The following is a 72,089-nucleotide window of genomic DNA, read 5'->3' on the forward strand; positions in this document are numbered from 1 at the left end:
AGTACCTTGGAATCAGCTTAACTAAGGAAGTAAAGGACCTGTACAAAGAAAACTACAAAACGCTGCTTCAGGAAATAAAGAGGACGTGAGGAAATGGAAAAATATCCCCTGTTCATGGATGGGGAGAATTAACATTGTCAAAACGGCAATACTTCCCAAAGCACTGTACAAATTCAATATGATCCCTATTACGATATCCATGACATTCTTCAAAGAAATGGAGCAAACACTCCTGAAATTCATATGAAACAATAAGCCCCCACGAATAGCTAAAGCAATTCTTGGGAAAAAGATAGCACAGCGGTAGGGCGTTTGCCTTGCACGCAGCCAACATGGCCGACCCAAGTTCGATTCCTCCACCCCTCTCAGAGAGCCCGGCAAGCTACCGAGAGTATCTTGCCCACACGGCAGAGCCTGGCAAGCTCCCCGTGACGTATTTGATATGCCAAACACAGTAACAACAAAGTCTCCAATGGAGATGTTACTGGGCCCGCTCGAGCAAATCGATGAACAATGGGAGGGCCTTACTTACAAAGCAGCAATAATTAAAACAGAGTGGTACTGGAACAAAGGCAGAGCTGCAGACCTATGGAACAGGGTTGAATATTCTGACATCTCCCCCCCAAACATATGATCATCTAATCTTTGATAAAGGAGCAAGAAATGCGAAGTGGAGTAAGGAAAGCCTTTTTAACAAACGGTGCTGGCAAAAATGGATGGCTACATGCAAAAAAAGCGGGCTCAGATCTCTGCCTAACACCATGTACAAAAGTAAGATCAAAATGGATCAAAGACCTCAACATCAGACCGGAATCCAATGGTTCATTGAAGAAAAAGTTGGCAAAACCCTCCATGACATTGAAATTAATGGGATCTGCAAAGATGTTATGCCACTTGCCAAACAAGTGAAAACAGAGATAGACAAATGGGACTATCTTAAACTAAGAAGCTTCTGCACCTCAAAAGAAACAGTGACCAAAATACAGGCAGTCTACAGAATGGGAAAGGATATTCACTAAATACACATCCAACAAGGGGTTGATATCAAGGATATACAAAGTACTGGTTGAACTCCACAAGAAGAAAACATCCAACCCCATCAAAAAGTGGAGCGATGAAATGAACAGAAACTTTCTCAAAGAAGAAATCCGAATGGCTAAAAGGCACATGAGAAAATGCTCTACATCATTAATCATCAGGAAGATGCAGATCAAAACAAAACTGAAATATCATTTCACATCTCAGAGATTGGCCCACATCCAAAAGAACAAAAGCAACCGGTGTTGGAGCGGATGTGGCGAGAAAGGGACCCTCTTTCACTGCTGGTGGGAATGCCAACTGGTTAGAACCTTTTGGAAAATAGTATGGACGATTCTCAAAAAATTAGAAATTGAGCTCCCAGCAAAATTTGACCTAGCAATACCACTCCTGGGAATATATCCCAGAGAGACAAAAATGCATAGTCAAAGTGACATCTGCACTTGTTTGTTCATTGCAGCACTCTTTACAATAGCCAGAATCTGGGAAAAAAACCTGAGTGCCCAAGAACAGATGACTGGTTAAAGAAACTTTGGTACATCTACACAATGGAGTACTATGTAGCTGTTAGAAAAGATGAAGTCATGAAATTTACATACAAGTAGTACTACATGGGAAACATCATGCTAAGCGAAATGAGCCAGAAAGAGAGGGACAGACATAGAAAGATTGCATTCATCTGGGTAACATAAAGTAACAAAATAAGAGTCTAACACCCAAGAACAGCTGTGATAAATACCAGGAGGTTCACTCCATGGCTTCGAGGCCAGTCTCACACTCTAGGGGTAAAGACAGCTCAGATAGAGAAGGGAGCACCAAATAAAGGGTGCTGGGAAGATCCACCCAGGATGGGAGATGCATGCTGAAAGTAGACTGTAGACTGAACATGATTGCCACCCAATGCCTCCTCTGCAAACCACAGCACCCAAAAGGAGAGAGAGAACAAAAGGGAGTGCCCTGCCACAGAGGCAGGGTGGGATGGGGGATGGGGGGTGGGAGGGATACTGGGATTGGTGGGGTTGGAGAATGGGCACTGGTGGTGGGATGGGTACTTGATCATTGTATAACTGAAACCCAAGCACAAAAACTTTTAAGTCTACAACTGTACCTCATGGTGTTTCACTAATAAAAAAATAGTAATAGCCATAACTGGTAGAACACCGTAGAAGAAATTATCAGTAAACTCTTCTAAAAGAAAAAAAGAGAAAGACTGCATATAATACTTAAAGATAATCCAGATATTTCTTGAAAGACTCTCCTGATATTTTATTTAATAAGTATAGTGAATCTTCCTATAGGATATGCTATTTCTGTAATAAAATAAATTTTCACTAGTCAAATAATTCGATTCAATAACTAGGAGGCATGTGGCTGAGGTAGAAAAATTTAAAACCTTAGGAAAAGTAGACATGCTCTCAAATGAAGAAAGTATATTAGAAAGACAAAATCCCAACTTACCAGAGGTCCAAGTGGAAATCCACAACAGCCATAATTTCTTCATCCATTTTCTGCTATTTGAAAGGAGAATCCTGTGGAAATATATCTGAGAAACAGAAATAGTCATGAAAACCAGCCCTGCCTTGTTAATTCCAAAATCACTAACTTGAAATTCTGACATACAAGTGACAATCCTAAAAATATAAGATTAATTAAGATCAATGAAAGGAAAAATGTTTCTTGCTCATAGATACCTTAAAGTTTTAATGTTGCTTAATGTAGTAACAAATAATAGGGCCTACATTATATAAGAATCTTTTAAGATACTTTCTTATTGATCTTCACATCAAAGCTTTTCCCACTGAGTCAAAAAAATAACTACTTACCCAAAGTCATGTATAACTTCAAAAACAGTCTAATTTCAATGATCACCCTAAACCTTTCCACTGAATGCTTTCCACTAAACCACTTGCTACGTAATGTAAAAGAAAACAATGCTATCTTTATTTATCACCATTAACCGATTTATTTAATACTCAAATATTCTAGGAAATATACTTTTCTTTTTTCTTGTGAAGAGTCAGTTTGCTGTAACTTTCAGATCTAAGTTTATGAAAAGAGGACATCACAACTTTGAAACTTAGAAGTGTTAGAAATCTTGACATATAAATCTCTCATTCAAAGAGGACTTCTCTATTCTCTATATAGAAAAGAGTAGGTTAAGAAATTTAAATAATCAAAATAATCAGGAAGTAGATGTAGCAACAATATCATAAGAGAATTTAAAATTTAATGCAAAAGTATTAAGTAGTATTTATGATAAAAATCTTTAAAAAATTCTTTAGGAAATTTCTAGCAGATTGCATAATACTCTTACTTTTTTTAATACTCTTGGGCTGGAGCGATAGCACAGCGGTAGGGCGTTTGCCTTGCACGCAGCCAACATGGCCGACCCGAGTTCGATTCCTCCACCCCTCTCGTAGAGCCCAGCAAGCTACCGAGAGTATCTCGCCCGCATGGCAGAGCCTGGCAAGCTCCCCGTGACATATTCGATATGCCAAACACAGTAACAACAAAGTCTCCAATGGAGACGTTACTGGGCCCGCTCAAGCAAATCGATGATCAACGGGAGGGCCTTTACTTTTTTTTACTTTCTAACATCACCTGTGTATTGGAAAAATAAGTTGCTTTAAGTCAAGGCACATCTCTAGATGAAATGTAGAAAACATGTCACAACAAAACCAAATGATGGGCAGAAAATACTTCCAATCAGCAAGTGGTTTTATAATAAGAAAATGTGCCCTAATACAGAAATGAAAAATGCTGTGAAGACTGCAAAGAATTTTATTGACACCAGACCTATAGTGGAGTAATGAGAGTGGTAGATGGAGATCAAATGTCTTAGAGGAATAAAGTAGTATTCAGGGCACCATTCTCTGATCAAAGTTTTGTGACAGGTAATTTGTTCACATCAAGTCATCACTTCACACCAGAGGTTCGACATAGAAGTGCAGCATAGGTTGAACCAGAGGTTCAGCATAGAGGGTAAACAGGTTGGGAACTAGAGTTAAGATAAAAGACAATGGCAGAATACTGCCCTGAATGGGACGGCAGGTGTGTCATGCAACTGTTCCATAGTCCAGAAAAATTTCCCTTTGAGAAAGTCCATTACAAAGCTGTTTGTCCCAATATACCAACATGCTAACGTGTAAAAGTCTAGTCCAGCTAGATTAAGATAGTTAGGCATTTGTCCAAAGGATGTTGTTCTATTCCTGATTCTAAGCAATAAATAGGGTATGTGGAGGACAGTCAGAACTCCCAGCCTATAAGACTGCTTGCCCCCTAACCCTGTGCTTTTTCTCTCTTATTATAGTTTCTTTTCTTAATCCTTATGGTGTGCAACTTCAGACATGTTCACTTTGGCCAGTCCCTAGCAAACACTCCTTGAATTGAATTCTTTATTAGAAGCCCTCCAGCAATGTGTGACCATGAACAATGTGTTTAAATCACAGATAATCTCACCCATTTGTGGAATACAGAGAGACAAAACAAGATAGTAGACAATATCAAATAATGACAAGTTCTTGAACTTTGCATATATATCAGTCTTGTCACATCCTGTGAATATTGAAAATTCATATGCCCGTAAGAGAACATATACAATTTTCACCTCTGTTGCTAACTAGACCAGTTATAGGAATAATAAGGGATACCCAAACAAATATAGTAAGCAGAGTTAGAATATAAAGTTTATCTACCCTGATGTTTTGCCTCCTTCTGGACAAGTCTGAGTCAGAGCTAGAAAAGTGTGACACCTTAGATCATATGAAACTTTGAGACCTTGCTAAAATTTACTGTAGATTTTAGCACTGTACTGTTTGACATAAAAGACTGATTATTCCCTTTTTTTCCTAAGTGTATAATCTCACTCAAACATTTTTTTTTATTATTAGTGAAACACCATGAGGTACAGTTGTAGACTTACAAACTTTCGTGCTTGGGTTTCAGTTATACAATGATCAAGTACCCATCCCTCCACCAGTGCCCATTCCCCACCACCAATAATCCTAGTAGTCCTCACACCCCCATACCCCATCCCCCCACCCCACCCCGGCACTGGGTATTCCCAGTGGCAGGGTATTCCCTTTTGCTCACTCTTTCCTTCAGGGTCTTGTAGTTTGCAATAGTCACTCAAACACTTAAACGGATAGAGCAGTATCTTAGAGTAAGGCTGTTTCCAGGTTCAAATCCTCACTTTGATGATCTATTTGATGAACTTGTCTAACTTGTCTAACTCTCAGAAACCTTTTTATTTCAGTGAATATAAACCAAACTTCCACTGAGATCTCTAGGGCAGAAGCCTGTGATATTTACACTACTTTTCACCTTTTTATACTTTTCAAGTAGAAAATAAGAAGAACCTAATATACACATACATAAGGGGGAGGTTCTCTGACTAAGGCTAAAATGCAACGCAGACATGTTACATGAGCATAATGAACAGCGTGAGTTATTAGTAAGTGTAGCCACACTACTAAAATCACACTGTTCTTGCTTTCTTACCTTTGACACTGTGCATACCTGGGCTAGTACTTCCCAAGTTAACATTTCCTAGGTTTTTTTTCTGGATATTGTGGTTTAATCCAAGCTCTATCTGCCCAAGAATTTTGGCTACTTAAGACTTTTAAAAAAATTTTTATTAGTGAAACACCATGAGGAACAGTTGTAGACTTACAAATTTTTGTGCTTGGGTTTCAATTATACAATGGCACAGCGGTAGGGCATTTGCCTTGCACGCAGCCAACATGGCCGACCCGAGTTCCATTCCTCCACCCCTCTCGGAGAGCCCGCAAGCTACCGAGAGTATCTCGCCCGCACAGCAGAGCCTGGCAAGCTCCCCGTGACGTATTCGATATGCCAAACACAGTAACAACAAAGTCTCCAATGGAGACCGTTACTGGGCCCACTCGAGCAAATCGAGCAATGATCAAGTACCCATCTCTCCACCAGTGACCATTTTCCACCACCATGGATCCCAGTATTCCTCCCACCCCCCACCTCCCCCATCCCACTCTGCCTCTGTGGCAGGGCATTCCCTTTTGTTCTCTCTCTCCTTTTGGGTGCTAGGTTTTCAAAAGAGGCATTGAGTGGCAATCATGTTTGGTCTATAGTCTTTCAGCATGCATCTCCCAACCTGGGAGGATCCTCCCAACACCGTTTATTTAGTGCTCCCTTCTCTATCTGAGCTGCATTTTCCCCTAGCATGTGTGGCTAGCCTCCAAGCCATGGAGTTAACTTCCTGGTACTTATCTCGGCTATTCTTGAGTGTTAGTCTCCTATTTTGTTTCCTTATGTAATCCTATCAATGGCCAAGACCCAGAGACTATAAAACCCAGCCCCTGGCAGAGAACAGCGCAAAGTCTCCTGCCTCCGCACCTGGCTGTCCTCAGCGGGGGCCCCTTGGAGGAGGGTGGGTTGAGATTCTCTCCCCACCCTGAGCAGAGGCCCAGCAACTGAAGACCTCCAGTTTCAGCCACAGCCATGCTTAAGACCACTCTCCACACGTTCAGACGAGCCTCACGCATGAAGGAACCAGCAGAGAAACCCAGGTGTGCGGGACCCGGGGTGTAGATCTCCAAGCCTGCTCGGATTGGGACTGGGCCTCCTCCACTCAAATCCCCCATCTTCCAGTACGTAGGCGTTACACCCACCAACTGCCCCCAGTGCTGTGTAATCCCATCAACTGCCCTGGTCCACCCCTCTACCATATTGTGGCAGTGTCCATTACCACCATATCCTATTGCTTTTAAATTTTATTTTTTAAAAACAGAAACTTATGGGCTTTCCTTTGTATATAAATTTTTTTGATCTTGTTGATTTTCAATATTTTATCTCTGACTTTGGATTTTATTATTCTTTTTTATTTTTATTATTTATTTTTATTATTCTATTATTTTATTATTCTGTTCTTATGTGTCTTGGAGTTTTCTATTTGGGTCTATTTTTCCTAGTACTCTCTGGCCTCAGTAGACCCAAATAGATCATGGCATGGGGGTATGGTGCCGCCAGCAGGTCAATCTGTACCTGTGAGGCGAGTGCATCAGCAGCCTGATGGTGCCTGCAGACTTCCAGATACCCCAAAATTGCTGCTGTGCCTTTAGCCAGCCCCAAAAACTTGGGGCAAAATTTACAAAGAAAGTAAACGGCCAAAAGTTAGATATTTGGGAGACACACCCACAAACCACCTCCAGCTCAGCTATATAATTGGAGGCATCGCCTCTCTGGTTCCTGATTGAACTGCTAATGGCCATGCTCCCAGAGACTCAGAAACAAAACTCAAAACCCAACAGCTTTTGGCAGAAATGCATTCAGTCCCTGCAGTAGATTACTGGCACTGGGTCAACCCAGGTGGGAATAGGTTTCGTGCCTTGGCCTGTTGCTCCTGGTGGCTCAGTGGCCAGCATCCTCCAGAGGCCCTGAACAGTCAGGTTTGAGCCCGCAGTGACGAGACACACGGAGCCTCACGGGATGGGGGTGGAGCTGGCCCTTTCCTCCCCACCCCAAGGAGACCCTGAGTCGCCACCCATGAAAGGCCTCTCTGGATCCTGATCAAGCTGCTTAATGGCCATGATCCCAGAGACTCAGAAACAAATTTCGAAACCCAGCAGCTTTTGGCAGAAATGCGTCCAGACCCGACAGTAGGTTACTGTTGCCAGGCCATGCCAGGGGGAAATGGTGCTGTCCCTCTGCCTGCTCCACCTTGGTGGCTCGGTGGCCACCATCCGCCAGAGGCCCTGAACAGTCAGGTTTGGGCCCTCAGTGACGAGACACGTGGGGCCTCTGGGATGGGGTTGGAGCCGGCCCTTTCCTCCCCATCCCAATGAGACCCTGAGTCGCCACCCACAAATGGCCTCTCTGGCTCCTGATCAAGCTGCTTAACTGCCATGATCCCAAAGACTCAGAAACAAATCTCGGAACCCAGTGGCTTTTGGCAGAAATGCGTCTGGATCCAAAGTAGGTTACTGTTGCCAGGCCACCCCAGGGGGATAAGGGTGCTGTACTTCCGCTTGCCGCCCTAGACAGCTCGGTGGCTGCATTCCTCCAGAGGCCATTGGACAGTCAGGTTTGGTCCCTCAGTGACGAGACACGTGGGGCCTCACAGGATGGGGTTGGAGATGGCCCTTTCTTCCCCACCCCAATGAGACCCCAAGTCGCTGCCCATGAATGGCCTCTCTGGCTCCTGATAAAGCTGCTTAATGGCCATGATCCCAAAGACTCAGAAACAAATCTTGGAACCCAGTGGCTTTTGGCAGAAATGTGTCCGCACCCCGCAGTAGGTTACTGTCACCGGGGCACCCCAAGGGGAAAGGGTGTTGTCCCTCTGTCTGCTCCCCCTAAGCAGCTCGGTGGCCACTATCCTCCAGAAGCCACTGGACAGTCAGGTTTGGGCCCGCAGTGACAAGACATGCGGGGCCTCACAGGATGGAGGTGGAGCTGCCTCTTTCCTCCCTGTCCCAACGAGACCCTGAGTCGCTGACCATGAACGGCCTTTCTGGTTCCTGATCAAGCTGCTTAATGGCCATGATCCCAGAGACTCAGGAACAAATCTCGGAACCAAACAGGTTTTGGGAGAAATCCCTCCAGAATTGTTAAAATTTCGCACGGCCACTACCGCAGCCACACGACATCATATGTTATTCTTAACCAGCAACAGAAAAAAAATGTCTACTGTTGCCTTCTCAGAAGATCTGAGTGTTGGGGTAAAATCCCAAATAATAATGGTGGGTGTGGTGTCAAAATATTGAATATGATCAAAGTAGAGAGAGAGAGAAATGTGGAAATCATCTGCCCCACAAGTAGGGGGAAGGTATCATCTGCCCCACAAGTTGGGGGTATACTGGGGTTTTTGGTGGTGGAGAATGGGTACTGGTGAATATACAGGTGTTTCATTGTATGACCAAGACTTAAACCCGAAAGCTTTGTAACTGCTCTCACCGTGATTCAATAAATAAAATTATAAAAAATGAAAAAAGAAGTAAGGTGGAGTTCATGCCCAATTCAATCAGCTAATCATTGGCTGAGTAAATAGCAGTACTCCTACATAAAAAAAAAAGATTCATGGCAGATCTATAAAATGAGACTCTATGAGCTAGAAGTAAATGGTGGGTAAACAAACAAACAAAGAAACAAACTAAAAAAACCATAACACTAAAACTCAAACTCACTGGAATGAACACATAGCCAAAAATAGTCTACCCAGCTATATTATCATTCATACCTGTAGAATGCAATATAGAAATTCATGGATGGGAATTGGTTTAGAGGATTCATAGCTTGAAAACAGTTTTGGAAGAAGTGTTAAAGGAGCTTCTATAAAAGACAAGATAAACTTCTCAGAACTTTGCCATTAACGTATGACATTTATTCATGGGACTTATGGTTGTACTTTACAAGATTAAGAAAGGTCTGTATAGCCTAGTTTGCTAAAGAATTTTACACTTTTAAATAATAAATTAATGTTTCATTTATATTGAATGCTTCTAGTCATTCAGGTGATATTTTGTATTTAGGGAGTTTTTTATTACAATCTTTCACTTATTACTGTGATTACTGCATTATCTGTAATGTGATATTTTTTAACATAAAGCCTGTACTACCTTTTTTAGGATATAAAACAGTTTTATACTTTTATAGGCTTATTCAGATTTTCTCTTTGAAATTCCTTTGGAGGTTTAGGCCATACCTGGCTTTTCTCTTTTCTCAGGACTTACTCCTGGCTCTTTGTTTAGGTATCACTCCTGGCCATGCTCAGGAGATCATGAGAGGTATTGGGGATTGAACCCAAGTTAACTGTATGCAAATTAACAATATTATAAATTTTGGTACAAATGCCCAACCTTCAGTAATATCTCTCCACACCCCCCTCAAAAGTTTCTTAATCCTCCTCTACTTACTCTTACTAAATTGTGTATTTATAGAATTTATATCATGTAAAAATACTAAACTAGAATTACCCAAACTATTAATTTTTTAAATTTATAAGCTTACAAAAAGAGAAAACTATAGTTTGAAAAAAATGTTTTCAACTTATCATTGATTTACAATTTTTTGGAATTTTGGAAGTTTGGTTTTAATTATCTGTATGTGTATTGTTGCCACTACTTCCACAATAAATTTAAATAAAACCTCTTCTTACATATAGTGTATAATAAAAGAGAGTAAGGAAACAAAAAATGGCCCAAATCATCAGAACTGGAGAGTTTGTCTACAGAACTGAACTTAGCAGGGGTGAGTATGCGTATGACTGGAAGGGACCCTTCAGACTCTGCTGGATAGGTTTGGTGTTGGAATGATATATGCATAATTAACAGTATTGTAAATCCTGGTACTTCAATAAAAGTGGCCTTAAAAAGTAAAAAAAAATAAAAATTAAAGAATCTGAAAAGGAAAGATCAGACTGGCATTTATATTAACACATGAAATTACTTATGTTAATTAATTATTATGTTAATTAATGATTATTGTTTTGAGGGATCTTCTAAGCAGGGCTCAGGGACTTTGGAGAAATCATCTCCATAAATATTTGGCCAGTCAGGCCAATATCAGTTCAATGCTAGAGTCTAGTGATGTGGTGATGTGACACTGCTTAACCTGGTAGTATTGAGTGCTCTTAGGGTCATATTCGGCAGTGGTCAGGAGGTAGGGAGGAGACTCTGAATCAGGGTCCTGATCATGCAAAGCACATTCCATTGACCTCTGTGACATCTACATGGCCTTATTTATTTTATAGGGATGATCACTCTGTTGGCAGCAGTCAAGGTATATGTGGTGACAGGGATTGAACTCAAGGCTTAGAACACATTAAGTATGTAATCTATCCTTGAGCTAAATGCCTTTCCCTAAGCATTTACATTTCTACATTGTGATTGATATTTTATAAATACAATCACGATATTTGTTTCTTTTCTCAAAATGTATGGTGTTTGCCTAAATTTTCACTGAAAGGAAGAACTGGAACTTTGTGAGATTTAAAATAAATATACGTAAAAACATATTTCTTCCTTCATAGCAAACTAAAACAGTTTAACTTACCAGTTATGCTGCAAACAAATAGATATATAGATTTATGATATTAAGTGAAAACATTGTGTGCATTGAAATTATGAAATATTACCATAAATATTATAGTGGTTAGATTCAGGGAATAGTTTCTCTTTTTGTGTTTCCTTAAAATTTGTTATTAAATAAGATTGCTTTTTGCCAAGGTGGTCATACACTCTACCATTTATTTGGCCCTATATTTATAAGCTTTATAAGATGAAGCTATTAAAAATTTTTATATCTTCCTTTCTGTGCTGCATAATGTTTTACTGACTTTCTAACCAAATTACAATTTATTTCATTCTAAGAGATTGTTGAATTAGTGGCTTTTATTTTCACTATAAATTTTAAAGTTGAATACATACTTTTGCAATTTACTCTATTGTTGCATAGTACAGTTGTTTTCCAAAATGTTTTCAAAAGTATTGAGTGACCATTGAGATAGCACTTAAGATGTACAAAGAAAAAAATTACATATCAATTATGTTATCCTAAGTGTAAAATTTTCTAAATCCATGAAATTTGACATATACTAAAATAATTTCCTTTTATATTTTCACTCTTCAGAATGTATTGTTGAATAAAGAGTGGTTTGTGAGTTATTTCTGAATATTTTCCTTCCCATACTCAACAAATATAGAAAATTTATTTCAGTATGTTTCTTCTGGTGTTGAGGATTACTATTGTAGAGGGCCTTGTGTTCTTCTCATTCAAACTCTTTGATGTGTTGTTCCCTGATGTATTGAGCTACACCTGAAAGATTTTCCAAACTTATTATTTACAAGTTTCTTTTTCCAATTTGTACTCTCAAGTCAGAATTAATCTTGAACATTTTTTCACCGTTTTTTACCTGTGGGTTTATCATTCAATATTCTGATAGTTTGTGATACATTTGTGAAACTTATTCTATATTATTTTAATGTGTAAGACTTCTTTCTCTCTAGTATGTATTCTCAAATGCACAGTAAGGCAAGAACTTCTTTTGAAAGCTTTCCACGTAAACAATATTAATGGACTTTCTCTCCACTGTGAATTTTGTCATGTTTGATAGCCTGTATCATCTAGCTGAAAACTTCTCAAAATGATTATATTAAAATGGTTCCTTCCTTTTATGTTTTCTTTGAAATGAATATTAAGGTCTGAATTACCACAATTGTTACATTTGCAATATTTGAAACCAGTAGGAATTTGATTATGTGGAATAGGCCCTCTGATCTTCTCTAATGTTTGTTATTCTTTTATTTTCCCATTAATGTGGTTTTCTCACCAATATGCACTCCACTATGTAAAGATTGAGGCATTTCTAAAGGCTTCCCCACATTCATTTACTCTGTAGTCTTTTTCCGGTATGAATTCCTTGAATTATTGTACTATCTATGAAACTCCTGCATGTTTCCAACATTCAATGATTTTGGAAACATTTATATGATTTTTTTCCTTCAGACTGGGAATTCACATGTCCAGAAATTAATATTATTACTTAAGGCATTCCATAATTTCTACATAATAAGAGATTTCCTCTAGCATGAATTTCTTGATTATTTGTAAATTCTAATACTTTACCACAATTATGGCATACATAAGGTTTCTCTGTGGTATGAATTCTTAGATGTTTGGTAAGGCGTGAATATTGCCTGGTTTCCCACAGACAATACACTCATAACATTTTTCTTCAATATGAATTTATTGATATAAAATTAAACTTTATGGGGCTGGAGAGATAGTATAGAGGGCAAGGAATTTGCCCTGCAAATGGCTGATCTGAGTTGGATCTCCAGCATACTATTTGTTCCTGTGAGCCTCGTCAGGAGTGATACCTGAGTACTGCAGGTGTGGGGCCCAAACAAACAAAAAAATACAATGAAATTGAGGAAACTGTGAATGCTTTCATTGTTTATTATATTTTAAGCATTTTCTCCATCACACATTTACAACATTCTTAAATTTATTGTGTTCATATTGTTTTTCTTTTATTGAATTCTCTGGTCTTGAATAAGTAAGTTTTTACACATATAGCGTATTAGTAAAGTTTCTCTCACCAATTATTCTTCCTGTCTATTTTAAGATGTGAGAACTGCTTTACAATTTTTCTATCATTAATCTTTCAGTTCTTCTGCCCAGGAAGTTTCCATTTCCAGCTGAGATGTTGTTGTTGTTGTTTTAAAGCTTTGTGTATATAGATCACTTTTGTGATGACTATCTTATATAGAAATTCTCTCAATTTAAAAAAAGTTGACACCTACTGTAAAATTTCCCTCAAGCAATTTTTCTCTTATTCAAAATATTCTAATATTTTGTCTCAATGATATATTATTTCTTACTCAGCATACTCCTAAAATTGAGTATCGAGTAAAATTTTAAATATGAACTTATTAGGGGCTATGATCTGTTTCTTCAGAAATATCTCAGGCTGCTTGATTTTAGTTTACATCATCTAGTTCAAAAAGAATGAGGAAAAAGCATAATAATGTTTCTAATAACTTAGGAAATTAACTAATCTAATATAAACTGGAGAGTTAAAGTTATCAACTTCTCTTCACTTGATTACTTGACATCTTGTTATTCATTGATTTGCTCGAGCAGGCACCAGAAATGACTCCATTCAACCCTGTCGTGTGCTAGTGTAGCCCAATGGGATCTGCTTGTTCTAGGAATACAAACAGCCTCAAATCAATCGTTCAGGGTCTTGACAAAGAAGACTGACCATTTCATAGGTGGGGGGCCACGTGATCTTTTGATGTCCCGTGAAATCCAGTTGGTAATGGCCCTAGTCCAGCGGTCATCTCCAAATCAATTACGTGTCCAGCCCATCTGATTTTCAACACCTGGCAAACGAGACAATGTCCCTGATTCTTGACCATTGATGGAGGTCAGAACTCCAAATTCTATCTCTTATTTGAGTGAAGCGTGATACTCCAAGCATAGCTTTTTCAATTCCTCTTTGGGAGACCCAAATAGCATTCTCATCCTGTTTTTGTAGGGCCCGAGTCTCTGAGGTGTATGTTAATGCAGGAAGAACAGTGGAATTAAAGAGATGTGCCTGGAGCCAGAGATTCTTCATCCTCTTAGCTATTTGTTCAACGCTCCTGAAGGCGTTCCAAGCCGCTCTCTTCCTCCTGTGCAACTCAGGTGTCAGGTCATTCGTCATGTTGACTTCTCGACCTAGGAACACATAACTGTTGCATTCAGAGATGCTGGTCTCGTTGAGAGTTAATGGAATGTCAGGAACAAGACAGTTTCTCATAAACATTTTCTTCATGAGATTTAGCTGTAGTCCAACCTTTCCACACTCATGATCAAAGTCAGCCAGCATTTGTGCTGCTTGGCCAATGTTGGGTGTTATTAGAACGAAGTCATCAGCAAAGCGGAGGTGGTGTAGTTGCCCACCATCTATCTTCACTCCCATTCCTTCCCATTACAGTCATCGCATGATGTTCTCGAGGGTGGCACTGAAGAGTTTCAGTGAAATGCTATCACCCTGACGAACCTCTCTCTTGACGTCAATGATCACTTCCCTGTAGAATGGTGAGATCCTGGTAGTGAATCCGCAATACAGCTCATGGAGGATCCTGATGTATTGAGTTTGAATGCCCTGTTTGTCTAGGGCTTCAGTGACTGCCACTATCTCAACAGATTCAAAGGCCTTCTTTAAATCAATGATCGTTAGACAGAGCGGCATCTTGAACTCCTCAGAAACCTCAAAGAGCTTGGTTATTGTGTGGATATGGTCGATTGTGCTGAATCCTTTTCGGAAACCTGCTTGCTCACACAGTTGTGCTTCATCTAGTGTTCTGTCAATCCTATTCAGGATGACTCAAGTGAACAGCTTGTAGATGACAGACAGGCAGACAGATAGGCAGACCAGGTGATAGTTGCCAATGCCGTGGATGTCTCCCTTCTTAAACAGTAGTACACTCCTGCTAGTTTTCCACTGGGACGGAACCTTGCATTCATACAGATAGCATGTGAAGAGCCAAGTCAGTGTATTGATAAGTACTAACAGCAGTTTCTTCAGGTGTTTGGGTCTGACCTTGTCTGGGCTGGTGCTGTTCACTTCTTTACCAACAAAATGGCATGTCAGATTTCAGAAGGGAGAACTTTGGGAATGACATATCCAACCTGTGGAATTTGGTATGTGGGCAGTTGGACATGGCTATTGAAGAGATCCGAGTAGAAGTCATGGATAATCTCCATTGCCCTTCTGGAAGATGTGATAGATCCATCAGGACCTCAGAGGGAAGTCATCTTGGTCTTGTAGTTGGTGAAGGACAGGTGGGCTTTGCGAATGCTTTTCCCAGCTTCTGCCGCATCTACCAGCACTGCTGCTCTTCTCTCTTTGAGATCTTCCTTTATCACTTCTCTGCACTGTTTTGCAAGCTCAGACATTCGTTTGCGGTTGCCTGAGGCCTGCTCCAAGCCACATTGGCAAATAAGCTCAAGAGTTTTCGAAGACAGGCATATTTTTGTGGCTATCTCTCTCTTGGCGTTCCTCGCACAATCATGGAGATGTTGAACCAGTCGATTATATTCATCGTCAATGTTGTCATCAACGGCATCTTCCCATGTTGCCACAATAGTGCCGAAGAGCTCCCAGTTGGTGGTTGTTTTGGAAGTTCTCTTCTTAAACTTTGCATTCCTTTCTCCCTGCTCCGTGAAGTAGAATTTTGCACAAAGGAGATGGTGGTCCGATCCCATTTGGAATTTTGGGACAACAGTGACATCGGTCAGGCAAAACCGCTGATTGAATATAATATGGTCAATTTCATTGTGGAACAGTCCACCGGGAGACTCCCATGTCCAACATTTAGATTCGGCCTTCTGGAACTGTGAATTACCATGGATAGTCTTGGTCAACATGATGAACTCAGACAGTCTCTCACCCTGTTCATTTCATCTAGGCTATGGGTCCCGATGTGGATTTCCTCGGCTGATCTTCTCTGTCCTATCTTGGCATAAAATCACTGACAAGATGAGGCATCATGGTTTACAATAGTATTAATGTTAATGTTTTATTCTTTTAATGTCACTGCAGCACACCCACCACCAGAATGCTGGAAACCTTCTGCATCTCTGTGTTTTTTCCATCTCCTGTTTGATAAATTGATTCCAAAATACTTGACTTTTCTTTTTTTTTGCTTTTTGGGTCACACCCGGTGATGCACAGGGGTTAGTCCTGGCTCTGCGCTCAGGAATTACCCCTGGCAGTGCTTAGGGACCATATGGGTTGCTGGGAATTGAATCCGGGTCAGCCGCATGCAAGGCAAACACCCTACCCGCTGTGCTACTGCTCCAGCCCATTTCTTGATTTTTTAATGAAATTTTAAGTAGGGTTTAAAGTTTCCTTCTCTTCTGCCTCATTGTATATAAAATGCAACAAATGTATTAGTTTTTGTTTTGTAGCATGCCACTTTACTCTTTATGAATGTTTTTGGTGAAGACTTTGGGGTTTTCTGTGTATATCATTTGTAAATAGTGATAGTTTGGCATATTTTCTCAAAATTTAATCTTTTGTTTTTGTTTATTTTTTTGAGTCAGACCCAGAAATGCTCAGAAGTTATGCCTGACTCTGCACTGAGGGGATCATATAAGATGTTGAAGATTGAACCCAGGTTGGCCTCATTCAAGACAAGTACCCTACCTGCTCCAGCCCCTCAAATCTGAATTTTTAAAATTTCTCTTTCTTTCCTAAGGTAAAGGCCCTCCCGTTGATCGTCGATTTGCTCGAGCGGGCCCAGTAACGTCTCCATTGGAGACTTTGTTGTTACTGTGTCTGGCATATCGAATACTCTCGGTAGCTTGCCGGGCTCTCCGAGAGGGGCGGAGGAATCGAACTCGGGTCGGCCATGTTGGCCGCTTGTAAGGCGAACGCCCTACCCGCTGTGCTATCTCTCCAGCCCTAAGTAAAGTAAAGGCCCTCCTGTTGATCATCGATTTGCTCGAGCGGGCCCAGTAACGTCTCCATTGGAGACTTTGTTGTTACTGTGTCTGGCATATCGAATACTCTCGGTAGCTTGCTGGGCTCTCCGAGAGGGGCGGAGGAATCGAACTTGGGTCGGCCATGTTGGCCGCTTGTGAGGCGAACGCCCTACCCACTGTGCTATCGCTCCAGCGGGCTGGAGCGATAGCACAGCGGGTAGGGCGTCTGCTTTGCATGCAGCCAACATGGCCGACCCGAGTTCGATTCCTCCGCCCCTCTCGGAGAGCCCAGCAAGCTACCGAGAGTATTCGATATGCCAGACACAGTAACAACAAAGTCTCCAATGGAGACGTTACTGGGCCCGCTCGAGCAAATCGACGATCAACGGGAGGGCCTTTTCTTTTCTTTTCTTTTTCTTTCTTTCCTCATTGCCATGGGAATTACTTTAAATTCTACGTTGAATAATAATAGTGAGAGTGGATTTCCTTGTCTTATGCCTGCCTTCCAGGAAAAGCTTTCCGTTTTTTTGCTGGTGAATATAGATTAAACGTAAAGGCCCTCCCGTTGATCGTCGATTTGCTCGAGCGGGCCCAGTAACGTCTCCATTGGAGACTTTGTTGTTACTGTGTCTGACATATCGAATACGTCACGGGGAGCTTGCCAGGCCCTGCCGGGCGGGCGAGATACTCTCGGTAGCTTGCCGGGCTCTTGTATTGGGTTTGTATTATATGATTCTTACTATACTAATATAAATCCATTTATCCCCTTGTTATTTTTTAAATCATAAATGTATGCTGGAACTGTCAGATTCTTTTTGCATCTATTAATATCATATGATTTTTATCTTTTCTTTTATTGAAGTAGCTTATCACATTAATTGACTTGCATATATTGGATCCTTCTTGTATTCCTGGGACTTATCCCACGTTATTGTGGTGTACAATCCTTTCAAATATATTATTGAATTCAGTTTGCTAAGATATTTTGGACACTCTTTGCATCTATGTTTAATAGGATGTCTAAAATTATTTTTAGTAATGTCTCCACCGCTGGTATCAGGATACTGTTGGCTTCATAGAAAGTATTTGGAAGAAGTTTTGTTTTATAGACTTCCTGGAAAATCCTCGGAAAAGCAGGAAGTTGTTTCCTTTCTGAAGATTTAGACGAACTCACTAGAAAAAACTATCTGAATCTGGGATTTCGTTTTTGAAGGAGAAATTTGATTACTGTTGAATTCCATGAGACTTACTGGTATATTTAGGTGTTCTATTTTTTTCCCCAATTCCGTTTGGAGATGATAGGCTGAAGTCATGGGTCCCTGAGTTTGTCACAGAGAGAGCAAGGTGCCTCATTTCAAGACTGTTGAAGCATACTCCCAGCCAAAGGACGACTCTAAAAAAAGTTATCAAATCCTTTTAAATTGAGAATTAAATTAAAATCTCTAATTCTTGTAAATTTGGCAAAGACATTCAGTAGCCAAAGGAGCAAAGAATAAGCTAGCAAAGAATCTTAAGACTTGAGGAGAGATGCTTGCAAGAGCCAGACCACTGACTGCCCACCACACAGCACTCCCTATTAAGTGCTTTCTCCAGTCAAGCAGGCCTTTGGCTTTCCCACTCAGAGTCCTACAGCAAATGACCCTCTGAAGTGGAAGAGCCACCAGAACTATGTTGGATGTCACTGGTTTTCTATGGCAGGGGCAAGGCTGAGCTTGCCCATCTGGACTGGACCCCAGCATTTGGCGTGGGCAGGGGTGTACTGCCAGGTTTATTGGGCTACAGCTTAGGTTTATTGGGTTACTCCCATCACATTGCTCCCAATTCCTCTGTGTTTATTTGGGTTTTTTTAATTAATTAATTTATTTATTGAATCACTGTGGGAAAAGTTACAAAGTTTTCAGGTTTAAGTCTCGGTCATGCAATCATCAAACACATTTCCCTTCACCAGTACTTATTTTTTACCACCAAGAACCCCAATATACCCCCCTCCCAACACTCCCAATGCCTGTGAGGCAGATGAATTCTAGTTAACACTATATCTACTTTGATTAGATTCGTTGTTTCGACAAAAGATGCACCATTATTATTTAGAGTTTACACCCCAAAAATCAGACCAGCTGAAAAGGCATTGTGAAATAATTTGTTTTCTACAGCTGGTTACAAGAACCAAATGATTTTGGATTTCTGATATTTTACTTATTAAGCCTGGAAGTATTTATGCCGAGAGTCAGATAATTATAAGATTGGTTTCTGTGGCTCTAGAGCCATGGCCGTGCTGGAGAGCTGTTCGTGGGGGGCAACTCGTGACCTTGGTAGGGCGTGAAGGATGAGCCAGGAACACTCCCCTTCCCATGAAGTTTCAGTTGCCCTGTGACAACCGGCTCATACCTGGCTTTCCAAAAGGCTCTGAGGCGGCCACCATCTTACTGTCCATCGAGAAAAAGGCAGAAGGGAGCAACACCCTTTTCCTTCCGGGCAGGCCTGGTGGCATGGATTAACGCATAGTCCATTCACTTTTCTGTCGCAAGTTGCCGGGCTCTGCTTCAAGTCCTTGTGCTTCTGGAGCCATGGCCATGCCAGAAAGCCGCTCGTGGGAGGGGGGCAACTCTATGTTTATTTGTAACTTCTTTCTTTGTGCTCTGCTTCTCCAACCAGTCGATCATCCTTATCTCCTAATCAGACTCTGCTAACTTGTAAATACTGCTTTTCTCTTCTCCTTAAGTCCTTTGTATAGTTAATTTAGAGCAATGTCCTTTTTGTATAGACACAGGAAGACAGTTAATGCAATGCTTTTGTAACTTGGGAGTTAATTGACTCCAAATGATATTCACTCCTGGGTATCTGTTCTCTCAACTTAAGCCTCAGTTGCCCTTACTTCCTAACACCCCAAAAGCAGGGTCCCGACGACCTGGATGGACCCAGGGCAAGCTGTGAGCTACCCTGGAATCGAAATGGGCCAGTCAAAGCGTCATAATACTTAACTATAAATTAAGATCATGGTCATGGACAAATTCATGATCCAAAAAGTAATAACTGGATTAGGACCTTGCTAGGGTTAGTAAAGATTAATCTGGCCTAAGCACTTAGTCTGAGATCTATAGCAAGATGTCCAAGAGAGTCACCCTACAAGGTTAATGTATCTCTTACTGTGTTCATACAAAATAACTAATATTAAAAAGTAGAAATAAGATGCTAATTAAGTTATTGGACTAAGGAGAGGAGAAACACCCCTAGGTGCTATTTCCACCCTTGTGCCTGATCAGTGATCAGGAATGGGCTTTGATATGTTGATTGTGCTACCAGATGGGGTATTGTTTCTACCACCAATGCATGGAGTTGGAAGGAGACCTAAAGGGAGACCAGGCTTCGAGATAGAGCATGGAGAGATGAGCAGGAGAGACAGGAGGAGACGGGAAAGAGGGGCAGTGTGAGACTAGAATGAAGGGCTCAGTGAGTCTTGAACAGGCATGTGGGGAGAATGGAATAAATGGCAACTGATCACCAACCATCCTGATCCTCGTTTCCTCCTTCATCTGCCGATGGCATCAACTATCCTGGGTGGGGGAGTGGCACAAGACCATGGAACGCAGGTGGTGAGAGAGAGAGCCGCCAGGGTCCCCTAGCCGCCTGGAATTTACACAGTCCATTGCTCTTGATCATTGAAGAATTCTGTTTTCTTTCTTGGGAGAACAGTAATCAGGTCTTACTCCTGGCAGGACTGGGGACCATTTGTGGTGCTGGGATCACACCTGGATTGGGTATGTGCAAGGTAAACACCTTAATCACTTGTATTATCTCTCTGTCCCTGAAGAATATTTCATTATATGCGTTCATCACATTTTCTTTAGCCGTTGCTCTGTTGCTAAGCACTTGAGATGTTTTTACTTTTTTGGTTCCAGGTCATACTCAGCTATGCTCAGGACTTACTCTTGTCTATGCACCCAGGGATCACTCCTGGAGGTGCTTTGGGGGTTAATATGGGGTGCTATGGATGGAACCCAGGTCAATGGATGCAAAGTCTTAATTGCTGAACTATCATTCTGTCCCCACTTTTGATTGATTTTGAATAATTAGCTCTAAACATTGGTTCACTGTATGAATGAATATACCCCGGAGAACCAGTGCAGTGCCATGTGGTAACTGGATATTGAATCTCTGAAGAAAATCCAGTTTTCCAAATTGGTTTCAAACCTACAGTGTTCACAGTCCCTGATGTCTTACTGTCACTGTCCTGTGGTGTCTGTGTCCCCTGGAGTTTTGGGGACTAACCATCGTTCCCCTGCCTGATTGACAGAAGAACGAATTGACAAATTGATAGCCAGTGATGACTTTATTGAAACCAACCAGTGCTAATATAAGGAAAGAGAAACTGCTCCGTGCAGGGTGGGGAGACTGGGACAGAATAGAAATAATACAATAAAGGATTAACAGACGGGTAAGTAAAGCAACAAGGAGAAAAACATAAACATGGAGAATTGGAAGTGCCCCTGTGGAAATGGGTGTGCCACAGAAGCACTGCAATGTGTGTAACAATTGTAACAACTTTGTTAATTGATAGGTAACTCAATTAACATAAACTCTCTGTGAGGGAGAAAGAACAACCCGAAGTCAAGCCTGAGTTGCTTGGAACTATGGAAGGACAAAGGACAAATGATTCAGCAAATTCTGTTAACTGGACTACAGCAACTGTAAATTATGAGATGATGCCCCTTTTGGTGCCATCCTTTCCTATTTCTGGAGCAGTGTCTCTGAAGTCCTCAGACCTCTAGGAGAATCCTGCAAAATTAATCAATAGGAGGGCACCAGCCAGGTGGTTCAGGAACAGTGCCAGTGTGATTCCAACACCTTACTCTGGTTTGGTTGTCAGTCTTTAAGCATGGGTTTCCATGAACAATATAATTAGACTTTCTTCGTCTGTAGAAGCCTCCTTTCTGACACTAGAATCACATTTGACAACAAAAGATGTCATGGGGGAGGGAGCAGCTTTTGTGTTCACTTGGAATAGGCTGTTGTCTGTTCACCAAGCTCTACATTGAATTGGAATATTAAAGGTTGCTCCCAAGCATGGTGCCACTGATACATGTCCATTATAATTGCCAGCCCGGGGACCTTGTCTGACCCATATCTAGCCTCCCAATCAGGTTTTGTGAGGCTGAACGTAGAAGATTGAGGAATAGATGTTCATCCCAAACCTCTTTATTGGGGAGGGATGGAATTGGGCCACACTGGCTCTGTGCACAGCTCTATGCACTCCCAGCTCTGTGCACAGCAATTACTACTAGTTTTGCTTGGGGTACCATATGTGGTGCTGGGAGATCAAATTTGGGTTCCAAGATAAGTGGTTTAATTTTTATATTATCTCTTTATCTCCCTCCTCTCCCCCTTTCTTTTGTTCCTAGGGCCTTTTTCTATGCCTACACTACATCTCTTTTGTCCCTCCCCTCCATGAGATTACACTCACACTCTATTTTATTTCCATATTCTTTCTTCCAATATGGAAATTCTCCTGGAACCATTCAATGGTTACTCTCATGTGTTTCCTCTGCAGGACTGTGCATGCATGCAGGATTCTGCCAGCACTGCACCAGAGCCAGAACTTCTTTAGAACATGGGTGAGAAGATCTGGGAGCTGAGGAGTCTATTATTTATTTTTGGAGGTAAAGGTGACCTTTTTAGATCAAAAGGAACCTCACCACCGCCACCTATTTTGTACAGCGCTTGGATTAAACCCTGGGTCCAGCACATATGAGTCATGTGATTTACCATTGAACCATGTCCCTGTTCATCTAAGACTGAAAATACTTATGTTTTGGGACACAGGGTTTTTTAATTGACCACACCCAGCTGTGTTCATGGATTACTCATGGTTCTAGTGTTCAATGATCACTCCTAGTGGACCTGGAGTACTATATCGAGAGCTAGGGATCAATCCTGGGTTGGCCACATGCAAAGCAACCACCTTACCCACTGCACTATCTCTCTAGCTCCAATTAGGGATATAATGTTAACACGCTATACTCACTATCAAAATTTCGGTAACCCTCCACAACAATCCTTTGAACCCCTTCACCTTTTTGTTCCACTTCCCTATCCACCTGATCAGTCCTTTGGTCAGAGTCTAAGTGTTTTCTTTCTATTTTTGTGGGGAGAGAGGGTTCTCTAAGCAGTGCTCCGGAGGATATTGGGCCACAACAGGTGATTCTTGGCCAACTGGGTTGGTGGTTGAATGTAACAGTTGAGGATGCTGTGCTGCCCAGCCCTGTGGTACTAGGGATACTCAAGTCACCCCAGAAGTGCTGAGGACTTCCGAGATCACACCAGTGGTGCAGGGTGGGGGGCACCCATTGCTGCTCTCAAGAGATGCTCAAGGGACCACGCGAAGAATTTGAACCCAGGTCAGATGCATTCTAGACATGTACATTAATGGTTGTACTTCCCCCCTGGGGCCCCTTAAATGTTTTTACATTGTTAGACATTGTTCCCTTGCTTTATTTATTTGTATGCCACATGAGCAACATTATTTGATATTTGTCTATTTCTGATTTATTTCACTTAACATCCTCCAGTTCCACCCATGTTGTTGCAAAAGACAATCTTTTCTTCCTTCCTTCTTTCCCTCCCTCCCTCCTTCATTCCTTCCTTCCTTCCTTCCTTCCATCCTTCCTGCCTTCCTTCCCTCCCTCCCTCCTTCCTTCCTTTTCTTCTTTCTTTTTCTTTTTCTTTCTTTCCTTTCTTTTTCCTCCCTCCCTTCCTTCTTTCCTTCCTTCTTTCCTTCCTCCCTTCCTTCTTGAATCAGCATGAGACACACAATTACAAAGTTGTTCATGACTGGGTTTCAGTTATACAATGTTCTAACACCCTCCACCAGTGTAAATTTCTCACCACCAATGTCCCTAGATTTCATTGTTTCCAATAACAGTGTTTCATTGTGTATAAATGCCACATGTTCTCATAATTTAAAAAATTAGAACACAAAGATAAGAAAGAATATGAAATATAATTATTCCTACAAAACAATGACCAATCTAGGCCTTGTGCAGATCTACATGGCTGTGGATGCGTTTGCAGCCTGCAGATTTCACTGAGTGCACGGTGAACCTCTGTGGGAAAATTTGCCACTGTAATGCATCCTTTGTATATCTTTACTCCTCTCCCCAAACCGTAGTCATACATTCAGATAGCTTACTGTACAATAACTCTATGCATGGGAGATCTGGGCTCTTAGTAGGTTACTGCCACATTCTTTCTCTGCAGGACCACTCACAGAGTTCTTTGGTCACTTCTGTTTTGTTATACTTCATGAGGTGGGGGGAGAGTGAGGGGGGCTTCCCAAGCAGTGATCAAGTCTGGGGCCCCACTGGCAATTCTTGTCCAAGTGTGTCAGTGTCCCTGTGAAAGTGTCCAGAGATTCAATGCTGCCTGGGTGATGTGGTCCTGGGGACACTTAGGCAACATCAACGGTAGTTTTGGGGCCTTCAGAGTTACATCTGAAGGGCCATGTATTGACAGGAATCAAAGTCAGATTGGGCATACACTCTAATAACTTTTCTATCTCTCAGCCCCTCTGTTGTATTTCTGACTTAGTGAGACTCACAGGGCACCACCTTCTTTTTTCCAAGTTTGATCAGTGTCCAATATACTGCACATCTGCAACCCACTTTTTATGTTTTTCTCATAGAGGGCTAAATTAATCTAAATTTCTTATATTGGGTTTTACTTACATTTTACATGTATTTAAGATTATAAACATTTAAAATTATGTTTTCAATTCCAATGGATTACACTTGTGACAAACTTTGATATTAATAGTAATTGTATTGTTCTGTAACTTTATAAATAATTTCCAAAGGAACTTGGGTAGCTTTAAGACCTATAACTAAAAATAAAATAGGTAAATTGGATTTTGTGCATTTGTTGCTGATCTGCTGACCACCTATTTGCTCACTTACCCTGAAATTTTCCTATAGTTTATCTGCTCCTGGATTATGTATACTTATATAGCTCCACAACAAATACTGTGAATTTAGTAGGGTGCTGTGAAGAGTAAGGTCAGGGTCAACAAGAATTGGCACAGGTTTCGGTCCTTTTATGAGATTCCAGCTTGTGCTTATGCAAAAGCAATGCCCCTTATTGAAAACCACCAACCTAACCTGCCAACTCAACTGTGTGAATCAGTTCTCTCATTGTGTTGTCTTTAGATACCCACAACCTTAATGGATGCTTTGCTGTATATCTTGTGGGGGGTGGGGGAGAAGGGCCATGCCAGGCTGTTCTTAGGACTTACTCCTGTCTCTGAGCACAGATAACACTCTTGGAGGGCTCAGGGGAACATATGGGCTACTAGGGATCAAACCCAGGTCAGTGGTGTGCAAGGCAAGCACCTTATCCGCTATACTATTGTTCTGGTCTTTGCTGTGTGATTCTTTAAGTTCCACATAGAAGAGAAATTATCTTAACCTCTTTCCTTCTGATTGACTTCACTCGGTACAATATCCTCTAGTTCCATCCATGCTGATGCAAATTGAATGTTTTTGTTTTCTTTGATCTGCATACTATTTAATTTGTATATAATCCATTCATTTCTAGTTGGGCGTTTGGGTTGTTTCCACATCTTAACTATTGTAACTAAGTGTGGCAATGTATGTAAGTGTACATACATATTTTTGAATCAGTCTTTTTGTGTCTTGGAGAAGCAAAGAAGTGATAAATGTCAAGAAATGGTATCCTATTTTTTAATTAGATATCCTTATTGCTTTCCATAGAGGCTTAACCAGATGACATTTGCAGTAATAGTGGATGAGGGTTCCTTTCTCACCAAAACCCCTCCAAAATTATTTCCACACTTTTAAACACATATACCTTTTTAACTGTTTTTTCTTTTTTTTTTAATTTTCTTTAAATAGATAAGCAAGAGTGGAATTACTGGATCAAACAGTACATCTATTTGTTATGCTTTCAGAAACCTCAATAATGTTTTCCATTCTATTGAGCTTCCACGAATTTATGTTTTCACCAACTCATATAAATAGTACACAAGAATGAGGGATCCTTTTCCTCCCATATGCTTGCCAACAATTACTTTTTAATATTTAAAAAGCATAGGCTATTCTTTTAGGTTTGTGGTGATATCTCCTTATAGTTTTAACTAGCATTAACTGATGAAAGTGATAATTAGCATTTTTTAAAATGTGCCTTATGGACATCTGTATGTCTGGAGAAGTGTCTGTTCGGCTCTTCTGTATGTTTTGATGGTGGTTTTTTTTTGGTTGTCTTTTTTTTTAGTATTTGAATTTTATGACTTTTGTTTATATATCTTGGCCATCCTTTGTCTTTCCCCCATTTTTCTTGAGGTGCCATGATTTACTGTTAATGAGAGTTCTATGAATGCATCATTCCAATGCCATACCACACCAGAGTGTCTGCTTCTCTTCAACAATGTCCCCAAATGCCTCCACTCCCACTTTTCACACATCACAACCCCTGTAAGTTCAGTTCTGTAGACAGCAATATATCTATAGTTCTGATACGTTTGGCAGTTGTGCTCTCATTGTGTTTCTTTATATCCCACATACAAGAGAAATTTTTTTCTGGAGTGTGGAGGTCATAACAATTAGAGATGAATAAAGTTAAATTCCTGAAATCCCACAAAATTGTAAATAAGTTGATAAATTTTTTCAAAATGTTTAGATTATATAAATGTGAATAATTCTATGGTAATTAAAACTTACATGATATAGATAGATCCTACAAATATATGATTTAGCAATAGTGAGAATTTTAAAATTATAAAGGAAAATATGAGTTGTCTGACTAGTGGCTTTGCCTTTCTCTCAGGGACTCCAATGATTCTTATATTGTTCCTCTTAAACTCATACCTATTCATTTCTTTTTTAGATTTTTCCATCTTCTGTTTTCTAGAGGTTTCCCACAACTCAGTTGGAGCTTACTGATCTCCTCAGCTGCTGTTCCTCTGTTGCTGAAGCCTTTTATTGAGATTTTTTGTATTTTTCCACCTACCATACTTTTCAATTCTGTCACTCCTGGTTGCAGTTTTCTTATTTCTGCTCTCATACTTTCCTGTGCTTAACTAAAAGTACCATATTTTTCATTTTTAATTTTTTTTATTAGTGAAACACCATGAGGTACAGTTGTAGATCACTGTTTCTCTACGCTCATACAGATCATTGTATTTGATGTCTTTCATAATTATTTGAGAGGTTACCGAGCTGGTTGGTGCTGGTGGAGTCTTCCATGCTATTATCCTCACTCACTGAAATGGTGCTTCTATGGGGGTTCCTGGATACTCTGAGGGGGAATCTTTGTAGTTTGCCCCTGCATTGTTCTTTTCGCTCTTTACTGGTTCTCACCCACTGATAGGAGATATAAGTGTGTGCATTTGAGGTCCGGTAAGTAAAGCTGTTCTATGCTTGCTATATGCTTCAAGGTACAAAAAGAGATGTTTAGTTCTGAGCGTGAAGTATGAATGTGGGCCTGAAAAGTTAAATGAGCATGCAGAGGGTCCGGAATGTGGATGTGAGCCATTCTTTTGGAGTACTACCTTGTTTTCTGGAATTAAGATGTTCTAAGTTCTTATATTTTCTTTTCCTGAGACATGGAATTAACCATTTCATTCTGCGGAGTCCTTGTTCTTTCAAGGGATAAAGATATCAGCAAGTAAGATTCATTGTTACTTGTCTCTCATTGCTTCAAGTCTCTTTCAGTGAACTGGGCTAGGAAATACATGTACATATAAGTGTATAATTTTCTGCTCAGCACACTTCCAATTCTCTTCTGGTAAATAAACTCTTGTGGAATATCCATGCTACATGCTTGGATAAGGCTAAATTCCATCTTACCAAGATCCATGTCAGAACATTGGCCACAGTGATTAGTTTATGCATGAGAATATGATCCATACCATTTTTATCAGAATCTACTTGCAACTTTTTTGTTGTCTTGGGGCCACACCCAGAAGTGCTCAGTAATCAAGAGAATGTTTGGGGTGTCAGGGATTGAACCAAAGTCAGCTGAGTGCAAGGCAAGTTCCCTACCAGCTATACTATCTCTCCAGTACCGTACTTGCAACTTTTAATGACTAAAGACAATGAGATATTATGTAGTTTCTACAAACAACAGCTGAAAGAATTATTCAAGTCAGAAGTTGTCAATGATCACTTCTGCCACTCTGCCTGCCTGAGAATGAAACCAACCTGGAGAAGAAGAGACACTGCAATAGCATGGTCCGCTTTCTGTTTAACACGTGAATGTGGTCCTATATGATGTCAGGTATAATCCTTAAATTATCTATGGTCCTTTGGCTTAACCTTACTTGAAAAGGGCTACCAGAGTCCTAGACAACTCAATAGGTTTATGTCATTACAACATGTTGAAGGTCATAAGGCTGGGAATGAGTCAACTATGCATAAAAGATTTTTGGTATGGCAAAAGTAACATTTTAGCTGATAACTGCTGTATATCTCATCAGTAATATAATTATTGCTGAGCAAAATGTCCCTGCTAAGCCACAACAGACTAGCAGCATAAATTAGTAAGAATTGTGATTCTGGTGAATGGCACAAGCTCTCTGTATATTTCACCTGCCCAGGATATCTTTTTTTAGGAAATAAGCTTCCTTGTTCTGCTTGCAAATCTATTGAATGGGGTGGATTTCACCATTCAAAATCCAGAGCTATCAGAGATGCAGGATTGATCAATAAGAGCACTCTTATTGATTAGAACATCTAATTCAATCTAAAGAGAGGTTAATAGTTAATTCAATCTAAAACTGAATTAAGGAGAGATTAATGGTAAATTCAATCTAAGGAGAAATGGCTCTGTTTATGGTTAAAGAGGTGAAACAAGATTTTTCAATAATAAAATGATTTTACGTTGTGAGAATTATAAAGAACAGTTCAATGAAAACATCAATTTTTTTGAGGGAATTAAATAGAATCCCAAAGATATAATAATTTATGTATTACTACAGAAGAATATCTTTACCCCTTACCAATAAGCTATTATGAGGGACACTAATATGGGTCTAAACACAAGATTCCCCACAAGGAATTTCAACTGGTTCAGCCTTTCTAGAGAACAATATGGGCATTCCTTCAAAAACTAGAAATTGAGCTTCCGTATGACCCACAAACACCGCTTCTGGGAATATACACTGGGGGTGCAAAAAATGGCACAGGAGAAATGACATCTCCACATGTATGTTCATTGCAGCACTATTCACAATAGCCAGAATCTGGAAACAACCTAAGTATCTGAAAACAGACGACTGGTTAAAGAAACTATGGTACATCTACACAATGGAACACTATGCAGCTGTTAGGAAAGACAAAGTCATGAAATTTGCTTATAAGTGGATGGACATGGAGGGTATCATGCCAAGTGAAAGGAGTCAGAAAGAGAGGAGCATTCATAGAATAACTGCACTCATTTGTGGAATATAAAATAATATGAGACTAATATCCAAGACAGTAGAGACAAGGGCCAGGAAGACTGTTCCATGATTGAAAGCCTGCTTCATAAGCTGGGGGAGAAGGCAGCTAGGATAGAAGAGAGATCACTAAGTCACTGATGGTTGGAGAGATCAGTCGGAATGGGAGATGTGTGCTGAAAGTAGATGAAGGACCAAACATGATAGCTTCTCAGTATCTGTATTGCAAACCATAGTGTCCCAATATAGAGAGAGAAAGAAGGAAATTGTCTGCCATAGAGGCATGAGGGTGGGGTGAGGTGGGGGTGGTCAGAGGGATACTGGGGACATTGGTGGTAGAAAATGTAAACTGGTGGAGGGATGGGTGCTTGCCCTGTATGTGGCAAACCTTGTTTTGATCCCTGGCACCCTATCTGGTCCCCTGAGCACTGCCAGGAGTGAAACCTGAGGGTAGAGCCAGTAGCAACTCCTGAGCATCACTAGGTGTGCCCCAAAACAAAAACAAACAAGAAGGAATTTACACTAATTTTTAGCCATCTTAAAAACATCTCTTGCTTTAAGTGTGCTTTTAACTGTGTAGCTATACTTTTTATATGAAGTTCCTCTTTCCCTCCCTAATGCTTACTAAGTAGTATCTGAACTTAGAAAACTCAGTGTCATTTGGCAAAAACAATGTTCCTCTATTCTTTCAAACTTCTCCTTTATATGTAGCTGTGGAAGAGTTTCCCCAGTCTATCTCTCCAGAAACTGTGAAACTTATATAAGTAATGAAAAATATGATTTTTTTCTTGATGATTGAGATATTTTATGGGTGGTTCTAATTTTAAACCTTGTAAAATATACTTAAATTATAAATTAAAACTTATACTATATAAGTTTCTAACAACATATAAATATTTTTTATTGATAGTGTGTCAATGAGACCAGTAAAATTTAATTTATAGGTAACCAAAAACATTTGAATAGCAGAACATTAAAATTCCCAAATACCCAAGATTTATATAGGAATACAAACAGTCTGGTTCAAAACTAAATATAAAAAGAATGTGTATAAAAAACATAAAAAATGAAATGCAAAGGTCCAGTTTTCAGTACCACTTAGAGAAATCCCGGGTTTGCTTGATATTATTTTACACTATAATTATATTACAAACCACAAGGGGGGGAAACGGTGAAGTCTTCTTTGACACAGAAAGCAGAATAGTTGGTTTCTTAATAAAAACAAAAGTTATGATAGATGCATTCATCTTAAGCAATTATACTGAATAATGATTAAATACTTGCTATGGATGAAATGTTTGTTTTAACCCCACATTCATGTTCAGACCTGATTTTCAACATAGTGCTATTAGGAGATGGGACTTTTTGGAAGTGATTAGTTCCTGTGAGTAGAGTATAAGATTAATGACCTCACAAAACTAGTTTCAGAGAGGTCTTGCTGTTTCACTATGTGAGGACACAGATAAGAGGAGGCTGTCAACGAACCAGGAAGCACTCTCACCAGAAATCAGATCTGCTAGACTTGATCTTGACTTTCAAACTCCACAACTTTGAAAAATATTTGTTTTTGTTTGTTTTTAATTTTTATTAGTGAAACACCATGAGGCACAGTTGTAGACTTACAAATTTTTGTGCTTGGGTTTCAGTTATACAATGATCGAGTATCCATCCCTCCACCAGTGCCCATTCTCCACCACCACTGATCCCAGTATCCCTCCCACCCTCCAACCCCACCCCCATCCCACCCTGCCTCTGTGTCAGGGCATTCCCTTTTGTTCTCTCTCTCTTTTTGGGTGCTGTGGTTTGCAAAAGAGGCATTGAGTGGCAATCATATTTGGTCTATAGTCTACTTTCAGCATGCATCTCCCATCCTGAGAGGATCCTCATCCAAGAGAGACAAAAAAGTATAGTCAAAGTGACATCTGCACTTGTTTGTTCATTGCAGCACTGTTTACAATAGCTAGAATCTGGAAAAAACCTGAGTGCCCGAGAACAGATGACTGGTTAAAGAAACTTTGGTACAGCTACACAATGGAGTACTATGTAGCTGTTAGAAAAGATGAAGTCATGAAATTTACATACAAGTGGTACTACATGGAAAGTATCATGATAAGTAAAATAAGTCAGAAAGAAAAGGACAGACATAGAAAGACTGCATTCATCTGGGTAACATAAATTAATGAAATAGAGACTAACACCCAAGAATAGCCGAGATAGTTACCAAGAGGTTTACACCAAATATTTGTTTAACCACTCAATTTGTAGCATTGTTTTAACATGCCAAATAGACTAAGTCATCTCTTCATTCAAGGATAAGGCTTTCTATATAGATAATTATTGTGCCAATTTTTAAAAATACTTTTATTTGGGGCTGGATTGATAAAACAGTGGGTAGGGTGTTTGCCTTGCATGCGGTAGACGCAGGTTCGATTCCCAGCATCCCATATGGTCCCCTGAGCACCGCCAAGAGTAATTCCTGAGTGCAGATCCAGGAGTAACCCCTGTGCATTGCCGCATGTGACCCAAAAATTTAAAAAAAAAATCCAAAACTTTTATTTAACCCTATTACAATCTTGTTGGAAGATTAATTTATTCTCATTCTACAGAGAAACTGGGCTCAGAGAGTTAAGTATTTAAAAATACCATAATTTCGTGAAGGTTGTAGAATTAAAATACTAATTCAAGTTAGATTAAAAGCAAAATGTATCTTTACTTTGTTAGTCAAATATTGGTCTCCAAAAATTTCTTTCCACCAGTTTTTTTTTTTGAATAGAGATTATTTGGGTTTTTTGTTTTTTTTTTCTTTTTGGGTCACATCTGGCGATGCACAGGGGTTACTCCTTGCACTGCACTCAGGAATTCCTCATGGCGGTACTCAGGGAACCATATGGGATGTTGGGAATCGATCCCAGGTCAGCCGCATGCAAGGCAAACGCCCTACCTGCTGTGCTATCTCTCCTACCCCTTATATGGCTTTTTAAGGCATAAAATCTCAACTGAAACTACTTAACTCTGCCTGCTAATTGGAGCACAAAAAAAGTCAGACAATATATTGGTGAATGAGTGCAGCTGAGTTCCAATAAAATAGAAAAATGTAGCAAGCTGAACTTGGTCCACGGGTCTAGGTTACTTTGTCAATTTCTGTTTTAGACCATTAATCTGAATATTAAGGTAATGAAAAGAGTTGTTTCTGTCAGTCATTCTCCTACACTGTCTTTAAACTTGCAGCTTTCTATGTACATCCACTCCTTTAATGTGTATTATTTAAATTTTTTTTGTCACACCTGGAGGTACTCATGAGCTAGCTCTGGCATACTATGCTAAGGGAAATAGGAAGAGCCCAGGTCTTCTGCATGAAAAGCATTTACTCTAGCCCTTTTATGTTTTTAAAACATATTTTCAAAATAACTTCACAATCCTTTCAGTTTCATTCCCTACTGTTTTTCTTTTTTTTCTTTTAGGGTCATACCCGCTGATGCACAGGGGTTACTCCTGGCTCATGCACTCAGGAATTATTCCTGGTGGTGCTCAGGGGACCATATGGGATGCTGAGAATTGAACCCGGGTCAGCCGTGTGCAAGGCAAACGCCCTACCCGCTGTGCTATCGCTCCAGCCCTCCTACTGTTTTCATTCCCGTTACTGATGGATTTATACTAAATTCATCCTTAATGACCTTACTTTCACTATCACCACTTATTAAGCTCAACTCCTCTACTTTTCTGCAACAATAGAACTAAAATTTACACAGATGTACTTATTTTTTTATTTTATTTTAATGAATCACTGTGAGATAACAGTTAAAGACTTACAAACTTTCGTGCTTATGTTTCAGTCATACAATGATCAAGTACCCGTCTCTCCACCAGTGCACAGTCTCCACCACCCACCACCAATGTTCCCAGTATCCCTCCCACATCCCCTCCCCCAACAGCCCCCATCCCGTCTCCACCTCTGTGGCAGGCGTATTCCCTGTTTACTCTCTCTCTCTCTCTCTCTCCTCTAGGGTGTTGTGGTCTGCAGGTATTAAGTGGCCAATACAGATGTACTTATAATAAGCAACACGGGTAGTATGGAGGCAACAAGAGCATGGACTGGTTTCTGGATGATCATAAAGGGACAGGATTTAGGAACAAAATTTATACTACTTTTTTTATCTTTTCTATAAACTTTCCACATACTATGTAACAGAGTAACAATAAAAGTTGACATTTGTATAGTGTTTTACTAAATATTTATTGAACATTTGCTTCCTTATTTCCAATTCCACTACTGATCTTTGGTTATCCATGTAATTTATATCAATATACAAATGGGTTTTATACCTTTTCTATTTCCTTTAAGGCTCCTAGATATAGCAAAGATAAACAAGTATATACAGATAACAATAACAATAATAAATGAGGTATACACAAAGGCCAGAGAAATGGCAATTTCTTCATGGAAAGAAACTATCTTTAAGTGAGTGAGCCCTTGTCCCATAAACCTTCTTTCATATGTGACTGGAAGGTATGTCCTTCTATCACACAGCTCTTTCGGTTCTTCTTTTCTGTGATTCTAAATATAACACATTGAACGCATCAGTCTTTCAGACCCAAAATACCCAAGGGATTTTTTTTCTCAAAATTGGAAAAGCACAGTTTAAGAGAATTGAATAGAGTAAAAAAAATGGAGTTTCCCTGACATAGAGAAAACCACGGATTTGTACAATGCAAAGAATAAAGGACATTTAAAAAATGTTACAGTGGGAGCTGGAGAGACAGCACAGCAGGGTAGAGTGCTTGCCTTTCATGAGGCCAACCTGGGTTCTATTCTCGGCATCCCAGATGTCTCCCAAGCACCTCCAGGAGTTACTCCAGAAGTAGCCCCTGAGCATTGCTGTGTGTGGTCCAAAAACAAACAAACAAAAAAAAAAACAAAATAAAAATCACAGTTAACATTTGGACCCATTTTCTAGTTCAGAATAACACCAAAGTATAAAGACTCAAATTATGTCTTTCTTACAAGGATAGAAATTCTTCACCCAACATACCAGAAAAGAACTTCCTTACAAAGTAAGAAGCAACAAATAGGGTTTTATGTGAAAAATAGGGAAACTTGGATCTAATAGTAATTATTAACTATATTCCTAAGGATTTCATGACTATCCACCAAAAGGTACATAGGAGAGCAGAGGATAAAAACTGAGGCATGTATTAGGAAGTTAAATGTATTCATAATTAATAAACCAATTATTCATGGCTCAAAACTGTATTTAAAAAGTAACAGATGCATAAAAGAATTAGGCATCAAGAAGCACTTTATGGGTCTTTTAAACATTCCAGTACATAAAACAGTGAAAGAAACAACTTACATATGTCTTCATATTCAGGAATTTTTCAGGTATGCTCTTCACTGTGAATTTTTTGATGTCTGATGAGGGATGAACTACATTTAAAGCTTTTGCCACATTCATTACATTTATAGGGTTTCTCTCCAGTATGAGTTCTCTGGTGTTGAATAAGAGCTGATGAATGAATGAAGGCTTTCCCACATTCACAACATTTGTACGGTTTCTTTCCAATATGGATTCTTTGATGTTTAGCAAAATTTGAGCTTCGACTGAAGGTTTTACCACAATCAGTACACTCATAGGGCTTCTCTCCAGTATGAATTCTCTGATGCTGAACAAGATGTGTACTCTGGCTAAAGGTTTTCCCACATTCACTACATTCATATGGCTTTTCTCCAGTATGAACTCTCTGATGTTTTGTAAGGGATGAGCAATGGCTAAAGGATTTCCCACATTCCTGACATTTATAAGGTTTTTCTCCAGTATGAGTTCTTTGATGTTTGATGAGTGCTGATGAGTGAATGAAAGCTTTCTCACATTCATTACATTCATAAGGCTTTACCCCAGTATGAATCAACTGATGCTGCATGAGATGTGTACTTCGATTAAAACCTTTTCCACATTCATTGCATTCATAAGGTCTCTCCCCAATGTGGATTCTCTGATGGATTGCAAGGGCTGCACTTTCTGTGAAGGCTTTCTTGCATTCATGGCATTCAAAAAGAATTCTGGTATGAGTTCTCTGATGTTTAGTTAAATTAGCTCTGTGGCTAAAAGATTTCCCACAATCATCACAGCTATAGGGTTTCTCTCCAGTGTGAACTCTCTGGTGTCGAACAAGCACTGAACGGTAAGTAAAAAGTTCACCACAGTCATTACATTTATGAGGTTTTTTCTCTTTACAGGCTCTCTGTTTTTTCACTAAGTTTGACTTCTGTTTCAATCTTTTCCCAAGTGAGTGAAAGGCATATGATCCTTTGGGAACTCTATCTTGAGTGAGATAGATGGGTTTCTGACCAAAACCTTTCCAACATACATCATGCTCAGGAGCTCTTTCTTCAGGTAGTGACTGTATGTGGGTGAAAACTTTGCTTAAATGTCTCTCTTTATTTTCCTGCCAATTTTCTAACCAATTTTCACAGTGAGGAGTTTCTTCTAAATTGGAGTCACAGAAACTATTCCTTCTCAATCTGTCTATGACTGCAACATGGCACGATTCTTCTTTGGAAAAACCTTGCACCGAAGTTGACTCTTTTCTCTCAGTTCTAGTCTCCAGGTCTGAAAGAAATTGGAAAGGCAAACTTATCTGTGTTTTACCAAAAAGTTCTATAACACATAAGTTAATGAAAGTGGCTTTCAGTCATGGCTTCCAAGACTAAGTAAGTCAGATTTATGATTCGCAAAGAAAAGCAAATTGAGGAAAACGAATATGCAGAGATAATATACAGTAATTTATTATAATGAATAGACCCAGTAAGAGTCAGAACAGGAAAATACGATAATATAGGAGAAAACAGAGGGATATAGATGTAAAAATATACTGAATAAAGAGTAATGAGCACATGAGATCAGGATAAGAGAGAAAAATTTTGGAATATCTACTATCAAATAACAAATATCCAATGCCCTAGTGTAGAGGGTGGTTACGACTATAAGGTTTTTAACTGTCCAATCCTACTCCTGTCAACATAAATATAGCATTTCCATCTTACTCTTTCTTTATAATACTTTCATAATATGTCCCTGATTTTAAAAATATATCATCTCTGAAAGTTATACCAGATATTGGAAATGATACATCCACAAAATTATTCGTTAGATTCTGGGTAGGCAGTCTCCCCTGGACCACATCTCTAGAGCATTAGTGAGGCAGACAGAGTCCTCAACCCGTCAAAGTCCCAGTGTTCCACCAACCCACATCAGGCTCCCACTGCTGCCAGAGAAATGGCCCAGCCTCACGACTTATCTCAGAGAGATGCCTGAGACACCTGTAGCTGATCATCCTCACTCCAATGCTCTTGAAGTGTGCAGCCACACAACACTTTCAAATATCACAGAGCTATCAGCCCAGTAGAAGCACAGAGAACTAGATGGGAAAACTGAGTAGAAGACCACTTAGCTCAGCCCATGGTCCCCAAGGAATCCATAAATTTAAATATTTTTCTTCACCCTTTTCACTACCTTAACATTTCTAGTGGTTTTATAAACATAATAGTGATTCAACTGCTTATGAGAACATAAATCAAGGTTAGCATTTTATTCTTACCCATTATTTATTGGTTTTGTTTTGATTTTTGGATCACCTGGTAGTACTCAGGGCTTATACTCTTCATTTAGGGATCACTTCCGGCAGGGCTCAGGAAATCTTATGGGGTGTCAAGGAACAAACCCAGGTCAGCTGTGCATAAGGAAAACATCTTACCTACTGTACTATCTATCTCCCTGGCCCAATAATATACTATAAAAAAAAAAGGGAACTGCAGTCTCATGGGAAGGGGGCCAGTACCGACTCATCCTTCACGCCCTACTGAGGTCACGAGTTGCCCCCAACAAGCATCTCTCCAGCACGGCCATGGCTCCAGAGGCAAAAGGACTTAATCCAGAGCCTGGCAGCTTGCGGCAGAAAAGTGAATGGACCATGCGTTAAACTATGGTGCCATGCCTCCCCGGGAGGGAAAGGGTGTTGCTCCCTTCTGCCTTTTCTCCCCAACGGCAGCAAGGTGGCCGCCACCTCAGAACTTACAGGAAAGCCAGGTATGAGCTGGCGGTGATGGGGCAATTGCAGTCTCATGGGATGGGGGCGGTACTGGCTCGTCCTTCACGCCCTACCGAGGTCCTGAGTTACCCCCCACAAGCGGCTCTTCAGTACAGCCATAACACCAGACACACAGAAACCAATCTCATAATGATCTGGCTCTTTGCAGAAATCCAAAATTGTGTGGCTGCAATAGCAGCCGCACAACATTATATGATTCTCATAACCAGCTATAGAAAATAACGTATTTCACAATGCCTTTTCAGCAATTCTAATTGTTGGGGGGGAAATTCTAAACAATAATGGTGCATCTTTTTTTGTCGAAATGATGAATGTAATCAGTGTAGAGAAGAGTTAAGTAGAAATCATCTGCCTCACAGGCATTGGGTGGAGTGGGAGGGGGGTATATTGGGGTTCTTGTGGTGAAAAGTGAGTACTAATGAAGGGAAAGGTGTTTGATCATTGTATGACCGAGACTTAAACCTGAAAGCTTAGTAACTTTTCCCACAGTGATTCAATAAATAAATATAAGATGAAAAAAATGAAAAAAGAAAAGCAAAGTGGAGTTCATGCACAATTCAATCAGCTAATCAGTGGCTAAATAAATAGCAGTACTCCTACATTAAAAAAAGGGGGAAAAAAGGTTGGAGGGATAACAGTGGAGCTCACAGTAAGATAGTACAGCAGGTAGAGTGCATTCCTTACACATAACTGACCTGGGTTTGATCCCTGGCATCCCTGGGATCCCCAAGTCCCACCATGAGTGATCCCTGAGAACAAAACCAGGTTTAAGCCCTGAGCTCCATTGGGTGTGGCACAAAAACCTAAAGGGGCCCAGAAGATGGTTCAGTGGCTTGAGCACTTGTTTGGCATAATAAAGTTTAGTTCAAACCTGGGTGTACCACATGTGCCATAGTGATGCTAAAAACTCCATAGTCTTGGAAGGGCAAGGAAAAAAATGCAAATGAAGATATTGGACTGGGTTATAGCTCAAAGGTCTGGAGTACATGCTTTCATGCTGGATATCAGTTTGATCCAGGACTGCAGAGTCCCTTGAGCACCAATCGGGGAGCAGCCCCAGAGGTTGCCTCAAAACAAAAGTATGAAGAAACAGTAAACATCATTCTATCAAATTTCAAATCTTAAGTCCATTTTTTTTTTGGTTATTCTGTTTATCAATGTTTCTGAATCTTTTTCTGATCATGGCTACATTCTGACCTTGTTCTCTTTCTCTGACCCTCTCCCTCGACCCTACAGGCTGGCCCCAATATTTGTGCCACGTCCCCCGAATTTATATGATTTTCACCTGTAGCCTCCATAGAATATCCTAGGGACCCACATGGCTACCTTAAAAAAATACTGCTTGGATAAAGATAAAATAGGCAATAATTTTTTTCTTTTTGGGTCACACCCGGTGATGCACAGGGGTTATTCCTGGCTCTGCACTCAGGAGTTACTCCTGGCAGTGCTCAGGGGACCATATGGGATGCTGGGAATCAAACCCGGGTTGGCCACGTGCAAGGCAAACGCCCTACCCACTGTGCTATCACTCCAGCCCCTAGGCAATATTTTTAGAGCAAGTCTATGCATAATAAAGTATGGTGTCTTGAAGAAACATGGATATGACTTTGAAGAAAGTCACATGCCATAGTTTGAGCTGTGAATTGAATTAATCACTTTTGAAAGACGATTAATTTTATAGGAAAGAACTGACAAATATATAAATTGGGCATTTGGCAAACATTTTTTTCCAATGCAAAAAGTAAACCTGTCCTTTCAAATAAAATTTTAATAAAATTTGAAATTTCGGGGAAAAATGAAAATTTTGGAAAACACGTATCTAAAACCAAGAGTAGATGGCCTATTAATACTTAACAATTTTTTTCTCGATAAAATCAGTGGCAATGTTTAGTGATTTAAAAATACTTCAAATTGAGTATTTGGAAGATCATATACAGTACTATTTTTTAAAAAATCAAACAATTAATATCGGAGTATAAAAAACACATATTGTTTCAGGTACCATGTAAGTCTTTTCAAAATTTCCTTTATTATAATTTATGTAACATAGTTAAAATGTTAACATTTGCGCTTCTGCTGTAGTTTATTGCACCTCACCACTAAGCGCCCAAGACCTTCTACCACAGTCACTGCTAGTTCACCTTGTCATTTCCCCGCTGCTTCGTAATCTGAGTTTCATAATCCAAGGCCAAGGATTTGTCATTAGATGCCACATCTTATTTTTCTTAAAGAAGCTGGCAATTCCCAAGTTCTGTGTAGTATCAGAATAGCAGCAAATATGATCTGAAAAGGTCATCCATATAAAAAACTCCTCCCTAAACTATATATTAGCATGGGACTGGATTTTCTTCATGCACATCAATGAAAAAAATGTATCCCAACAAATAGCATTCAGAAGCAGATGTGAAACTAGAGTTCACTGTCTTTACTATGCCCTATCACTAAAAGATTTGCAAAAATAAACAACAATGCTATTTGCTATACTTGCTTTTCAAACAAGTTGTAATTACAAGAATTGTTATTTACGTCAACATGTAATACATTTATAATTGTTATTTTTAGAATGGTTATCTAATAATTAAAATTTTTGTTTTAGTTTCTAATATAGTAGGTAGAACTCAATAAACAAAGATTCTTTTGCATTCTCACTCATTTTGGAGATTAAATTAAGCCTACGATGGTGCCAAAATGAATTTAAGAACTCTAAGATGAAGTATAAGAGTGCAGCAAGTAATAGGTAGGGGATAAAGTTTTAATAAATAACAAATGTCATCTGTCACTGTCACTGTCCTCCCACTGTTCATCAATTTGCTCGAGCAGGCCCAGTAACATTGTGAGACTTTTTACTGTGTTTGGCATATCGAATACATCATGGGTAGCTTGCCACGCTTTGCCGTGCAGGCGAGATACTCTCGGCAGTCATATTTTTATAAAATAAAAATATAGATTTATAGAATCTGCAGGCCTCAAAAATTCTGGTTGTTTTCCTACCAGGGAAACCATCAAAATGTTTTAAGAAAAATAAGAAAACTGAGATTTTGAAGACATTGTTCGCACTACAATGTAAGTAATGGATTGCTTGGGAACAAAGGTGGAGCAAGGAAGACCATGAGACATAGCAGTCCACAGGAACATAAAGGAGGCAGAGGAACATTAACAATTAATAAATATTTGAAATATAATTGGACACTACGATGAAATGCATGAGAGACAGAAAGATCATGCATAGAATTCTGGTTGGTACTTTTGAAAAGACAAGTGAGTTCCATAAAATTTCCATTATTGGAAAAGAATACTGTTGGTAGTATGAAGATTTGTCACATATCAGATCATGATCACAATCACGACCATCCTGTTGTTCATCAATTGCCTCAAGCAGGCCCCAGTAAAGTCTCCTTCGTCCTAGCCCTGCGATTTTTTAAAAAGTGCCATATTCAAGGCTCTTTCAGGGTTAGGAGAATGAGACCCATCAATGTTACTGGTATTTGGCATATTGGGTACGCCACAGGGAGTCTGCCAGACTCTGCCATATGAGCAGGTTACATTCGGTAGCCTGCCAGTTTGTCCAAAGTAAGAATGAGATAATAAGATGTCAGATACTCAGATATTCAGTTTTAAATATGATGTATTGAAATGTCTGAAATAAACAAATACAAGTATCAAACAATTCTGCAAACTTTCAGAAGTGTAAAGAAATCTAGGACAGAGATACAAATTTCAATTATCAACTAGAGATCATTTGAGTGAGGGAATAGATAAAGAAAGGAGAAAGTAGATATGGCTCACAGAATAGCAGTTGGACAAACCTGACCCTCATAAATGTTTTCTTTGGATCATTATCCTATATAAAATTTTGAGATTAGTCATCAACATCTGAAAATAAGAATTTTCTAATAGAACTTCAAATTTGGGGTTTCTCTTGAACAACTGGATGCATATTAAATGACAACCATTTAGAGCAGTGGTGGACAACTACTGCCAATTTTTTTTTTTTTTTGTGGAGCAAGATAGTTTTTATTAAAACTTAGATGTAAGGGGATAGAAAGAAAACACATGTTCAAGGGAAAATAAGGGCTTAAAAAGCAAGCTTATTGCCTATTTTTCTAAATCATGTTTACTGAAGCATAACACTGTCACACTGCCCTCCCGTTGTTCATCAATTTGCTCAAGTGGGCCCAGTAACGTCTCCATTGAGACGTGTTACTGTGTTTGGCATATCAAATATGTCACAGGTAGTTTGCCAGGCTTTGCTGTGCAGGCGAGACACTCTCGGTAGCTTGCCGGGCTCTCCAAGAGGGGCGGAGGAATTGAACCCGGGTCGGTCGGGTCGGCCACATGCAAGGCAAAAGCCCTACCACTGTGCTATCATTCCAGCCCCCCAAAATCTGTCTTATTCTTTATACATTGTTATTATCCTGGCTTTGGTCCTTGTGGAACTCAGGATTCATAGATGTTGAACATCCGAGGAGGGACAGTGTGGTGCCCAAGGCTGTCTCTGGTCACTAAGGACTGTGATATGGACCCTCAGGTGAACCATCAGTGCTGAGCTGCGGCTGAAGGCCTTCCCACAGTCACTGCACTTTTAGGGATTTTCCCCGGTCTCTGATGCTCAATGAGGGAACAACTCTGTGCAAAGGCCCTTGGACACATCCACGGCAGAGAAAGTAGTTGCGGAGATAGTATGTTTCATATGACTAAATTTACTATGTAGTCTTTTACATAAAATATATGCCAGTCCTTGGACTAGAACTAATGAAATAATGGCTGCTCCTTTAAATTAAGGCATTGATTTTCCAGTTTACCAGATCCCACACAACTTGTTTCATTCAAATGTATGACTTTCTGATCTGGGAGATACCCAGATTTAAGACTCAGGCTTAAGAAAATGGAAATTAAAAAACAGAACTTGAGCAATTCAAACATTTGTTCCAAAAAAGAAAGTTGAGAAGATCAAAGAGAAATAAAAAAAAAACTCTAAGTGAATTAAGAATTATAAGAAGTGATGGAAATTTAAGTCAGTGCTAAGTGCCTTGCACTGTGAGGCCCTAGTTTCAACCCCTAATCCCATACACACAAAAAAAGTTAAAGGAAAAATTAAAGGACAACTATACTAAAGAGAAGCAAACATTTCTGTAATATTAAGAAAGGACTTCTAACTTTGGTACATCTACACAATGGAGTACTATGTAGCTGTTAGAAAAGATGAAGTCATGAAATTTACATACAAGTGGTACAATATGGAAAGTATCATGCTAAGCGAAATGAGTCAGAAAGAGAGGGATAGACATAGAAAGATTGCATTCATCTGGGGGATATAAAGTAACAAAGTATGAGATTAATACCCAAGAATAGCCGAGATCAATAACAGGAGTATTACTCCATGGCTTAGAGGCCAGCCAGGCATCCTAGGGGAAAGGGCAGCTCAGATAGAGAAGGGAACACCAAATAAAGGGTGTTTGGAGGATCCTCTGAGGAGGGGAGATGCATGTTGAAAGTAGACTATAGACTGAACATGTTTGCCACTCAATGCCTCTTTTGCAGACCACAACACCCAAAAGGAGAGAGAGAACACAGGGGATTGCCCTGCCACAGAGACAGGGGGGATGGGGGGATGGGGGTGGGAGGGATATTATCCATGGTGGTGGAAAATGGGCACTGGTGGAGGGATGGGTATCTGATCATTGTATAATTGAAACCAAAGCACAAAAAATTGTAAATCTACAACTTTAAAAAAAAATAAAATAAAGTAGAGCAAAAAAAAAAAAAGGACTTCTAAGCACCAATTAAAAGGAAGAATATAATTTTTAAATTTGTATATTAAAATAGCATAACAAAACAAAGGAAAAAGTTAGAAAAACACTTTTAGTGCTAAATTCTTCATATATGAAGTTATTATTGATCAGTAAGAAAATAGCAAATATCTCTCCCCAAAAGAAAGGTAGTGAATTATAACTGTCACTGTCCTCCCATTGTTCATTGATTTGCTCGAGTGGGTCCAGTAACGTCTCCATTGTGACATTCGTTACTGTGTTTGGCATATCAAATACATCACAGGGAGCTTGCCAGGCTTTGTGGTGCAGACAAGATACTCTCAGTAGCTTGCCAGGCCCTCCAAGAGAGGTAGTGAACTAGCAAGTCATAAATCTGACAGGCAGATAAGGGGCAACAGAACAATAATCACAGAGGAAGATTTTAAAATTAAGCATTCAAAAGAACAAGGTTGAAAAAAATAGATACTAAAAAAAGATCCTCTTTTTTGAGACATACAGAGTATTAAGTAATAACTGGATCCTGATGTAGATCATTAGTAGTGCACAGGTGAGGCACTGGGATTAATCTGCTCACCAAACACACACAACAGAGGGGAGGAATGCAGTCACTAAAACACTCTACTTGAATACAGGTAATACAAGTAAACCAAACTGAACTGCCCTAAGAGCAAATGGCACCTAGATTTATCATAGGCAGCACTATAAATCAGTAATGTAAGATTTTCTTCAATAGATGCTGAGCTATTGATTTTAAGAATGGAGAAATATAAAATAAGTTCTCTATTTCACACTGAGCACTGTAGCACTGTCCTCACGCTGTTCATCAATTTGCTCTAGCGGGCCCAGTACCATCTCCATTGTGAGACTTGTTGTTACTGTGTTTGGCATATGAATACATCACAGGTATTTTGCTAGGTTTTGCCATGCAGGCGAGATACTCTCCGTAGCTTGCTGGGCTCTGAGGGGGCAGAGGAATCGAACCCAGGTTGGCCGGACTGGCCATGTGCAAGGCAAACGCCCTACCGCTGTGCTATTGCTCCAGCCCAAATGCAAACAAAAGCCTAAATGTGAGACAAAACTGGAACAGAATAAAGTACATATTATCTTCTTCATAAGAATAAAAACAAATTAACAAAAATGTGGAGGTTGAATCAATTTTTCTCACTTATTTTTAATGTTAACTATAGTAGTATCTAAGATATGTAAATAGAACTCTAACAAATCAAGAAAAAGATATAAATGACCCAATCTTTTAAAGAGCGAGAAAAGAATGTCAACAGGCAAACAAAAAGAATATCAAAAGATTAGTTACAGGGGCTGGAGCAACAGCACAGCGGGTAGGGCATTTGCCTTACATGTGGCCAACCTGGGTTCGATTCCCAGCATCCCATATGGTCCCCTGAGCACTGCCAGGGGTAATTCCTGAGCGGAGAGCCAGGAGTAACCCTGTGCATTGCCAGGTGTGACCCAAAAAGCCAAAAAAAACCCAAAAGATTAGTTACAGAAGAAATTTTTTTAAATGTGAAATACTCAAACTGACAAAGATTTTAAATTAAAAAAATATAAAATACTCCACACCCACTAAACTGATACCAAAATGATATAATCTAATACCACCAACATTTCATTTAAGACAGTGGTGGAACACTGGTAGCTTCTGAAAAAAAGAAAAATGTGACACTTCTGGAGTCAGAAGTTCTTATTCTAAGTTATGTGTCCCCAACATAGGGAGTCAATGAAACAAAGAACTGTTCCTGGTGCCAAGTAAAGAAAAGCAAACACTTTAGTAAATGGTAACTGCACTCCATTAGTAATGCAAGATAAACACAATTCAAGCAACATAGATCAGTATAAAAATATAATATGCTGTTTTAAAAAATCAGAGTATCATATTGATCTAAGGTGGCAACCATGGAACTACATGGAATCTCCACTTACAGAAGAGAAAACAGAATCTAACCAGAAAGTTGCTACCCCAGAACATTCTGTAAACACCCTTTACAGAATAGCTGAAAACTATGTTTTTTTTAAAAATTATTAAAACAGAACTTGTCCGAAGTGACATCTGCACTTGTGTGTTCACTGCAGCACTCTTTACAATACCCAGAATCTGGAAAAAAACCTGAGTGCCCGAGAACAGATCACTGGTTAAAGAAACTTTGGTACAGCTACACAATGGAGTACTATGTAGCTGTTAGAAAAGATGAAGCCATGAAATTTACATACAAGTGGTACTACATGGGAAGTATCATGTTAAGCGAAATGAGTCAGAAAGAGCAGGATAGACACAGAAAGATTGCATTCATCTGGGGAACATAAAGTAACAAAATAGGTGACTAACTAACACCCAAGAGTGGCCGAGATTAGTACCAGGAATTTTGCTTCATGACTTGGAGGCCAGCCACACATGTTGGGGGAAAGGGAAGCTCAGATAGAGAAGGGAACACCAAATAAAGGGTGTTGGGAGGATCGTCCCAGGATGGGAGAAGCATGCTGAAAGTAGACTATAGACCAAACATGAGTGTCACTCAATGCCTCTCTTGCAGACCACAGAACCCAAAAGGAGAGAGAGAGAACAAAAGGGAATGCTCTGCCACAGAGGCAGGGTGGGATGGGGGGAGGTGGGGGTGAGAGGGATACTGGGACCCGTGGTGATGGAAAATGAGCACTGGTGGAGGGATGGGTATTTGATCGTTGTATAACTGAAACCCAAGCACAAAAATTTGTATGTCTATAACTGTACCTCATGGTGTTTCACTAATAAAAAAAATAAATAAATAAAATAAAACAGAACTTGTCAAGCAAAGATATGGCTGATCTCTACATCTGATACTGTTCAAGATTTCTGGGCTCTCTACAACCATATCCAGTTCTCTAATAATTTAATGCCTGGCTGTGACTACTACTTTTTAAGGATGATATTGAGCCTAACTGGGAAGATGAGATAAATGAGGATAATGATGAATTACTTCAAACAAACAGAAAAGACGAAGTGACCTCTATCACGTTTAGATAGAAACCCTGCTGTGCCTTATTGAGGAATCTTTTGAATAACAGTGATGATATGTGGAGAGCTATTGTTTACTTTAGAGCTAAAGGGGTAAGAGAGCAATATGGACTGCTGACTATGAAAACACTGAAGCCACACACAGATAGGGAGAATGTACAGGAAAGGCTAGGACTTCTTTCAAAGATAGTTACTGGTTATCAATTCATGCCAACACAGCTACTAGGAACAGCTCTACCACTAAAATTAGGTTTGTTGTTTAAGAAATTGTCTGAGTATTCTCATAGGGGACTGTGTCAATCGACTGAAATTTAGAAGTTTAACCAAAGCCTCTTCATTTAAAATTGATTTTCATGTAAATGTTGCTAAGATGTAAGAGAAGTCTCTTTCACCTTTGTCTTGTACTTTGTGTTCATGTGTTATTTTTTTTTTGGGGGGGGGAATAAAAGTGTCCACTATATCCCAATCAAAGAATATCCCAATTGATATCCCAATCACAGCACACATCATTCCTAGAATCCATACATGTGTTTCTGGTCTACTCTGTTGTAACTGAGTAGAATTAACAATAAAAGGTAAAGGTAAAGGCCCTCCCGTTGATCGTCGATTTGCTCGAGCGGGCCCAGTAACGTCTCCATTGGAGACTTTGTTGTTACTGTGTCTGGCATATCGAATACTCTCGGTAGCTTGCCGGGCTCTCCGAGAGGGGCGGAGGAATCAAACTCGGGTCGGCCATGTTGGCCGCTTGTAAGGCGAACGCCCTACCCGCTGTGCTATCGCTCCAGCCCAGAATTAACAATACAAACACATATTAACCAAACACAGTATTAAGGGAAAAAATTGTATTTCTGTTATTTTACATTAAAAAATAGTTTGCGTTTCATTGTATGTGGGAGCATATTTTTGCTGGTTTGAGGAAAGTATGATGCGTACAGTTTTCTAACAATTGTCTATTTCTTGTCTTTGCTATGCTCTGCTGATGGCTGCTAGATTTTAACTTGTTTCCCTACTTGATAACATTAAGTTTTTCAAGTTTTATTTTTGTGTTTTCCTCAAGGAACATTGGCAAAGGTTCCAGGAACGTGACATATAAATATTATACTTTTTTTTTTCTGGCTTTTTGGGTCACACCAAGCAATGCTCAGGGGTTAATTGTGGTTCTGCACACAGGAATTACTCCTGGCAATGCTCAGGTAACCATATCAGATGCTGTGGATCAAACCTGGGTTGGCCTCATGCAAGGCAAAAGTGAGGCACTAGGATTAATCTGGTCACCACACACACAAAACAGAGGGGAGAAATGCAGTCATTAAAACACTTCTCTACTTGAACACAGGTAAGACAAGTAAACCAAAGAGTTATTGAACTGACCCTGCTGTACTATGGCTCCAGCCCTTGTTTTTTTGTTGTTCTTTTATATAATTACAAAACTTGCTACAAATTTGTGCATTTCATTTAAATCAGTGATCTATGTTTGTGTGATTTCTTAAACATATTTGTGGATTATAAAAAAAATCATAATTACATTCCTAATTAGAATGAGTATGTCTGTTTTTGCATCTTTATGCTGTATTTTAACCCTTTATATTACTTTAGTTATTTTGCTTTGATTAAAAAATGGATCAAGTAGAAAAGTAGTCCCACTCATACTGACAATACAAAAAGACTGTAAATAAAAATAAAATGTCTACTGTAAATAAAATGAATTGTCATTTAGACAACTAGATTTGCTCTTTTATTTCTCAATCTCTACTTAGAAAGATTTGTCCTGATTCCAAGGCAGTTCCTAATGTGTCTTCTAAGGTGTCTCCCTGGTAAGTAGCAGTCAGGAGCACTGGCTTGATTACTATGCTTATTAAAATTTTTAATAAATTGAGTAGGTAGCTATATGTATATGGAATTTTTTTTGGTCATACCTAGAGATGTTCAGGGTAACTCCGGGCTTAGGGGGCCATGTGATGTGTTGGAGATCAAACCCAGGTTGGCCATGTGCAAGGCAAGTGCCCTACCTACTGTGCTATCTCTCCAGCCCCAAGAGTATGTATATGGTATTAAAATATTTTTTTGAAAATTAGATTATGGAAAAAGTACACTATCATACTGTATACGGAGTTATTGTATGTAAACTTTATGAACCACATTAACTAATTTCTTGCAGAAAGAAAATGAAAAGACTAACAGAATCTATAAAAGTTTTTATTTTTTAAAGATATCATCACATCTTTAAGAATGACTAAAATAAAACAGACAATACAAAGTGCTGCTGAGGATATAGAGCAAGTAGAACACATACTTTACTAAAGGTAATATAATTAGTACAATGGCTTCAGAAACTTGTTTGGCAGTATCTAGCAAATTTGAATATATATCTATTCTATGACCCCAACAATTTTACTTTCATTGTATATACCCAAGAAAAATGCATATAAGCTTGCTAAAAAGAGCAGAACTATTAATAGAGACATAAACTGTCCATATTCCCAACTCAAGAGAATGGGCTGTCACTGTCACTGTTCTCCCATTATTCATCAATTTGCTTGAGTAGGCCCAGTAACGTCTCCATTGTGAGACTTGTTGTTACTGTGTTTGGCATATCTAATATGTCACGGGTAGCTTGCCAGGCTTTGCCATTCAGGTGAGATACTCTCAGCAGCTTGCCGGGCTCTCCGAGAGGGGCGGAGGAACTGAACCCGGGTTGAGAGAATGGGCTATAAAACAAAAAACAAAAACAAAAACACCTGGCATAATTAGAGATATTACAGTGGGTAATTTAAGGTGCTCGCCTTGCACAAAATTTTGACCCAGGTTTGATCCCCGGCATCCTATCCCATATCATTCGTGAGGGGAGAGGCAAAAAGTAACCTCTTAGCAACACCAGATGTGGCCCCCAAACAAAAAATGGCATGATACAAGTGACTATATAATGAGAATAAACTACATGCAGCAACATAGATTCACCTCACAGTAATGTTCAGTGAAAAAAGCAGGCAGCAGAATATATTTGTATATGATCCTTAGAAGGTGGGGGCGACTTAAAGAGAGCATGAGGTTGCTACTTTAGGTACTTATAAAATTGTTTCTCGATATGGGTGCTGATAAAAGGAATGGGTTGTTTGTAATAATTCAGACACGTGCAGATATATATATATATTTTTAACATATATTATACATATATAATCTACTTTACATTACAAAAAAGGGGAAAAGGGGGGGCAAATAAAATGAAACATTATTTATCTTGACAGCATATAAATATCTGGGTAGTATGTGAGAAGCTACAGTGTTGCTGGGGATAAGACTAAGGGTCTCATGCATAAAAAACATGAACTCTACCACTTTGAGCTATTTCCCCAGTCCTGATATGAATTCCTAAGCACTGAAAAGTGCCACTTCTTCAGTGTTCTGCAGGGCAATATTATTTCAGGAGCCTAATGCCATCTTTAGGTTGTGTCAGAAATGAGCAGAATTGAGAGATAATACAGTGGGAAGGGCATTTGGCTTGTATGCAACTGATCCAGGTCCGATCCCTGGCATCCCATATAACCACCCAAGCTGCCACCAAGAGTGATCCCTGTGCGCAGAGCCAGGAATAACCCCTGAGCATCACTGGGTATGCCCCTACCCTGAAAACAAACAAACAAAAGACATAAGCAGAACTAAGATGAATTTTCCAATACTTGGACAATTGTTAGTGTGGAGAAAACTTCTCATGCTCACCCTAAAAATAGTTCCAGGGACCTTAGATAATTTCCATGTATCTGACTTACCTGAATAGCTGTTTTGTGGGACTTTTCTCTCCAGTGTCAATATTTCTTTTTTATCCTCCAAATTGTACTTCTCAGGTTTAGAAACTGGAAGCCCTGCTCATTAAAAATGGGAAAATAAGAAATGAGAATTAATTACTTGTGGAGGCCACAAATATCTATTCTAGAGCATAGTCCTAATACCCTGATCGGCAAAGATAACAGGAAGATCTGGGAGAAAGGAAGTATGAACCTCTGAATGAAGCATTAAACACTCGTATCAAGAGAGTTTATATGCACTTGAAAAGACAAATGTTTTAGCCTATTAAAAAAGAAGGGCTATTTTTCTTTATTTCCCTGTTAAGTAAGTTCCAAGGAGACACTGCAAATTAATGCATTGTTTGGGTAAATTTTGGATTAAAAAAATATGGAATTCAGTAGCAGCACAACAAAGTTGTTACTGGGATAACTACAATTTTCTCCTCTACTGTATTTTCTCTGATCCCATTTTAGTTACGAATTTGAGAATGAAATTTTCAGTTACAAAATTGAGAATATGAAGTTTGGGAAGGGTCAACACACTCCCTTTCTCCCTTTATACAAATACAAGCTTAAACATACAAAGGATTCAAACTAGGCAGAGAAAAATCTATTTCCCCAGGTCTGGTAACTTTTTACCGATGGACAAAGATCCGATTTGCCAAAATCACCATGGTAGAGGTATTCTATTACTAAATTTAGTTTTCTAAATAGAACGGAATGTAATCCCTGAGAAGTCAATGGCCATCTGTATCACCTGGTAAGACCTTAAGAACAAAGCTAATTCGGTGGGGAAGTCAAACCACATGATCAAAAAAAAATCCTGAAATTTCAGTTAATTCCCTGAGACAAAGTAATTCCCCCCATTTAAGCTAGATGAATTAGGTTTCAGTTATTTGGATCTGAAGAGTCCTGACACAAAACAAAGTCAGTCTGCCAAGAACCCAACACAAAAATCTACTTTCATAAGGCTCTACAATATGAACTCTTTATAACTCTGTAATGCAAAAATGAAGGCTTTCTAAACTATTTCACCTGCAATAAAGTAATGATTCCCCTACTAAGCAGAGTTTAGAGTAACAAAGAAAATCCATCCTTACAAAACGAGACCAGGTTTCTATAGTTCTCCAGCATCACATCCCTTTGTACAGGATCCAGCTTTCCCCATTCTTCTGGAGTAAAGTCCATGGCTACGTCCTTAAAAGTCACTGATGTCTACAAAACAAAACAAACTTTTTATTCACTGTCTTTCATTTATTAGCTTTCCCCTAACCTCCCAGTTTCAATTGGCCCTGGAGAACTGGAATAGAATACAAAAGGGAAGATTGTGATAAGTGACAGGCACTTAATAGTGTTCAGATTCTGAATATTCCATGCAAAGTCACTGGGTATCAATTATGTGCCAGATTCACCAAATTAGATTCAATATAAACAATCATATTTAGTCCTCTGAGAAACTATAATCTGGTTAAATGTTAAATGTTAAAACATGAATAGATAAGTCAACAATGTTGTTTGTTAAACTAAATAAAATATAGCTGGTGGGGGAAAAAGGCAACTTTGCATAAGTCTTCCTGTAACCCCTCGATAAAAATTTGAAGAAATGTCTAGTCAGTAAGAAGATGAATTGAAATTCAGAACTTGTGAATGAAGAAGTCATGGAATGAAAAAACTGGTAGTGAATATCAAATCCATTAAGTAGTCGAGCATGGAAGTAATTCAAGGCAAAAAGCATTATATTGGAAAATTATGGCAAAGTTATTATGGGTATAGACATAATTAAAATTTGTTTATGTATATAAATTTATAGGATTAAGCTTTTTCTTCCTTTCCCTATAACCAGGCTTCAAGATAGAGCCTCATACATGTAAGGCATGTATTTTACCATCACTGAGCTAAATCTTCAGCAGGATTAAATTTATTAAGTCAAAAGATACAAAAGTTGGGCTGGAGAGAGAATACAGTGGGTAAGGTACTGCTTTTCATGCAGCTGACCCGGTTATGATCCCCTGTGCCTTGTAGAAATGGTATCAGACTACAGAGCAGGAGTAAACCCTGCACATAGTTGATGTGGCCCCCAAAATAAAATAAACATAGCAAAAACAAGAAAGGTTAAAAAATTTTAAGGAGAAAGATACATTTCACTCTTTACTCTCCGGTAGCGGTATTGAGCAGGTTACTATTTTTATGTTTTTTTTTTTTTTTGGTTTTGGGGCCATACCTTGGTGTGCTCAGAGCTTACTCCTGGCTCTGCACTCAGGGATCACTCCTGGCGGGGCTTGGAGGCCATATGCGGTGCCGTGATCAAACCCAGGTCAGCTGTGCAAGACAAGTGCCCTGCCCACTGTACTAATTCTATAGTCCTGAACAGGTCTCTTTAAATAAAGCCAGGTAATATAAATAATATTACAAGATTTCATTGTAATCATGCGAGCAAAACTTTAATGATGAAACATAAAAAAAAAAATGCCTGTCCAGATGGCAGGTTGGGGTTGGGGCTAGGAGCTGGGGGGTTGGGAGAGCTGGGAGGAGGAGAAGAAAGCAGGGAACAATGGTGGAGGGAAGTTGGCCCTGATATTGGGATTGATCATCGAACACTGTATATCAAAAATCCAACTATGAACAATTTTGTAACTCAGTGCAATAATAAAATAAAATTTGGGGAAAATAAAGTCATTGGTTCAGTAGTCAGAATATGTAATATGCATGTAAAATATATTCCAAACAGCTGAGTTCTGGAACACAACTCTGTAAATAAGGGATGACTAAATAAGGGATGACCTGTTTTTACATTCCTTTTGCCAACATTACTAAAATGGAAATTTTTAAAAATTACATGTTTTCCACCAGGAGGATTACTCCATAGCTTACAGGCCAGCCGGGTATTCTAGGGGAAAGGACAGTTCAGATAGAGAAGGGAGCACCAAATGGAGGGTATTTGGAGGATCCTCCCAGGAGGGGAGATGCAGGTTGAAAGTAGACTGGACTGAACATGTTTGCCACTCAATGCCTCTTTTGCTGAACACAACACCCAAAAGGAGAGAGAGAACAAAAGGGAATGCCCTGCCACAGTGGCAGGGGGGATGGGGGGGTGGGGGGGAGGGATATTATCCTGGTGGTGGAAAATGGGCACTGGTGGAAGGATGGGTATTTGATCATGGTATGACCGAAATCCAAGCACAAAAATTTGTAAATCTACAACCGTACCTCATGGTGTTTCACTAATAAAAAAAAAAAAATTACATGTTTTCATGAAAAAAATTACCATATGCTCTATCAGAGCGACAGCACAGCGGTAGGGCATTTGCCTTGCGCGCGGCTGGCCTGGCCAAGCCAGGTTTGAATGCTCCGCCCCTCTCAGAGAACCCAGCAAGCTACTGAGAGTATTTCGCCCCCACGGCAAAGCCTGGCAAGCTACCCGTGATGTATTCAATATGGCAAACACAGTAACAACAAGTCTCACAATGGAGATGTTACTGGGTCCACTCGAGCAAACCGATGAACAAAGGGAGTACAGTACTACAGTGCTACATGCTCTATCGGCATAGTAAACACCTTTTCTTTATTTATTTACTTAATTTTGGGTTTGGGCCATATCTTGCAATGCTCAGGGGTTACTCCCGGCTCTGCACTCAGGAATTATTCCTGGTGGTATTCAGGGAACCATATAGGGTGTTAGGTATCAAATCCAGGTTGGCCAAGTGCAAAGCAAGCACCCTACACTCTGTACTATCTCTCCGGCCCAACACCTTCTATTTAAATATGTATGAGGCATTTGCAAAAAATAAAGCAGATTTCAATAAATTCCAAACAGAAATTGAATAATATCTGAAAAAAAGAAGTAAAAATAAATACACACCTAGTGTCACATGATTAAAATTATACTCAGAAAATGTTATAGCATTATGTAATTCTATTTCATTTTTAAGTGAACCAAGCATATAAATCAAATTAGAAAAAGAACAAAAAAAATAAGAAAAACAAAATTACAGGATAAAATGAGAAATTAAGGAGGGGAGCAAAAATGAGAAAAAATAGAGGACTGGGAGGAAATCTAAATAAGGATAATAAGTCAAGGCTTTCTTTGTTTTCTGTTTCTTGTTTTATGGTTATATCCAGTGCCTCTCAGGGAGCCTCTCCTGGCTCTGTGCACAAAAAAGTCTCTCTTGGCAGTACTCATGGGAGCATATAAGGTGCTGGGGATTGAACTGGTTAACAGTACGCAAGCCAAGTGATGTAACTGCTGTACTCTTTCTCTGACTAGGTCAGTAGGTTATGATATTAACAGATATCAACTTCTTTATTTTGTAAAAATAATAGTAAGGAAGAGTAAATTGTTAATTTCTAGAGGATACTGACGAATATAAAAACAAACTTTCTACTACCTTTGAATAACAAAGGAAAAGGTGCACAGGTACAAATACACACAGGTTTTCTTATAAAGAAACAATCTAAATGTATGGAATTGATAGAATATAGAATACAGTGTTCCAAATGTACTTTTCTTTACTCCTTTTCCTTTTTTGGTCCTAGGGTCAAATATAGAGTCCCATGCTACAAGGAATATGCTCTTCTGTAAATCTATATCCTAGGCCCCCTTTATTTCAAAGTAACATTTTCTTTTACCTATTTTACTTAGGAACAATAGTACAGCAGGTATGGCAAGGCAAGGACCTTGCAACAGCCAACCCAGGTTGGATCCTCAGTACTCAAAATGTTTTACAAGTCCCAACAGGAATGAATCCTGAGTGCAGAGAAAGAAGTAAATCCTGAGAACTGTTGTGTGCGGCATCCCTTCCCCCCAACCAAAAAAATAAAAGAATTTAACATAAAGCATATATATAACACATATAACACACAAAACATATTAGTTGATCTTCTATGTTTTCAGCAAGTGATCAAAAAGATGACTTTATTCAGCTGTAATAATTCGTTATTTATATATAATCAAATTATTATAATAAACTATTCAGATATAAATTTTTCAACTGAGGGTGTGTGTGTTTATGTGTGAGATAAGTTAATAAGTAACTCTTGCTTAAACCAGTTTGAATTAAGCTTTTATTAGCTAAAACTTGAGGTTTTTATTAGCTGCAACTTCTTCAATACTAATATAAAATAGATGAGAAACCAATAGGAAGGTACATAAGATTGTAAGTTACTTTTACAAACGATACAAATGTGCTCTATCTTTGGCTTCAGTAGAAAAGAGAAAGGTTAACTGAACAATCTTCTCTTGTTTGTAAGGCGAATGCCCTACCGGCTGTGCTATCGCTCCGCCCCTCTCGGAGAGCCCAGCAAGCTACCGAGAGTATTTGATATGCCAGACACAGTAACAATAAAGTCTCCAATGGAGACGTTACTGGGCCTGCTCGAGCAAATCAACGATCAACAGGAGGGCCTTCTCTTGTTTGGTTTGTCTGGGGTCACACTCAGCAGTGCTTAGGGTTTATTCCTTGCTCTGTACTTAGGGATTACTCCTAACAGCTAAGGAGATTATATGAGGTGCTAGGGATTAAATCTCGGTTGACCAAATGCAAGGTAAGTGCCCTACCTAGTGTACTAGTTCTCCGGTCCCTTGAGCAATCTTTAGAATGTGGATAGACACATATAACATGGAGAGCTCTTCTATCACAAATCTTAAAAAAAATTGCTTTTTCAGATAACAAAAGTAAAAAGACTATAGATAAATTACTCTTGTAGTGAAACCATTTTAAATGGACCATTCTTAATATCTGACCTGGGAAAAATGGTGCAGATATAAGTTTATCTTTAAAATACCTTAGCATCCACTGTCATGGAGGGCTGGCTTCTAACACTTTAAATTCATTGGCTTTCCCTTTCCAACATTCCTTTGAACTATCTGAATACTCATTATTTTTTGCTTGTTTGGGGGTCATATCCAGTTGTGCTCCAGAGTCACCCTTGGGGGTGCTCAGGAGCCCATATGTGGTAGTAGGGATTGAATCAGGGCCACAGCCACATGAAAGTCAATTGCTTTACCTCCTTCACTATCTCTCTGGCCTTAAGACACACATTATTTTTATAATTCACATCAGCACTTATGGTCTTTCTTAAAGTCATACTTAGTAATTACATGTATATTGTCTTCCCTAGAGGAACCTACATCTTAAAATGATCTCCTACATCACCATACACAGAAATTAGCGTAGTTTAAGGCATGACACTTTGCTCCTTACATGTCTTTGGAGTGAAAATATATACTAAATGGAAGATACCATGGGTAAGCAGACAACATTTTCTATTAAGTTCATGAGTTCTTTGATTGATCTCTCAAAAGTAGGGTTTAGCTTTTAAGCTGGGCTTTAGAGGACAGAAAAAGTTACATCAAAAAGAAGGAAGTGCATTTATACTCAGAATTAAAGTAGGATTTCAGTAATCAGCAGAGACACACTCACCTGGGGTCTGGCTGTCAGGCAGAGGGCAGCCATCTCTCCCTCTTCTGTACTTTTCTCTTGGGAAAAGGGAGAAATCTTGGGAGAGACCACTAAGGGGAAGAAAGCAGTAATGATAGAGCCTACATGTCCTGATTCAGATTTACAAGTTTAAAAATGCTTCACATACAAACAATGCTTCTGTAAAGAGTGATAGTAAAAAGAGCCAAACAACCCAGAATCCCAGGATCATGGAGAAAGTCCAGCAATGAAGCTACTCAGATCTTCAACTTAAAATCCTAATACATTCAGGAAGATGGCATTCTCTGATCTAGAAATCAGAATAATTCAGTTTACTTTCAAGCTTAATCTAGATTAAACTAATTTTAAAAAACAAACGGGGGCTCAATGGTTCCAAAAATCACCCTGAAAGTTTATTTAAAAAGTAGCACTGTAGTACTGTCCTCCTGTTGTTCATGGATTTGCTCAAGCGGGCACCAGTAACATCTCACAACAAATTGTGAGACTTGTTGTTACTGTTTTTGGCATACTGAATACGACACGGGTAGCTTGCCAGGCTTTGACGTGCAGGGGAGATACTCTCGGCAGCTTGCCGGGCTCTCCGAGAGAGGTGGAGAAATCGAACCCGGGTCAACCATATCGGCCGCGAGCAACGCAAACGCTTTACCCGCTGTGCTATTGTTCCAGCCCATTTTAAAGGTAGATTGTGGTAATTCCAGCTTCAAATAATTTTCCTTAATTTCACCTGGGGTGAAATTCAGAAAGCAAGCTAAAAAGTACAAAGATGAAGATGGGAGTTATATAGGAGATCACAGAACAAACTACAAAGGAAAGCCGGTCTGCTGAAGACAGCGTCATGTGCAAAGTGAAATAGTAAATATGGAAAATTATTTTGCCAAACAAAATGTTAAATTCCCAGGCCAACTGACGAAGCTGGGACGGTCTAAGTCACTTGGGATGAAGACGTAACTGCAGGTGTGCTCACGCCTTAGAAGAGGAAACTTCTTTCCCATTTGGGCGTGACTTGGAAGGGCTCTGGTGCACTGGGCTGCAGAGCAAACGGAAGGCAAGCCCACACCAACGCCCCCCATTCTTACTCACAGAGCCCACCCACCCGAACCCAGGGTTCCGGCTGCGCTCTCAGTCCCGAGCCAGCTCCACTCCAGCCCGACACTTCAGTGATCTTACCTCTCAGCTCTGGTATCTCGGCCAAACCCGTCTCCATGCTCACCTCCTCCTGTTGAGACGCCCTCGGGGACGGGCGGGACGTCTCCGCGGCCTCGCGCTCCCGCTGCGGCTCCGGGGGACCCTGCTCCCGGCTGACACTCACGGGGCGTCCCGCATCCCTGAGGCCGGCTCCTCAGGGGCCAATACCCCCTCGCGGAGTCCCTGCGGGTACCAAGAGGTGGGGAAGAGAAAATCCCGCGGCCCCCGCAGTCCCGCGCCCCCCGCCGCGCACCCGGGAAGAGCCCACTGGGCGCGGCAAGTAGGGAGCAAGGGACGCATGTCCCTTTCACACACGGACGCCCCGCCCTGGCACGGACTGAGCCCTGGGTAGGCAGGACAGTGGCAGCGGGAATAGTCGAGGCGTCTGAGCGGCCCACTCACCTCCGACCGTGGCCTGACACAGCCTAGCAACTAGCGCCAGTTCGGAGACGCGCATGCGCGCGGCCGTAACATTCCACCGTCCCCAGGACTACAACTCCCAGAAGGCGTTGGGAGGACCCGACTTGCTCTTTCAGTGGGAGCACACGTGGCGCAGCTGGAAGAATGGAAGAACTGGGGACTTCCTTTCCTCTCGCGAGAGTATATGGTTCTTGAGCTAGTGCAGTATATGGACTTACAACGCAGTCAGTGCAGCTGAAACGGTGCCTGACAATACGTTTTATCTATAACTGGCGCTGTTGAGACATTCAATTTATAATACTCAAATCTATCAGAGTATATGGATTTTTCTATATGTATGCTATGTATGCCTATATGTGTGCGTGTATATATATTCTAATGTATGTGTTACACGTTACCTTCCCAGGCTCATAGAGTTGCCTTCTCCAAGGTCTCTCTCTCTCTCTCTCTCTCTCTCTCTCTCTCTCTCTCTCTCTCTCTCTCTCTCTCTCTCTCTTTTTTTAACTTCCCTAAGCTTACTATTTGCATTCTGTGAAAGTTTTAATTTTAGGGGCTGTATACTCAGTCCTATGTTTGTGCATCTATAGACGTCATCTAATACTGAAATATTTGTGTGAAAGGCATTGCAAACCTTTGTTTGACCAGTTTGAACCAGTATGAGCAAGCAGGTCCTCCTTGTGATGAAGGCAGGCAGATAGGGAAGGCCCCTTCCCAAGGCAGTAAATCTCCTGGGAAGCAATAGCCCTGACCTCTTGGAGAACTAACTGGCACCAGTCCACCAGCCTGTGATAGACACTGCAGAAGCTGGACGTCTACAGGGATGACAGCAGAAGAAATAGAGACCAATTAAGGACCAGAAAGAGATTAATCAGTAACTCCAAAGCTGTTCCTTTAACACCTGACCAACCTCCTCCAACAGAAGCTCCTGCAGAAACAAAGTCAGGAAAGGAATTTTGAAGACCATCACCACTCTCAACCCCCTTAATAACCTCCCTAGCAACAGACTTTTACCTAGGCAGAAGCCCCACATGGGGGCAGGTTGGAAGAAATCCTATAAAAGTCACCTTGAACAAAGGAAGCACACACATATGCTGCCTGAACACATGTGTCGCCTGTATCTCCCCTCTTGAGATGTGTACTTTCATGCCTTCATGTCTAATGCTGGGATGTGTGTAGGGGCTCTCCACCCTTGGAGAAGCGTGGGCTCTCTTTTGAGCAGGTTACTCTCCACTCTCTCCCACTTTCTCTCCCTCTTTCCCTTCAAAACCTCCAAATAAAAAGTGTGTAATTTTACTGCTCGTCTACTCCTGAAATTCCTTTCTGTGAGGAGAGACAAGAGCCTAGTAACCCTGGGTCCCAGGTGGCAGAGGTGGATGGGGAGAAAGTGACCATCTTTCTCCTCCCCACTTCACATAAGTCACCCATGGGGCCCATCGACATCACTTGCAGGCATAAAAATTATTTAACTTATCAAAAGAGGTCGTTCATCAACATAGACTGTTATTTGTATTTCTTATTTGAGGAAATTTCTGTTCATTTCTTCTCCCCATTTTTTGATGGGGTTGGAGGATTTTTTTTCTTGTACAATTCTACAATTCTGTCTTATCTATTTTGGATATTAATGCCTTATCAGCTGTACCCGCTTGGCGCCATCTCCCCATCTACACTCACAACTTTGAAAGCCAGCCACTGGACCCCGGCCTGGGGCACCTGCCTCCACTTCCGCAGCGAGCACCAGCCCAAATAGTCACCGCCCCAACAGGTCTGTGGACTAGCATCTGGACTGGCTGGGGGCCTGGCCACCACTTTAGGGGTCGTGGCCTCCTTAAAGTGGGCTTGGCCTTTGCGGCTGCAGTTACATTTCCTACTCCCAGCACTCTTGACTTTCCCAATCTTTCTCACCTAATTCTGAGGGGAAAATCCTGGCCACTCAACTACAATACAACAATAATCCACTCGTCTACTCCAATTCTAACAAAAGACCAGTACACAAGAAACTGTACAAGCCAAATTTAAAGAGCACCTTCTCCAAAGCTTCACTAGATGCCCGTCATAAGCCAAAGAAGAATGCCTGAGAGGAAGGTCAGACTCTAGAAAGAGAGAAGGGTGACCACTATCGACCAACATTATCCAGAATCTTTTCTCACGATAAGAGGAAAAAGTGCTAGTGAATTCCAGGGTTTTATCACTAGACAACCAAAACAACATGAAGAAACAGTGCAAATCTCCACTACAAGGAAAGGACGAATAAAAGAGTCCCGAATCCTCAACCGGGGTTATTCACAAATATGCTCTCTCTGATAAAGAATTCCGAGACAAAATGCAGAGGATGTTCAAGGACTACTCAAAGAATAAATGGAGGGGATATCCAGAAAACTAAAGGAAGAAATGAAAGAAACAATAGAACAGATAGTAGAGAAAATACAGGAAGAAATGAGAGCAGAAACAAAAAAAAGCTACAAAAAAATGTGTCACAAATAAAGGATTCAGTAGATGAAATTAAAAACTCAGTAGGTGCCCTCAGCATTAGGATGAATACAACTGAAGACAGGATCAGTGAGCTTGAAGATAAGCAACAGAAATCGCATAGGCAAAAACAAACACTGGGAAAAGACCTCAAAATAGCTCTAAGGAGAATCAGAGACTAGGGGATGATGCCAAGAGGAACAACATTAGAATCATCGGAGTACCAGAAGGACAGGGAGGCAACCCCAATGAAAAAGCCACAGTCAAAGAAATCATTGCTGAAAAGTTCCCAGAGTTAAGGAATGCAGACATCCAGATCCAAGGAGCCAGAAGGGTGTAAGCTAAAAGAAACCCTAATAAAAACACTCCAAGGCATATCATAGTCAGAATGATGGATGCTGTGGACAGAGACACAATACTGCAAGCAGCAAGTTCAAAGAAGAAAATCACATACAAAGGAGCACCCCTTAGATTTACAGCAGACCTATCAGAGAAAACCCTCCAAACCCGAAGACAATGGTGGGATATAGTGAAAAAACTCAATGAACTGAACGCCTCACCAAGAATACTTTATCCAACTAAACTATCACTCAAACTCGATGGAACGATATACCATTTTGTAGATAAACAACAGCTCAAGAACTTCATAGACTCAAAACCAAATCTAAAAGAAGTATTAAAGGGGCTCCTGAAAGATAAGAAGGAAAACACTTATAAACACAACCAACCCCTACAGAAAGATGGCACAAAACTCCATAACAATAATCTCTCTCAATGTCAGTGGTCTAAATGCACCAATCAAGAGATACAAAGTGGCAAAATGGATCCAGAAACTGAAACCAACATTCTGCTGTCTACCAGAAACTCATCTGGTCAGAGCAAACAGACTCAAAGTAAAAGGATGGAAAACAATCCTGCAAGCAAACAGCTCCCTCAAAAAAGCTGAGGTGGCCATACTAGTATCCAACAACATAAATTTCAGGTTGAAAAGATTAGAAGGGACAGCGAAGGCCATTTTCTCTTCATCAAGGAATACGTACAACAGTAAGAACTCACACTCTTAAATGTATATGCACCTAATGAGGGACCAGCTAAATACTTAAAACTGCTAACAGATTTTAAGGAGGACATTGCTAGCAACACAATATTAGTTGGAGATTTCAACATCACCTTATCACCTCTGGTTAAATCAACAAGAACAAAACTCAACAAGGAAACTTTGGCTTTGAAGGAAGAAATAGAAAAGAGAGGGCTAATAGACCTATACAGGGCTTTGCACTCCAAAAAGAAATAATACACATTCTTCTCCAGTTCACACTTTTTCCAAAATAGACCATGTGCTAGGTCACAAAATATACCTCAACAGAATCAGGAAGATAGAAGTAGTATCAACAATCTTTTCAGACCACAATGCACTGTAGAAGCGAATCATACAAAGGGTGTTGGGAAGATCTTCCCAGGGTGGGAGAAGCAAGCTGAAAGTAGACTATAGACCAAACATGATTGCCATTCAATGCCTCTCTTGCAAACCACAGGACCCAAAAGGAGAGAAAGAGAGAGAACAAAAGGGAATGCCTTGCCACAGAGGCAGGGTGGGATGGAGGGGATGGGGGGTGGGAGGGATGCTGGAACCCATGGTGGTAAAGGATGGGCGCTGGTGGAGGGATGGGTTCTTGATCATTGTATAACTGAAATCCAAGCACAAAAATTTGTAAGTCTATAACTGTACCTCATGGTGTTTCACTAATTAAAAAAAAAAAATGGGGTGATGAAATGAACAGAAACTTTCCCAAAGAAGAACTCCAAATGGCTAAAAGGCACGTGAGAAAATGCTCTACATCACTAATCATCAGGGAGATCCAGATCAAAACAACAATGAGATATCATCTCACACTACAGAGACTGGCCCACATGCACAAGAACAAAAGCAAACAGTGCTGGCGCGGATGTGGCGAGAAAGGGACCCTCCTTCACTGCTGGTGGGAACGCCGATTGGTTCAGCCCTTTTGAAAAACAGTATGGGCGATTCTCAAAAAATTAAAAATTGAGCTCTCATTTGACCCAGCAATATCAATCCTGGAATATCTCCCAGAGAGGCAAAAAAGTACAGTCGAAATGTACTTCTATGTTCATTGCTGCACTATTCACAATAGTCAAAATCTGGAAAAAACCCGAGTGCCCAGGAACAGATGACTGGTTATAGAAACTTTGGTACATATACACAATGGAGTACTATGCAGCTGTTAGAAAAGATGAAGTCATAAAATTTACATACAAGTGGTACTACATGGAAAGTATCATGCTAAGTGAAATGAGTCAGAATGAAAGGGACAGACATAGAAAGACTGCATTCATCTGGGGAATATAAAATAACAAAATAGGAGACTAACACCCAAGAATAGCCGAGAAAAGTACCAGGAGGTTCACTCCATGAGTTGGAGGCCAGCTGCACATGCTAGGGGAAAAGGCAGCTCAGTTAGAGAAAGGAGCACCAAATAAAGGATGTTGGGAGAATCCTCCAAGGATGAGAGATGCATGATGAAAGTAGACTATAGACCAAACATGATTCCCACTCAATGCCTCTTTTGCAAACCACAGCACCCAAAAGGAGAGAGAGAGAGAGAACAAAAGGGAATGCCCTGCCACAGGGGTGGGGTGGGATGGGGAGCTGGGGGATGGGAGGGATACTGGGAGCATTGGAGATGGCGAATGGGCACTGGTGGAGGGATGGGTACTCAATCATTGTATAAATGAAACCCAAGCACAAAAATTTGTAAGTCTACAACTGTACCTCATGGTGTTTCACTAATAAAATTTTTATTAATTAAAAATTAATAAATTAATTTTAATTTAATTTTAATTTAATTTTAATTCCTTATCAGATGGTTATTGGGTAAATATTCTTTCCCATTCCATGGGCTCTTTGTATTTTTGTCACTGTTTCTTTTGAGGTGCAGAAACATCTTAGTTTAATGTAGTCCCATTTGTTTATATTGTTTCCACTTGTTTCATCAGTGGTGTTTCATCCTTAAAGATGCTTTTAGCGTCAATGTTATGGAGGGTTATGCCTATATTTTCCTCCATGTATGTTATAGATTCAAGTTTGATATTGAGATCTTTAATCCACATTGTTCTGACTTTTGTGCTGACGATAGAGTTCTGAGTTCATTTTTTTGCAAGTTGAAGAGGATTTCCTTGCTCCACTTCACATTTCATGATCCTTTATCAAAGATTAAGTGATCATATATTTGAGACTCTGCGACAGAATACTCAACTCTGTTCCATTGATCTGCAGGTCTGTTTCTAATCCAATACCATGCTGTTTTAATTACTACTGCTTTGTAATACAATTTGAAGTTGGGGAAGGTGATGCCACCCTTCTTTTTCCCAAAGATTGCTTTAGCTATTCATGGGGGTTTATTGTTTCATATGAATTTCAGGAGTGTTTTGTCTATTTCTTTGAAAAATGTCATGCTATCCTGATAGGGACCACATTAAATTTGTATAGTGCTTTGGGGAGTATTGCTATTTTGATAATGTTAATGCTCCCTATCCAAGAGCAGGGGATGTGTCTCCATTTCCTAGTATTCTCTATTATTTCTTGAAGTAGTGTTTTGTAATTTTCCTTATATAGATCCTTCATCTCTTTAAGTAAGCTGATTCTAAGGTACTTGATTTTCTGAGGTACTATTGTGAATGGGATTGTTTTTTAAATATCTCATTCTTCTCTTTCATTATTTGTATGTAGGAAAGTCATGAACTTTTGGGTGTTGATTTTGTAGCCTGCCACTTTACTATACAAACCTATTGTTTCTTTGAGCTTTCTGTTCTAAATATAGTATCATATCATCCACAAATAGTGATAGATTGACCTCTTTCTTTCCTATCCATGTGATATATTAACCTCTTTCTTTCCTATCCGTGTGTCCTTAATATCTTTTTCTTGCTTAACTCCTATGGCCAGAAATTCCAGTATTATATTAAAAGGAGTGGCAAGAGTGGGAAACCAAAAGGTATATAAAAAATGTTCAACATCCCTAATCATCAGGAAGATGCAAATCAAAATAACAATGATATATCATCTCACACCACAGAGACTGGCACACATTCAAAACAACAAAGGCGATCAGTATTGGCATGGATTTAGGGAGAAAGGGATTCTCTTTCACTGTTGGTGGGAACGCCGACTGGTCCAGCCTTTCTCGAAAATGGGCATTCCTTCAAAATTAGAAACTGAGCTTCCATATAACCCAGCAATACCACTTTGGGGAATATATCCCAAAGGTGCAAATAAGCATAGTAGAAATGACATCTGCACCTATATGTTTACTGAAGCATTGTTCATAATAGCCAGAATCTGGAAACAACCCAAATGCCTGAGAACAGACAACTGGTTAAAGCAATTGTGGTACATCTACACAATGGAATGCTATGCAGCTGTTAGGAAAGATGAAGTTAAGAAATTTGCTTATAAGTGAATTGTCATGGAAAGTATCATGGTAAGTAAAATGAGTCAGAATGAGAGGGACAGACATAGAATAACTGCTCTCATTTGTGTAATATAAAATAATATAATATGAGACTGACAATAGAACAAGGACAATAGAACAAGGACCAGGAATGTTTCTTTATAGTAGGAAGCTTGTCTCATGAGCTGGGGGAGAAGGTAGCTGCAATAGAGAAGGGATAACTAAGTCAATAATGATTGGAGAAATCGTTCAGGATGGAAGATGTTTGCTGAAAGCAGAAAGAGGACCAAACATGATAGCCTTTCAGTATCTATGTTGCAGTATCTATAATGCTTCAAAGTAGAAAAAGAGTAAGAAGGAAATTGTCTGCCGTGGGGGCAGGGGGAAAGTTTGAGAGGTGGGGTATATACTGGGAACATTGGTGGAGGAGAATATGCTCTGGTGGAGGGATGGATGTTCGATCATTGTCTGACTGAAAGTCAAACATGAAAGCATTGTAACTGTATCTCATGGTGATTCAATAAAGAAAGGTTATTGACTTTAATTCTGTTACTAAACTCACTCACTTTATTCTCTTTGTCTAACCTACTCCCTTTCTCAGTAGTAGTACCACCGACTTACCCATTTGGAAAATGCAGAACCATTCTCAAATTTTCCCCTCCCCCATTTGTTTATATCACTAGTCCCATTTATTATCTTCCTTAACTCCAATGTGTCTGTCTTTATTTACACTTAGAATAACTTTAGTACTGGCCACCACACTGACAACATCCTATCAATTTTCTTAACTCAAACTTTCTTTCCAATTTAGCCACACTCCGTGTCCAGTGAATGGTGTGAAGTAATTATATATTGTTACCTTACTACCTAAAACCTTCAATGGCTCCTAAAGCTTTCAGGAAACATGGCTTGTAGTTAAGAAAGAACCTATTATCTATCTTCCATAATCTAGATGTGTCTCCCATCATGTGTACCTCTTGGTTTTCACACCTTTGATGATTCCTCTTTTCTGAAGTCAGATATGTGATTCACCCCTAACCAATAGTACACTACAAAGGTGACACGATAGTATAATATTTTAAGTTATATAGAAACTTAAAAGAATCAACAAATCATTAAAACTATATTTAAAAGTACAGCAAGGTAGGTTCAATGTTAATGTTAATACCAATAACATTCCTCCACACCAACTGTAAAGAAAAAAATAGAATTCATAATATGTCTAAATCTGGATAGTAGATAGGATTTGTTTTATTATATTAAGCATTATATATTATTTTGTATGTACAAAATTTATGTAATAAAAGTTTTGTTGTACTTCTATCAAATACATTGTAAAAATTCTGTGGTTCAGTTAATTAAATAAATTTTTGATGGATAGAACTAACTTTTCAGGCACATTATACATTATATTTCTTGAGAGAGGTTGGATATATTTGATGAATATGCATAATAAAGTCATTATTATCCATATATATAGATATATATATAATTTGGTGAGAGCGATACCTCAAAGTGCATGAGCTCAAGATGCAGAGACCGAGAAATCTGTCCCCAGTCCTGTTAGTGGAAACAAATAGATTTGCCACCAGATAGATTTGCCCCAAATATTTTGGCTCAATATTGATAGCCCAGATAGATTGTCTCCAGATAGATTATCCCCAGATAGATTGGGCCCAGATAGATTGACTAAAGATACATTGGCCCTGAACAGATTTGCCCCAGATATATTTGCTCCAGATATTTCGGCCTCAGATAGATTGAACCCAGATAAACTGGTCCCAGATAGACTGACCCAAAATAAACTGGGCAAAGATAGATTGACCCCTGGTAGATTGGCCCTAGATAGATTGCCCGAATAGATTGGCCCCAAATGGATTGACCCTGGATAGGTTGGTCCGAGACAGATTTGTTAAAGATAGATTGGCACAGATAAACTGGTCCCAGATATATTGACCCACATATATTGGCCCCAAATAGATGATCCCAGATAGAATGGCCCAAGATAGATTGGCCCAAGGTAGATCTGCCAAGATAGATTGGCACATGATATATTGACTCAAGATAGATTTGCCTAAGATAGTTTGGCCCCCAGATAGATTTGCCCATGATAGATTTGCTCAGGTTAGATTAGCCTGAGATTTATCAGCCCAGTATCGATTGGCCCAAGAGAGATTGGCTGAAAATAGATTATTGCCAGATAGATTGGCCAAGGTATATTGACCCATGACAGATTGTCCCAAGATAGATCGACCCAGATAGATTGGCCCCTGATAGTTTGGCACTAGACCTGAGATACATTGGTCCAAGATATATAAGCCCAAGATATATTGATGTGAGAAAGATTAGCCAGAAATAGATTGGCTGAAGATAGATTAGCAGGAGATAGACTGTCCAGAGATAGATTGGCCCAATATTGCTTAGCCCAAGATAGATTGGGCCAAGATTAATTGGCCCCACATAAATTTCTTAGACATATTGGACCCAGAAAATTTGGCAAGATAAATTGGCCAACATAGATTGTCCCAAGAGAGATTGGCCCAAGACATATTGGCCGATTATATACTGGACAAGTTAGATTCGCCCAAGATAGAATTGCCCGAGATAAATTGGCCTAAGATACACTGGCTTGAAGTAGATTAGCCCAAGATACACTGGCCCTAGATAGATTGGCTGACGATAGATTGGCCCATGATAGATTGGCCCCAGATAGATTACTCTGAGATAGATTAGCCCTAAATAGATTTGCAAAGCTATATTGACCCCAGATAGATTGGACTACAATAGATAGGCTCAAGATAGATGGGCCAAATATATATTGGCCCAGGATAGAGTGGCCCATGATAGATTCGCCTAAGATCGATTGGTCCAAGATCGATTGGCCCAAGATTGATTGACACAAGATATATGGGCCCAAGATAGATTGGCCCCAGATAGATTACTCTGAGATAGATTAGCCCTAAATAGATTTGCAAAGCTATATTGACCCCAGATAGATTGGACTACAATAGATAGGCTCAAGATAGATGGGCCAAATATATATTGGCCCAGGATAGAGTGGCCCATGATAGATTCGCCTAAGATCGATTGGTCCAAGATCGATTGGCCCAAGATTGATTGACACAAGATATATGGGCCCAAGATAGATTGGTCCCAGATAGATTGGCCCAAGATAGATTGGCCCAAGATAGATTGGCCCAAGAAAGTTTGGTCCAAGATAGAGTGGTCTAAGATAGACTGGCCCGGGCGGGGGGGTGGGGGGGGGGGCTGGAGCAATAGCACAGCGGGTAGGGCGTTTGCCTTGCATGCAGCCAACCCGGGTTCAATTCCCAGCATCCCATATGGCCCCCTGAGCACGGCCAGGGGTAATTCCTGAACGCAGAGCCAGGAGTAACCCCTGTGTATCGCCGGGTGTGACCCAAAAAGAAAAAAAATAAAAATAAGATAGACTGGCCCCAGAAAGACTGGATCAAGATGAATTGTCCCCTAAGAGATTCCTCCCAGATAATTATCCCCAGTTAGATTGGCCAAAGATAGCTTGGCCCCAGATAGATTGGCCCAAGGTACATAGGCTTAATATATATGAGCGAAGATAGTTTGGCCCTAAATAGACTAGCCCAAGATAGTTTGGCTAGAGGTAGATTGGCTCTAGATATATTGGCCTAAGAAAGTTTGGCCCAAGATAGTTTGGCCCAAGATAGATAGGCCTAAGATATTTTGGTTCAAGATAGATTGTTCCAAGAGAGATTGACCCAAGAAAGATTATCTCAAGGGAGATTGGCCCAAGGGAGATTATCCCCAGAGAGATTGACTCCAGGTTGATTGGCCCCAAATACATTGGTCCCAGATTGATTGACCCAGATAGATTGGCCCAAGATATATTGGCCCCAGAGAGTTTGGCCCCAGTTACACTGGTCACCAATAGATTGGTCCCAGATAGATTGGCCCAAGATATATTGGCCCCAGAGAGTTTGGCCCCAGTTACACTGGTCACCAATAGATTGGCCCCAGATAGATTGGCCCCAGATAGTTTGGCCCCAGATAGCTTGGCTGAAGATAGATTGGCACGAGATAGACTGGTCTGAGATAGATTTGCCTGAGATAGATTGGTTGGAGACAGATAGGCTGGAAATAGATTAGCCAGAAGCATATTGGCCTGAGATAGATTGGCCTAAGAGTGTTTGGCTTAAGATAGATTAGCCAGGGGATGGAGCGGTAGCACAGCAAGTAAGGCATTTACCTTGCATGCGGCTGACCTGGGTTCAATTCCCAACATCCCATATGGTCCCCCAAGCACCGCCAGGAGTGATTCTTGAGTGCATGAGCCAGGAGTATCCACTGTGCATTGCCAGGTGTGACCCAAAAAGGGGAAAAAGAAAGGATAGATTAGCCAAAGATAGATTACGCCAATATAGATTGGACACAGATATATTGGCCCAAGAGAGATTGGCCAAGATAGATTGACCCCCAGATAGACTTGCCCAACATATATTGGCCAAAGATATATTGGCCCCACATAGATTGGTCCCAGATATATTGGCCCCAGCCAGTGAGTTTGGCCAAGATAGATTGGCCCAAGATAGATTGCTCCAAGATAGATCTGCACCACATAGACTGGCTGCAGATATATTGGACCCAGAAAGATCGATCAAAAAAGATTTGCCAACGGTAGATTAGCCAGAGATAGATTGCCCTGAGATAGATTGGGCCAAGATAAATTATCATAAGTTAAATTTGCCCCAGTTAGATTTTCCCAAGATAGAATGGCCCCTGAGAGGTTAGCTGCAGATGATTCATCTTCCATCTTCCAGTAGGCAGGGGTCACACCCACCATCTGACCCCCAGCGCCATGTAATCCCATCAATGGCCAAGACCCAGAGACTATAAAACCCAGCTCCCGGAAGCCTGGTAATAATATATCTCAGGGCTACGAAGGGTGCCAGCTAAAAGAGACCCTAACAAAAACATTCCAAGACATATCATAGTTAGAATGATCGATGCTGCCGATAGAGACACAACACTGCAAGCAGCAAGGTCAAAGAAGGAAATCACATACAAAGGAGCACCCCTTAGATTCACAGCAGACCTATCAGAGGAAACCCTCCAAGCCATAAGGCAATGGCGGGATATAGTGAAAAAACTCACGGAAATGAATGCTTACCAAGAATACTCTATCCAGCTAAACTCTCACTCAAAATTGAAGGAATGGTACACTATTTTCTAGATAAACAGCAGCTCAGGAACTTCATAGACTCAAAAAAGGACTAAAGGGGCTACTATAAGACAAGACAAACCCTACAAGCACAAGAGACCCTTACAGAAAGATGACACAAAATCCCATAACAATAATCTCTCTCAACATCAATGGTCTAAATTCACCAATTAAGAGACACAGAGTGGCAAAATGTACTCAGAGACAGAACCCAACATTCTGCTGCCTACAAGAAACTCATCTCAACAGTCAGAGCAAACACAGACTCAAAGTTAAAGGATGGAAAACAATCCTGCAAGCAAACAGCTCCCTCAAAAAAGCTGGGGTGGCTATACTAGTATCTGACAACATTAACTGTAGGTTGAAAAAGATTAGAAGGGACAGCGAAGGCTATTTTCTCTTCATCAAGGGATATGTACAACAGGAAGAAATCACACTCTTAAATGTATACGCACCTAATGAGGGAACAGCTAAATATTTAAAACAACTGCTAACAGATTTTAAGGAGGACATTGCTAGCAACACAATAGTAGCTGGAGACTTCAACGTCGCCTTATCTCCTCTGGATAGATCAACAAAAACAAAACTCAGCAAGGAAACACTGGCTTTGAAAGAAGAAATAGAAGAGAAAGTGCTTATAGACCTATACAAGGCTTTACACCCCAAAAAGAAAGAATTCACATTCTTCTCCAGTGCGCACGGAACATTTTCCAAAATAGACCATGTGCTAGGCCACAAAACATACCTCAATAGAATCAGAAAGATAGAAATAGTATCAACCATCTTTTCAGACCATGATGCACTGAGAATAGAAGTGAATCACACACAGACACGGAGAACCAAATCAAACACCTGGAAATTAAACAACTCAATGCTGAACAGCGAGTGGATCAGGAAGGAAGTCAAGGACAAAATCAAAAGATACTTGGAAACAAATGAGAATGAAGACACAAGCTCCCAGAATTTATGGGATGCAGCTAAAGCCGTATTAAGGGGAAAATTTATAGCTCTGCAAGCATATCTCAGGACGGAAGAAAGGATGCACATAAACAACTTGACTTCACAGCTCAAGATCTTAGAAAAGGATCAACAGAAGGAGCCCAAATCAGGCAGATGAAAAGAGATCATAAAACTTAGAGCAGAAATCAACAACATGGAAACCAAAGAAACAATCCGAAAGATCAATGAAACCAAGAGCTGGTTCTTTGAGAAAATAAATAAGATAGATAAACCACTAGCAACACTCACCAAGTAGACTGGCCCAAGATAAGTTGTCCCTGAGATATTGGCCAAGATATATTGGCCCCATATAGATTTTCTCAAGATAGATTGCCCAAAGATACATTGGCCCCAAATAGAGTGGCCCCAGGGGTAGATTGGTCCCCAATTGATTGGCCCCAGACAGGTTGGTCTAAGATAGACTGTCCCAAGAAATATTAGCCCAAGATAGATTGGCCCAAGATAGATATGCCAAGATAGACTGGCCCAAGATATATTGGCCCAGGATAAATTGGTCCAAGATAGATTTACCAAGATAGATTGGCACAGAGAGATGGCCCCAGATAAATTGGTCTAATGTAGATTGGCCCAAGACAGAATAGCTCTAGATAGATTGGACAAAGATAGATGATTGGCCGAAGATAGGTTGGGTTAAGATAGATTGACTCAAGATAGATTGGCCCAAGATAGATTGACCCAGGTATACTGGCCAAAGATAGAATGACACCATATTTATTGGCGCAAGGTAGATTGGCCCAAGACAGACCGAAGACAGATTGGCCCAAGATAGACTGTCCC

At 40.0% G+C, this 72,089-nt stretch overlaps 1 protein-coding gene and 1 pseudogene across 4 annotated transcripts; one reads left to right on the forward strand and one right to left on the reverse strand.

Moving 5' to 3' along the window:
• Nucleotides 1–34,367: 34,367 nt before the first annotated feature.
• ZNF286A (zinc finger protein 286A) lies at nt 34,368–57,759 on the reverse strand. 4 transcript variants are annotated; one of them, XM_056136382.1, is made up of 5 exons: nt 57,708–57,759; nt 56,523–56,611; nt 51,204–51,318; nt 50,089–50,181; nt 34,368–36,045 (listed from the first exon to the last, which is right to left on the reverse strand). In XM_056136382.1, exons 1-5 carry the CDS (start codon nt 57,742–57,744, stop codon nt 34,814–34,816), a joined length of 1,566 nt encoding a protein of 521 aa, XP_055992357.1. In that variant the 5' UTR covers nt 57,745–57,759; the 3' UTR covers nt 34,368–34,813. The 4 variants fall into 4 exon arrangements, with proteins under 4 accessions (XP_055992357.1, XP_055992355.1, XP_055992354.1 ...); XM_056136380.1 differs by having other exon boundaries at nt 50,089–50,184; nt 56,523–56,578; nt 57,708–57,751; XM_056136379.1 differs by having other exon boundaries at nt 50,089–50,184; nt 57,708–57,751.
• LOC130044409 (eukaryotic translation initiation factor 4E-like) lies at nt 36,130–46,584 on the forward strand (annotated as a pseudogene).
• Nucleotides 57,760–72,089: the final 14,330 nt, after the last annotated feature.

The sequence above is a fragment of the Sorex fumeus genome, unplaced genomic scaffold (genome assembly GCF_029834395.1).
Source record: "Sorex fumeus unplaced genomic scaffold, SorFum_2.1 ptg000122l, whole genome shotgun sequence".
In the NCBI taxonomy this organism is placed as follows: Eukaryota; Metazoa; Chordata; class Mammalia; order Eulipotyphla; family Soricidae; genus Sorex; species Sorex fumeus.

Bases quoted from the DNA above. Each gene is read 5' to 3' on its own strand.
- ZNF286A (XM_056136379.1), bottom strand. From the start codon at position 57,744: ATGGAGACGGGTTTGGCCGAGATACCAGAGCTGAGAG. The intron at 51,319-56,522 runs GTGAGTGTGTCT...TTTGTTTTGTAG, and splicing joins GCCTGACAGCCAGACCCCAG to ACATCAGTGACTTTTAAGGA. The intron at 36,046-50,088 runs GTAAGTCAGATA...AATTTCTTTCAG, and splicing joins CCCACAAAACAGCTATTCAG to ACCTGGAGACTAGAACTGAG.